Genomic DNA, 72,089 nt, shown 5'->3' with positions numbered 1-72,089 from the left:
TCCAGTCTATCCAGCCACTCCTTACAACTCAAACCAACGAATCCAATAGCAGCCTAGAAAAACTTTTCTGCTCTCTTTCTAGGTTAATAATATCCTTTCTATATTAGGGTTACCAGAACTGTACACAGTATTCCAAGTGTGTCCTTCCCAACGTCTTGTAGAACTTCAGCAAGACATCCCAACACTTGTGTTCAATTATCTGACCATGTATCTGTATAATAGTAATAATGGGCAGACACCGTAATTGGGGAACAAAGAGCCTCCTTCAGTGTTGTGAATTTCCAATTATTCATCATGTTTCACTGGTTCCAAAAAGCAACAAAGTCGCAGAATCTGTCTGACTGGAAAAAGATTCAGAAGAATATCTTCGTCAAGAGACCCACAGCAAATCAAATCTTCACCCGATACCAATAGAAACAAAAGAGAAACAGATTAAAGGAGGGTTGCAAAGAGAGAAAGGGGACGAAACCGTTTCACGCTGGAGTAGATTGCACACCACTCAGTTCCACCTGACTTCAGCAAGCACATTGTTTCTGTCTTCCAGGATTCATGCTGTTAGAAATACCTGAGGTCAGGTTTCCTCTGAGGTCGAAGTTATATGATTCATTCCACCGTTAGAATTTTAAAAAACAGCGGCAGCACGTTGGCGCAGTGGTTAGCACTGCTGCCGGAAGGCGCCGAGTTCTCAGTTTTGATCCCGGCTCCGGGTCACCATCCGTGTGGAGTTTGCGCATTCTTCCCGTTTTTGCGTGGGTTTCCCCCCACAACACAATGATGAACAGGGTAGGAGGATTGGCCGCGCTAATCTGCCCCTTAATTGGAAAAAATGAAATGGGTAAACGATATTTATTTTTTAAGAATGGAGATCAGTTCATCCCAGGCCCCAGAAATTCAAAGCACCAATGCATTAAAAATATCCCTTTTACTGAATGTGAGAGTTGCTGGTTAGGACAGAATTTATTGTCCATCCCGAGTTGCCCTGAAGAAGGTCAGCTGCTTTCTTGACTCGTTGCAGACCGTGATTTTTGGGTACACCCAGCGTGCTTTTAGGGAGGAAGCTAAATGATTTCCCCCCGTTAACGTGAAGGAACGTTTATCTGGTTCCAAGTGGGAATGGTGAGTGATTTGGAGGGAAATTCTAGTTGGTGATTTTCCGAAGTAGGGGCTTGCCTAATCCTTCAAAATGATAGTGGTCATAGGTCTGGAAGGTGCTGTCGAAGGAACAATTGCCTGAGGAACTTTGTTGAGTTATTGCGGTGCATTGTGGGATGGCTGTGGAGGAGGGATTGAATGCTTGTGGCAGGAGGAGCAATCAAACGCACTGCTTGGTCCTGGATGTTTTCGAACACCCTGAGTGTTCTTGGAGATTTGGGGAACAGCGTTTCACGTGGGAAATAACTGGATTAATCAATTCGCCTGCGTAAACTATCTTGTTCCTAAATTTCAAAAAATGTATGATAGATAATCGTTAATGCTCTTTTCCTCCATTTAGGTCGTGAGTAATTGACAAAGTGTGATGGGTCAGTTATTGTACAGAGCTGGAATCGAACTTGGGTTTCCGCAGTGTGAGATCAGAAAGTAAACACGTGGCACAAGCCTCTTTTAAAAACAATTAATGCAACCTCTAAACAAAATACACCTACTTCTAATTATAAATGTGCTGCTGCTTTTATTTATGCAACACATGTTTTGGAAATAATAAAAACGCCAGGCAGCACCCACGGTAAGACAGGTTCGAACTTACAATTAAGTTGATGCTGTGAAGTAACCAGAGCGCTAAAGCTGACGCTGGTTTCAAGCATGGACACATTGTATATGAAGGATTACCGTGATCACACTCGCCGTCGTGGGTAGCATTGAGTGAAACTCCAGTGTGTTGGTGCACATCATCTCACAGCCAGACGCGACTAAAAACGTAAAAGTGCGTGAAGTAACGACGGAGGACATTCATTCCGTTTAACCTCAGCGGCTCTTTAGATTAGCGGTTCATTCAATCCCACTCGACCGACCTTTCCCCAGAGGCATGAAATTGATTGCTGTCGTTTCTCGCATTGAAATTTAAAAACCACTGTTTTATCTTCCTCCACCAACCTCAGGCTGTGCAGACCAAATAACTGAACTGTATCCCCGAACATTGAATTACTTGATGGAACTTAAAAATCTTATCGCGCAGTCATCTACGAGTGCTGTGGCAACTGGAACTGGTAGTAAATGACAACATAGTGAGACGACCCGGCCACTCACTCCTGCCCCAACATCCAGTTTTACAGTACGAAGTCTTACAACACCAGGTTAAAGTCCAACAGGTTTGTTTCGATGTCACTAGCTTTCGGAGCGCTGCTCCTTCCTCAGGTGAATGAAGAGGTCTGTTCCAGAAACACATATATAGACAAATTCAAAGATGCCAAACAATGCTTGAAATGTGACCATTAGCAGGTGATTAAATATTTACAGATCCAGAGATGGGGTAACCCCAGGTTAAAGAGGTGTGAATTGTACCAAGCCAGGACAGTTGGTAGGATTTCGCAGGCCAGATGGTGGGGGATGAATGTAATGCGACATGAATCCCAGGTCCCGGTTGAGGCCGCACTCATGTGTGCGGAACTTGGCTAGAAGTTTCTGCTCGGCGATTCTGCGTTGTCGCGGGTCCTGAAGGCCGCCTTGGAGAACGCTTACCCGGAGATCAGAGGCTGAATGCCCTTGACTGCTGAAGTGTTCCCCGACTGGAAGGGAACATTCCTGCCTGGTGATTGGTTCGCGATGTCCGTTCATTCGTTGTCGCAGCGTCTGCATGGTCTCGCCAATGTACCACGCTTCGGGACATCCTTTCCTGCAGCGTATGAGGTAGACAACATTGGCCGAGTCGCACGAGTATGTACCGTGTACCTGGTGGGTGGTGTTCTCACGTGTAATAGTGGTATCTATGTCGATGATCTGGCACGTCTTGCAGAGATTGCCATGGCAGTGTTGTGTGGTGTCGTGGTCACTGTTCTGAAGACTGGGTAGTTTGCTGCAAACAATGGTTTGTTTGAGGTGGCGCGGTTGTTTGAAGGCAAGTAGTGGGGGTGTGGAGATGACCTTGGCAAGATGTTCATCGTCATCAATGACGTGTTGAAGGCTGTGAAGAAGATGACGTAGTTTCTCCGCTCAAAGCGAGCGACATCGAAACAAACCTGTTGGACTTTAACCTGGTGTTGTAAGGCTTCGTACTGAAAGACTCACCCCAGTCCAACGCCGGCATCTCCACATCATAACATCCAGTTTGATCACAGCTGAGCTTCTGCCTCAATGTCATTTCCTGCCTGTTCCTCAAATCCTTTCAATCACTCAGGGACCATTGTCCATGAGAATGATAGAGGCAGACACCCATAAGAAAATTTCAAAATCACTTGGACATGGAGATGGAGTGCTCGAAACTGCAGCTTTACAGAGCTGGAAGATGGGATAGGGTCACAGAGTGCGAGAGGTTTACAGCATGGAAATAGGCCCTTCGGCCCAACTTATCCATGCCGCCCATTCCTCTGCATTCTCCCCATAACCCCTGATCCCTTTAATAAGACAACATTGTACCCGCTTCTATTACTTCCTCTGGCAACTCTGTCCAGACACTCAGCGCACTATTTGTGAAGAAATTACTCTCTGGACCCTTTTGTGTGCCTCCTCTCTAACTTTAAACCTATACCCACTTGTTTTACACTCCCCTATCTTTGGGAAAATATGTTGACGATGTACATTACCTCTGCTCTATTAACTTTATAGACCTCGAGAATTTCACCCCTATGCCTCCTACACTCCAGGGGAAAATGTCCCAGCGTACCAAACGCACCTTATAACTCAAACTGTCAATTTACGGTAGCATCCTGGTAAAACGTTTCAGCACTATTTCTAGTTAAATAATATCATCTCTATAATAGTGGAACCAGAACTGTACACAGTATTCCAAGTGTAGACTTACTTATGTCTTGTACAACTTCAGCAAGGCGTCCAAACTCCTATATTCAATGCTCTGACCATGTGTCTGTATAATAGTAATGATGGGCACAGACACAGTAATGATGGAGCAAATACTCTCCTTTCTAGTTATGTAGTGCCAATTATTCTGCATGTTTCCAATGGTTCCACAAAGTAACAAAGTAGCAAAATATGTCTTACTGAACAGAACATATGGAACAATACTCTGCTCAACTTACATCTTCCCCCGAAACCAAGAGATACAAAATAGAAACAGAACAAAGGAGAGTGTTAAAGAGAGAAAGGGGGAGAAAGTGTTTAAATCCATGATAAATTGCACAACACTCCGTTCCACCTTACTGCCGCAACCACATTGTTTCTGTTTTCCTGGATTCATGCTGTTAGAAGTACCTTCGATCCAGGTTCCTCTGAAGCAGAAGATATATGATGAACTCTACCGTAATAATGGCAATCAGTTCATCCCATGTCCCAGAAATTCAAAGCAGCAATGCTATAAAAAGTTCACTTTTAAGGGATTTGCGAGTTTCTGGTTCGGGCAGAATTTAATTCCCATCCCGAATTGCCCTTCATTGGTGACGGTGAGCTGCGTTGTTGATCCGTTGCTGTCAGTGAGGTGTGGGTACACCCAACCTGCTTTTAGGGAGTTCTTGTCCTTCAAGATGATAGTGTTTGTGCGATTGGAAGTTGATGTCTAAGGAACCTTGGTGATTTACTGCAGAGCATTTTGGGATGATAAACAGGGCTGCTACAGTGCGTTTGTGGTGCAGGGATTGAATGTTTCTGGAAGAGGGAGCAATCAAGCGGGATACTTGGTCCAGGATGGTGTCGAACTATTTGAGTGCTTTTCGTGATATGTGGAACACTGTATCATGAACAAAACACAAAATAGATTATTACATTTGCCTGAGTAAATAATTGTTATAGGCCAGGGTTAAGAAACTCCAAAAAATGTTATGAAGTCCAACTGACCGACAACCTTTATGTTGAATTTGGCTCGGATGAACACAAGAGCCTCCCCTTCAGGTGTGATTCAACAGTCTTCCTAAACACTTTAGTCAACACAAGCTTTATTCTAAGACCTTAGTTAACATATGTAAATAAACAAACACAGCAAGAATTATTATCAATTACAAACATACCCACACCATATAGCTACAATAATCTAAGTATAATAATTAATGACTTCCCCCTTAACTGTTCCAAATCCAAATCGAAAACCCATGAACGAAAAACCACATTTCAAGGCCGTGGCCCAGCACTCTGCATTCTCACCTGAATAAGACTGACTTTTCCTGAGAATTTAATTTCTTCTCACCAGCAGGTTTAAAACCATTCCGGAGAGAAAACTATATTTTTCTAATTTAGCAAAGCAGGTAACTATAATCAATGTTTTTTTTTACTGAGTCAGATATTAACAGTGAAAATAGATAAACAGGCCAAAACACTTCTTTTCTCTGTCTGTGTCCACAACAATCAAAATTGAAAGCGAAAGTAAAAACATCACACAGCCACAGCTCAGCTTCACCCACAAAATGACATCACTGAAGCCATGTGATGAGACAAAAACCTTTCTTAAAGGCACACTCCCACGACATAATCTCGTTTCTAAATTATAAACTCAGATAATCAATAAAAAAAATTTCGCTAATGCACTTTTCCTCCATTTAAGTTGTGAATAATTGATAAAGTGTGATCGAGAATATGGTGAACTGGTACACGACAATAATCTATCCCTCAATGTCAACAAAACGAAGGAGGTTGTCATCGACTTCAGGAAGCGTGGTGGAGAACATGCCCCGGTCTACATAAATGGGAATTAAGTACAAAGGCTTCAATCTTTTAAGTGTCCAGATCACCAACAACCTGTCCTGGTCCCCTCATGCCGATACTATAGTTAAGAAAGCTCACCAAAGACTCTACTTTCTCAGAAGACGAAGGAAATTTGGCATGTCAGCTACGACTCTCACCAACTTTTACAGATGCACAAAAAATGCATTCTTCCTGGTTGTATCACAGCTTGGGATGGATCCTGCTTTTCCCCAAGACCGCAGGAAGCTACAAAAGGTTGTGAATGTAGCCCAGTCCATCACGCAAACCAGCCTCCCATCCATCGACTCTATCAATAATTCCCGCTTCCTTGGAAATGCAGCCAGCATAATTAAGGACCCCACGCACCGCGGACATACCATCTTCCACCTTCTTCCGTCAGTAAAAATATACCAAAGTTTGAGGTCACGTGCCAACCGGCTCAAGAACAGCTTCTTCCCTGCTGCCATCAGACTTTTAAATGGACCTACCTTGTATTTAGTTGCTCTTTTCTCTACAGCCGAGCTATAACTGTAACATTACATTCTGCAGTCTCTCCTTCCTTCCCTATGTACAGTATGCCTTCTCTGTATATCATGCAAGAAACAATTCTTTTCACTGTAGAGTAATAATGTGAGACTAAAAAATCAAATCAAAGAGGTCAGTTATTGTGCAGAGCTAGAATCGAACTTGCGTTTCCTCAGTGAGAACCAGAAAGTAAACACGTGGCACAAGTCGCATTAAAAAATAATTGTAGTGCAACCTCTAAAAAATACACCTACTTCCAATTTAGAAATCTGGGTCTGATTTCTATCGGTGCAAAACATATATTTTGGAAATATTAAAAACGCCAGACAGCGCCCACGGTGAGACAGGTTTGAACTTACAATTAAGTTGATGCTGTGAAGTAGCCAGTGAGCTAAAGCTGACGCCAGCTTCAGGCACGGATACAATGTATGTAATGCAGGCATTGTCAATGTGGCGGTGGGGACACGCAGGTGGGTGTCGGGAGGGTCACGGGGCCAGCCTTTGTGGCGTTCATCAGTGCTCATTCGGCCCGGAGTGTTGGGACCTGAACCTGGGGGTCAAAGTGCGATCGCGGATGGCGGCGGCTGAAGGCGCGGTGATCATTGATGATGAACAAGGCTATTATCTTGATCTTTTTTGCATCCCTAACATTACTCAAGTGATATGGAGAGAGTCTGCATCCCTCGTGGTCTCACCATGCACTGCACTGAATGGTTGGCAAGGGATATAATGAGATCCATGGGAATTCATCACATCGTCACCCTCGAAGAATGGCTGAAAATGTTTTGCTGACCATTTAGACTACATTAAAGCATACATACAATACAATTTAGAGTGAAGAAGGAGGCCATGCGGTCCATCGAGTCTGCACCGGCTCTTGGAAAGAGCACCCTACCCAAGCCCATGCCTCCACCCTATCCCCATAACCCAGTAACCCCACCCAACACTAAGGGCAATTTTGGACACTGAGGGCAATTTAGCATGGCCAATCCACCTAACCTGCACATCTTTGGACTGTGGGAGGAAACCGGAGCACCCGGAGGATACCCACGCACACACGGGGAGAACGTGCAGACTCCGCACAGACAGTGACCCAAGCTGGAATCGAACCTGGGATCCTGGAGCTGTGAAGCAATTGTGCTATTCACTATGCTACCGTGCTGCCCATTGCATCGATATAGTGACCAGTAACTACCAATGACGGTTGACATCATCCGCTTGAAGAGTTAGTGTAATGATCACTGACCAGGGGAGATATTCTGAGTTTACGAACTGAGGTACGAATTCCACGCTTTCCTCCTGGAGTAATTGTCCTCACTGCTGATTCGATTGCTGATGAAATTTGGATGCTAACTATCATCTTTTCAATTCTAAATTAACTGAACCTCAAATAGCAAGAGAAGGATGGTGATTGCTTTCGGCTCTGTGAAGAAATCGCAGCTTTAAAACCCATTGAAAGTTTGGAATTGCGATGCAAAGCCAAAATCACCAGATGTCCCCCACACTGCCCCGGGACATCAAAGAAAATAGCATTAGTCAGGAAAGTGTAGATGGACTGGATAGACTTACTCCAAATGAAGCTGACTGAACTTCTGCGTCTCAGTTTTGACAGCGCATTAAAAACACGGCACGAGTCAATAAAACTGTCAGCATTTTGGAGTAACGTCTCCGAGGAGTATCGGGATCTGAGTAAAACAAGCATTTTGTTGCTTTTGCCCTTCACAACGACCTCCGTGTACAAGGTTGGATTTTCCGTCCTCACTAAGATGAAGACGGCACAAAGGACTCGGCTAAATCCTGCACCCCGTATGTACATAGCCCCCTCCCCCTGTGAACCTGCTTGGAGTGAGATTGTGAGGACCAAGCAGGCTCAGCTCTCGCATTAAAGGGAAGCAAAAATTTTGGGTCACGAATGACTGCCTTCCTGGGTCACGAAGGTCGGCCGGCGTGGGTCCCGAACGTTGGTCGTTTGCTATAAATGAGTCCCTGTAAAAAAAGTTTGAAGAACAGTTAAGAAGGCAAATGCAATGTTATCATTCCTGTCAACAGGACTGGAATAAGACCAGGGATGTACTTCTGAGGCTGTATAAGGCCCCATTTCGAGTACTGTGAGCAGATTGGGGCATATCTAAGGAAGGATGTGCTGGCCTTGGAAACGGTCCAGAGGAGGTTCACAAGAATGATCCCTGGAATGAAGAACTTGTCGTACGAGGAACGTTTGAGGACTCTGGGTCTGTACTCGTTGGAGTTTAGAAGGATGAAAGGTGCTCTCATTGAAACGTACAAGATACTGCGAGGACTGGATAGAGTGGACGTGTAGAGGATGTTTCCACTTGTAGGAACAATTAGAACCAGAGGACACCATCTCAGATTAAAGGGACGATCCTTTAAAACAGAGATGAGGAGGAATTCTTTCAGCCAGAGGGTGGTGAATCTGTGGAACTCATTGCCGCAGAAAGCTGTGGAGGCCAAATCACTGAGTGTCTTTAAGGCAGAGTTATATATATTTTTGTTTAGTAAGGCGATCAGGGGTTATGGGGAGAAGGCAGAAGAATGGGGATGAGAAAAATATCAGCCATGATTGAAGGGCGGAGCAGACTCGATGGGCCGAGTGGCCTAATTCTGCTCCTATGTCTTATGGGCTTATGGTCTCATTACCGTGATCATACTCACGTGGTGGGTAACATCGAGAGGAAACTCCAGCTGTTGGTCCCTACCATCTCACAGTCCGGCGACACCAAACAACTTAAAAGTGCGTGACGTAGCGACGGAGGCCACTCATTCCGTTTGACCTCAGCGACAATATGGATTAGCAGATCATCAATCTCATTCGACCGCCTTTCACCAGAGGGATGCATTTGATTCTTGTCACTCCCATTCCCTTTTGAAACCACTGTTGTATCTGCCTCCACCGAAATCCCAGGCCGTGCAGACCAGATCAGAACCACTGGCTGTGGGAATCGGTTAGTAGTTTACCGTTCGGGATGCTGGGATACGCTGAGGCTGCGTTATTGGATATAAAAGGTGAAGATGTGAGATCCGTTCGACACATCTAAAATTACGTTAGGTCCGCATAATGTGGCTCTCAATGAACTGTATCCATGAATATAGAAATAACTCTTGGATGTAACTTAGAAATCTTATCTTGCAGCCATATCCATCAGCAAGTAATGTGACAACTGGAACTGATAACCAGTGACAACATGGGGAGACTGCACGGCCACTGACTCCTCTTCCACCATTTAATGTGATCATAGCTGAACTTCTGCCTGAATGTCATTTCCTGCCTGTTCCTCAGATCCTTTCATTCCCTTAAAGATCATTGTCCATAAAAATAATGGATGGAGACACCCACAGCAACATTTAAAACGGATCTGGACAGACAGAGGGTGTGCTCGAATCTGCTGCATTCCAGAGATGGAAGGTGGAATAGAGTCATACATGTTTGCAGCATGGAAACAGGCCCGTTGGTTCAACTTGGAAATGTCGCTCAGTTTTTACTGGTACGCCTGTCCCAATTGCCCTCATTTCACCCATATCCCGCTGTACTCAGCTTACCCATAGAACTATCAAAACGGTTTTAAAAAGCAAAATTGTAACCGCCTCGATTACTGCCAATTACAGATCGTTCCAGACACTCAAGGCCTTCAGTGTGAACAAATTGCCGTCTGTACACATTTGTATATCCCCCGTCTCACCTTTAACCTATTCCCTCTAGTTGTCGTCTCCCTACCTCTGGGAGAAAATTGTTGTCTATGTACCTTATCTATGCCCTTCATTATTTTATAGACCTCTATAAGTTCACCCCTAAAACTCCAAAAGATCCTCGGGGGAAAAGTCCCATTCGACTCACTCTTTCCTGACCACTCAAACCATTAAGTGCCGATAGCACCCTTGTAAATCTTTTCAGCCCTTTTTCTGGTGTAATACTGGCGTTTCTATAACAGAACTATACACCGTATTCCAAGTGTGACCTTACTAATGTCGTTTAAAACTTCAACAAGACGTCCCAACTCATGTATTCAATGCCCTAACCATGTGTCTGTATCACAGTACTGATTGGCACAGACACAGTAATGATGGAGAAAATATCCTCCTTCTGTGTTGTGAAGTTCCAAGTACACTTCGTGTTTGCAGTGGTTCCAAAAAGCAACAAAGTCACAGAATGTGTCTGACTGGAAAAAGATGTCGAAGAATATTCTGCTCAGGAGAACTGCAGCAAATCAAACCTTCACCCGATACCAAGAGAAAGAAAACAGACACAGAAACAGAACGAAGAAGAGTGTGAAACATAGAAAGGGGGAGAGCGTTTGAAGCCAGGTTAGATTGCACCCCACACCCTTCCACTTTACTGCATCAAGCACACTGTTTCTGTGGACCAGGAGTCCTGTTGTTTGAAATACCTGAGATCCAGATTCCTCTGAAGCTGAAGTAACATGCTGCACTCCACCGGAAGAATTGAGAACAGTTCATAATAATAGCAATCGCTTATTGTCACAAGTAGGCTTTGTAGCCGCTTAAAATGGCTCACTCCCGATTAGAATGGCCAAACCCCGATTTTAAATGGCGAACGGAAGAGGCTGATGGGAAAATCAGCCAACAGGACTCAAACAGACAGCTGCAGGTAAAACAGTGTATTCGCCTGTGGGGAAGCCAGACCAGTCCGATACCTGCAGCCATCAACATAACAACACCCCAGCCATCTGCATATAAAGTAGCAATCCCGGGAACAATATGCTCCAAATTAGTAACACAAAGCCGACCCAGACCTTCTGGCGCCAGCAGGAGCTGACACAAAGAGAGGTAAACGGCCACCCCTCGATCTAGGAATCGCTCCAGCATTGGAGAATATCGAGCTAAGTGATTGGGACCAAGTCCAATCACTTGGAACCAGGTACAACGTCCGCCCCGCGAGGCGGGAAGCCCTTGGGGACTATAAGAATAGGGGCCAAGTTCAAATCAACCCTTCTTCTCCTCTCCGCACCCTTCGAGACCCTTCTGCTGACCTTCTACAACAGCCGCAAGAGAAGGGAAGTTTTACTCCAGCGATCGCTGCGAGATAGGCACTCCTGACTATCGCCCTGTACCAGTTTTGAATCCCGCAGGCTCAGAACCCATTCGAAAGGCCATTCGTTTCCCTGACCTGGTGGACCATTTCCAAAGTTAAGTATTGGCCTGTTAGTTGTAGGAAGTAGCTTAGAAGTAGAATTAATGTATAAGTAGTAATTGTTGTATATAATAAATGAGCGTTGATTTAACTTTTACTAAGCGGTGTGCTGGATTATTAATCATTACTCGGACTTGAACCACGTGGCGGTATCAGAAAGATACCTGGCGACTCAAGAGCAAAGGTGACAGAATTAGAGCAATTAAACTAAGGCTAAAACGAGCAACATTCTGGCGACATCCTGACGGGACCCGATCTAGAAGTGGAAAACCACTCCGGGGGAACCCAAGATATTTGAATTAGAAACCCAATTGGAAACACAAAACCACAAGTGTTCAAGCAGTTCTGATCAATAGTCATAATTCGGAAGTGTGTGTATGCATGCGTAACTAACAGGGATATAAGGTAAAACTGATAGATTTTTGTTGCATAAAAACTGTCGGAAGTCTGTATTTTCGGAAATTAGCGAACGCCGCACCCGCATCTACAACACCACCTTACCCCCCTGTTCCAAATTTAGAAGCAGCGGTCGGATAGGAAAGATGGCCATGCAGGCAATGCAGCGCCTCATGAACCCTGAGGAATTTGCGGTCGCAGTGACCAGCAGCAGTCGAGTGGGACAGTGTCCTATTTGGGAGGAGGAAATCCGGAAATATCTCAAGGGCAAAGGATGGCCCCTGTGGAATGATTTCTGCGATAATGAGGAATCAGGTCCCGGAAGTATAGGGCATACTTGGTGGGAGAACCTGAGCAAGATACACAAAAAGAGCTTGGAAAAAGCGCGCAAGCCGATGGCAATCGTGTCCTGTTTGGCACAATTGCGAGGCACAGAGGAGGTCAGCAAGACGCTCCGCAAAGAAGTTGAGGGCATACATCGGATGAGTAAAGTCGATGTGAGCGAAGTTGAGAAAGAGAATTTAGAATTAAGGAGGAAATTGGCAGCAACAAATGAAGAGGTGGCCGATGCCAAACGGGGTCACCAGTCTTGTCTGGTGCATTTAAGCAGTTTCCAGTCACAGTATGAAAAGGCCTATCAGGACACGCAACGTGCAGTCCTGGTAAGAAAAGAGACAGAGAAACAGGTCGAGACGCTACAGAAACAATGCAGTGATCTCATGGCAGCATTAAGAGCACTCCACGCTGCCACCACAGAACAAAGACAGAGCACCTTAGATCATGCAAAATGCCGGAAGCAGATTGCAGAGCTGCAGCCACTGCTTTCTGTTCAGAAAGATTTTCAGGAAACCTTTGGGGGAAAAGTTAGACCAGGAAGACGGCCCTGATTGGGAAGAGTTACAGGAAACAGCGCAGAGATATGTTCAGGGAACATGTGCGCAGTGAAAGCCCCAAAGGAGAAAAGCACCCCACCCCCCACAGCAGGTAGTTCAGGCTCCAATTAACTCTGTAACCACCCACCGCACAGCCACATCGGACGATGCGGAATATCTATATTCCACCCCCTTAACAGTGACCCAATTACGGGACGCGTGCGCGAAGATCACACCATTCCTCCCCGCCTCAGACCCCCACCATTTCTTTGCCACAGTTAAACATCAGGCGAACATGTACGGCCTGGATGACAGAGAGCAGGTAAATCTCATAGTTCTAAGTTTAGATCAGTCGGTAGCAGCAGCCCTTTCCGACCCACAGAATGTAGGAGGAGGCACCCTTGCAGAAATTCATACCGCGATCCTGGATGCGATCGGGTATAACCGGGGTGACCCCGTAGATGGCCTCAATAAATGTAGGCAGAAGAAATCTGAGCATCCCACAGCGTTCGCTGGACGCCTGTGGATTCACTTTGCAGCAGTCTTCGGAGACGTAGACCGCGCCCATTTGTCCCCAGACAACATGGCCAAATGGACCCGCACCCTGATCTCCCATGCCACAGATGCAGGACAGAATGCCTGTACTAGTTATGATCCCTCAGAAGAGGCCCATAACGAGAAGTGGGTGGTGAAATGATTGTCCCGCGTTTGGGAGCAATCTGTTCAAAGTAAACCAACCGTTAAAAACACCGAAGAAAAGCAGGCCGGAGCAGACATGCAGGCAGTACAAACAACACACCACAACCCTGCATGGGTAAATGAGGGAAAGAACAGCCCCCCACCCAAGTCACAAGAATGTTACAACTGCGGACAGTTGGGACATTTCGCAAGAGAGTGCAATGCCCCTAAAAAGCCACAGACAGCCCAACAGACAGGCACTCTGATTAAGAAAAAGACAGAGCCCATTCATAGCATTAGAGCCCGTTCGGATCAGACGGACTTGACCGGAACGGACTGACGGTGCACGGGCTCCCCCAGTTGGGTCTGCGACACCCTTTGTGATAGGTCAGGACGACCCGTAGTCGCAGCGAAAATTCGGGGACAGCCTATCGAATTTCTTTGGGACACAGGAGGGTCCCGCACCACCATAAATTCCTCCACCCTATTTCAAAAAGACACGTGGCCCACTACAGCAACAATCACCCACAGCGACTTTACAGGCCACTCACAGCAGGGACACATCACAGCCCCTGTACCCATCCAAATCGGAACCATCACCACCAAACACCCCGTGGTTTTAGTTGACCTGCCCCACACAGCAGAACACATTCTGGGAATTGATTTTATGAATTCCCACAATCCTTCATTCAATCCAGTCAACCAGTGTGTCTGGAAGATGGCGAAATCCGCAAGAGCCCCCGCAACACTCAACATAGGGGAATACATGAACAAAATTAGCGCAGTCGACGAATTTTGGTTCAACCCGACCACGCTTAGCACGGACAAGCAGGTTAGGGCAGTCCTGCAAAAGAACAGGGCAGCATTCGCGACCCACAAGCACGACTGTGGACGGATGACTGGCTCCGTACAAGTAACAGGACCTGACCCTAGACCCCAGAAACAGTATGGATTTCCCCGAGAAGCAGAGGGAGAAATCTTAAAAGTTATCGAGAGCTTATTAGAGCAGGGCGTACTTAGATCAGTAGCTTACACTAATAATGCCCCTATTTGGCCAGTGAGAAAGCCCGACGGATCATGGCGACTGACCATTGATTATCAGGAGCTCAACAAAGCCACCCCCGCAGCAGCCCCCACAGTAGCCACAAGTTCCGAGACCATGCTCAAGCAGGGACTCAATTCCCGCTACTTCACGTTTTTGGACGTCAGTAATGGATTCTGGTCCATTCCATTGGCAAAGGCGTGCCAGTACAAATTTGCCTTCACCTTTAAAGCGCAGCAGTACACGTGGACATGCCTGCCACAAGGATTCCACAACTCCCCCTCCAGTTTCCACCGACAGCTGGCAAATGGACGAGCAAAATGTTCTCGCCCCGAATATCTGTTACAGTATGTAGACGACCTACTAGTGCAGACAGACACCAAGGAAGAGCAGATTGAGCTTCTGTCCGAACTCCTGGAATTGTTACAGTCCATTGGCTGTAAAGTCAACCCCAAAAAGGCCCAGATTTTGGAAGAAAAAGTGGTATATTTGGGAACAATTATCACGCACGGTAAACGCGAGATCGAGCATAAAAGGATTGACTCGATCGCTAAATTGCCCCTTCCCCAACACGTGTCAGCCCTCCGGTCGTTTTTAGGACTGGTTGGCTACTGCCGAAACCACATTGATGGTTTCACCAGCAAGGCAGCGCCCCTCTCAGACCTCCTAAAGAAAGGAGCCCCTTGGGAGTGGCTTCCGCAGCATACGGATGCTGTGGACTCTCTAAAACAGGCACTCATAGAAGCCCCCGCACTACAAGTTCCAGACCCGCTTTCCCCTTACGCCATAGAGGTAGCGACCACAGACCGCACCCTTTCAGCCGTGCTCCTGCAGGAACGGCACGACCAGCTAAGACCCGTGGCTTATGCCTCCCGGATTTTAGATGCTGTGGAGCAGGGATTCTCAGCCTGTGAGAGGCACCTGCTCGCAGTTTTCTAGGCAGTCCAGTACTTTTCATACATTACCGGACTGAACCCCATCACCATTCTGACCGAACACACCCCCACCCAACTTTTACTGGACGGACGACTCAAGGACGGTACCGTCAGCCAAATACGAGCAGCTAGATGGACCCTTCTCTTGCAGGGACGGGACATCACAGTAAAACGGACAAAGACACACACCTACTTAGCCGACAATTTACAGTACCTCGGAACCCCCCATGAATGCGAGATTATCTCTCCACACCACAACACAGGCCCCTTCATCGCGAAAACCCCAGAAAGATAGGTGATTCAACTCAGAGCCCCACGCACACGGACAAGTGTTAACCCATGAAGATTTATGTGGATGGATCTTCCACAGTCTTGGATGGGAAGCGCATAACAGGTTGCGGGATCTATGTCGAGGACACGCAGGGACGCGCCTGCGAGGAAATGGCGTTAAAACTACCCGGACACTTAGGCGCGCAGGCAGCAGAGCTTGTGCCCATCGCATATATAGTTGAGCACGCAGATTCCTTCCCCAGCCCAGCAGACATATACTTGGACAGCCTCTATGTCTGTAACAGCCTCAGGGAATTTCTGCCCCTGTGAGAAGCAAGAGGATTTGTTTCCGCAGACGGAAAACCCCTCCCCTCAGCCCCATTGCTTTGCCATATTTTAGAAAAATCCCAGAACAGGACTTTTGGGATCATAAAAGTCCGCAGCCACCATTGTTCCTCCCCCCGGAAATGTAAAAGCCGACGCACTGGCTAAGGCAGGTTCCAGACATGGGTATTTTTGGAAAGCCCCCGAAAGCGCGCCAGTGAGTGCAGTTCAGGTCACACAGACTAGGATCGAGGATCTAGTAGCGGCCCAGAAGCTGGACAGCGCTCTCACAGAGATTGTAAAAGGGAAGTTTCCAGCCTCCTACGAGAGGTTCAGAAATACTCTTTCCACACATGACTGTGTGGTGTTAAAGGACACCCTTGATGTGGTTCCTGAACAGGACAGGAACCAATTGATTTGTTTGTTCCATGATGGTCATGGACATCAAGGGATCGATCCCACTACAGCCCACCTCAAACAGCCTTGTTGGTGGCCAATTCTAAAGGAAGATGTAAGCCATTACATAGAAAATTGTCTTATCTGCGCGCAGAATAACCCCGACAGATATGCCAAAAAGGCCCAACTCAGCCACACCCGACCAGTCAATGGTCCCTGGACTAACCTCCGGATTGATTTTATAGGTCCATTGCCCCCTTGCAGGAATGGCTATAAATATGTACTTGTGGTCATAGACACCTTTACAAAATGGGTGGAAGCATTTCCAGCCCGCACAAACACTGCAAAAACCATAACCAAGATTCTAACCCACCACATCTTTACAAGATGGGGACTCCCCCGCAGCATTGAATCGGACCAAGGTTCCCATTTTACGGGACGTGTCATGCAGAACGTCCTCACGATATTTGGCATTACCCAAAAAATCCACATTGCATACCACCCACAGTCGAGTGGCATCGTGGAGCGCATGACTCGGACCCTAAAAACCACCCTCAGGAAAATGGTCCAGCAGAACAACACCACTTGGGACTCGGTCCTCCCTTTTGCGCTGATGTTTTTGCGTCACACTATTTCTACATCCACAGGTTACACCCCACACACTCTCATGACCGGACGCCCCATGAAAGGGACAGAGTACTTGTTAGGTTTGGACCTGACCAGCCCCGAAATAACGACTCTCACACACGAGAAAGCCGTGGAGCAATTAGTTGCTAATGTTAAACCGGCTCAGTTAGCAGCCGCTGTAAAATTGGGCACCAAAAAGAAACAGAGCAAGGCCTGTTTCGACAAGACAGTGCATGCAACGGAGTACGATATCGGACAGCAAGTGATGCTGTCTGTGTATAACCCCAGCACATTCCTGTCACCAAAATACTCGGGTCCGTACTCCATTGCGGACAAAGTAAGCCCATCCGTTTACAAAATAAAGTACCCCAATGGAAGACTGCGTGGTTTCATATAAACCAGTTAAAGGCTTATGGAACACAGTCGAACCACGCACACCACGTCATGCTTGATGCAGCAGACCACACCCGGCCCACAGCCAACGTAACCCGACCAACCCCCACCACGTCCAGCCCAGCTACGGACACGACCTCGACTCCACCCCAAAAAAATACACTCCGCCCCGGAACGCCCACAGACTGCAGCAGCAGAGACAGCGACTGTGACTCGGACGATAGCCACAGCACGCCTCCCTACTATCCCCATGCAACCGGACCCACACCCAGCGACTCCGACTACGATACAAGTGATCCCTTCCTGATCACTTGTCTGAACAAACCCCACCACCGAACCAAACTGACGACCCCGATTCTGTCCCCACACAACTAGACACCAGTTATTGGCACCGTGACAACTCCCACAGACTCGTCCGCAACGACGAGAGCGACCCCAACTCACACCAGGCAGCCCTTTCAGCCCTAATCCACTCCAGAGTTTGGCAGTCGGAGAAGCTGACGACATCGGGACTGACTCCCAAACCGCCAACCCCTTTGCGACCCTGTTCGCAACCGAGGACTGAGGTGTCCACATGATGTTTAAAAAGGAACCGCTTGGGAAAAGTGTTGTCCTTTCTGATGGAACCTGCAGCATGTTTGATGTTGTCAGTAAGTTTGTTTCATGTTGTTTGTCCGACAGGAGAATTTGTTTCCACACGCTTGTTCAGCGGACTAGCTTATCTGCAGAAACTGCTCAAGAGACCACACGCTCGTTCAGAGGATCTAGCTTTTCAGCTGATACTTGTTCGGGTATCAGACGCCCGCTCGTAACTGCCCTTCTGGTTCGAGGGAAAGAACCACTATGGCAGCCCCACCACGATGACTACATTTCTGGCCGTTCGTGGCGGTTGCTCAGGCAGTGGAGAAACGGCGTGAGACCCTCCCTGCCTGGGGATCCCCCCCCCCCCCCCCCGGCGCTGGTCAATCACGCTCGGGTAGGGGAGATACGGCATTGGTAGCCGTCCTACCCGGGGACTCCATCCAAATCTTTCCCGTCGCGGCCCATACGCACCTCATCTGACATCTTTCATTTCAAAAAGTTTTTATTTGTTTTAGGTAACCTTTAGGTTGCCGCCATATGCTATGTACATCCTGGAACATTTGGATGGTAGCTCAGCACTGGTTCATGATTGGGAAGTGTGCTGTGTCCGAAATCTTGTTTTGAAAAATAAATGAGGGAGTCACACTAAGTGACTAATTATAAGGGAATAATTGATACCAAAGGACAGACACACTAGCATACCGGATATTAAACAGAGGTAGTTACAGATACTATGCTTGTTCCTACAGAACTCCAGAAGCTCCAGGACCGGAGAAAATTAAGAGAAGAGAAGAAAGAAAAAGGAAAAGAGGACAGCCATGAGGACTTCGTTCATCGTGATCAGCACACTACTTTTGGACATTTGGTTGCGCGTGACCGCGAACCCCATGACTTCAACCCCCCCCCCCCCCCCCCCCCCCGCCCAGCCGTTAATGTCTCACTGCCCCGCAGTACCGAGGGCCCAGTCACCAGCGACACTGCATCATCCTAGTGTGTCAGGTTCATAACCTGGTACTCCCTGTCCTATGTGATCGGGAAGCGCTGTTAGCGTTGGCGATACTCTGCTGTGTAGTGCAGACTATGCGCCTACGTAACTGGAGAAGGAGAGCCTACCGCGCTCGAACCCCGGTATATAGGATCAGGTCTCCTATGTTCGGTTACGACCAGACCCCTGACCCCCGCGAATGAAATAATAAACTGCATTCACTTGCGTTTATTGGTGGTGTTATAAATAAAGAAATGTACAAACATTTTCATAAGCAAAACAATTGTATGATCCTGAGCTTGACTGCCAAGCCAGGAAAGATTATGTGGAATGATGTGATGTTGTTGTATGCTCGAGGAAGGTAGGATAATGAAATGTTTAGCGAGTGTAGTGTACTAAGGATAAGTTAGAGGTTCCACGTTTGTTATTTTGTAATGCATGTCCCTGTCCGACATAGCGCCCTTAGAATTGATAGTTACATTTTTTTGTGCATATCTATGGTCAGAGCAGAGGCCATGTAGGAGCCACCACCCCCCCCGCCCCCTCCCCTCCCGGTCAGGGAATGGGAATTTAAAAAATGATGTGATCCTTCACTTTTCGCGTTAGGATCACAAGGAGGGTACGTAGCCGGTTAAAATGGCTAACTCCCGATTAGAATGGCCAAACCCCGATTTAAAATGGCGAACGGAAGAGGCTGATGGGAAAATCAGCCAACAGGACTCAAACAGACAGCTGCAGGTAAAACAGTGTATTCGCCTCTTGGGAAGCCAGACCAGTCCGATACCTGCAGCCATCAACATCACAACAACCCAGCCATCTGCATATTAATCAGCCATCCCCAGGAACAATTGCTACACGTTAGCAACTCAAAGCCGATTCAGACCTTTCGGCGCCAGCAGGAGCTGACACAAAGAGAGGTAAACGACCACCCCTCGATCAAGGATTCGCTCCAGTATTGGAGAATAGCGAACCAAGTGATAGGGACCAAGTCCAATCACTTGGAACCAGGTACAGGGTCCGCCCCGAGAGGCGGGAAGCCCCTGGGGACTATAAGAATAGGGGCCAAGTTCAACTCGACCCTTTTTCTCCTGCCTGCAACCTTCGAGACCCTTCTGCAAGATAACGTAAGTTTTACTACAGCGATCGCTACCAGATAGACACCCCTCACTATCGACCTGTACCAGCTTTTGAATCCCGCAGGCTCAGAACCCATTCGAAAGACCATTCGTTTCCCTGACCTGGTGGGCCATTTCCAAAGTTAAGTCTTGGCCTGTTAGTTGTAGGAAGTAGCTTAGAAGTAGAATTCATGAATAAGCTTTAAATGCTGTACATAATAAATGAGCGTTGATTTAACTCTTACTAAGCGGTATGTTGGATTATGAATCATTACCTAGAATTGAACCACGTGGCGGTATCAGAAAGATACCTAGCGACTCATGAGTAAAGGTGACAGAATAAGAATAAGTCAACTAAGACTAAAATGAGCATCAAAGCTAACCCTGTTTTCCTGCATTTGGCCCCTATCCCTCTAAACCTTCCCTCTCAGTGTATCTGACCAAATGCCTTTTCAATGCTGTCACTGTCCCTGCCTCAACCACTTCTAGTCCTCGGTTCCCCAACGCTGAGAAAAGGACTGAGTGCATTCACCCTGCCCATGCCTCTCATGACCTTATCCACCTCTATAAGATCCCCCCTCAGTCTCCGACACTCCAAAGAACACGGACCTGGCCTGTCCTATTTCTCCCTAAAACTCAGTACCTTGAGTCCTGCCAACATCCTTGTAACATTCAACATCCAACATCCTTCTGCACCATCTCCAATTTAATAACATCTTTCCTATTGCAAGGCGAACAACACTGAACACAATATTCCAGGTGTGACCTCACCAAAGTCCTGTACAACTGCAACTTCTCAACTTCTAAACTCAATGCCCTGACTGATGAAGGCCAGCATGGCAAAAGCCTTCTTCACTGCCCGATCTACCTGTGACTCCACCTTTAGACAACCGTGCACCTGAACTCCAAGGCCCCTCTGTTCCACGATACACCCTAGGGCCCTACCATTCACTGTGGAAGTCCTACCTCGATTTGACTTTCCAAAATGCAACACCTCACACTTACCTGTATAGAATTCCACTTGCCACTTCTCGGCCCACTTCCCCAGTGGAAGTGGACGCTTCCCCCAGATACTGTTAAACATTAGCTGAGGGAAAATGAACAGGTTTCCACCCCCACCCCCACTGAGTAACCAGAACAATCTTCCCCATCCACAGCTCAGCCCTGAAACCTCCAAGACAGGGCTGGAGGGAGCGAGAGGGGAAAGGGCACCAATGACCCCCCTCCATCACACACACACACACATGCCCACCTCCCCTTCACCGACACTTCACAGAAGTGTCCAGTTAATCACTCCGTCTTCAGCACAGAAAGGCAGAAACACAGAAAATAGGTGCCATTCAGCCCATCGAGCGTGCACCACCATTCAGTATGACCATGGCTGATCATGCAAATTCAGTATCCCACTCCAGCTCTCTCTCCAGACCCCTTGAACCCTTTATCCACAAGAACCACACCCAGCTCCCTCTGGAATATATCCGAGAAAGTGGACCCAACAGCTTTCTGTGGAGAGAATTTCACAAAGTTCACAACTCTCTGAAAACAGGTTCTTCCTCATCTTAGAGTCTTCAGCCCTGAATGGTTCACCCCTTAATCTTAGAGTCTTCAGTCCTGAATGGCTCACCACTTATTCTTAGAGTCTTCGGTCCTGACTGGCTCAGCCATTATTCCTAGAGTCTTCAGTCCTGAATGGTTCACCCCTTATTCTTAGAGTCTTCAGTCCTGAATGTCTTCCCGTTATTCTTAGAGTCTTCATTCCTGAATGGTTCACCCATTATTCTTAGAGTCTCCAGTCCTGAATGGTTCACACCTTATTCTTAGAGTCTCGAGTCCTGAATGGTTCACCTCTTATTCTTAGAGTCTGCAGTCCTGATTGGCTCACCCCTTGTTCTTAGAGTCTTCAGTCCTGACTGGCTCACCCCTTATTCTTACAGTCTTCAGTCCTGAATGGCTCACCCCTTATTCTTAGAGTCTCCAGTCCTGAATGGTTCACCCCTTATTCTGAGAGTCTCCAGTCCTGAATGGTTCACCCCTTATTTTTAGAGTCTTCAGCCCTGAATGGCTCACCCCTTATTCTTAGAGTCTTCAGTCCTGAATGGCTCACCCCTTATTCTTAGAGTCTTCAGCCCTGAATGGCTCACCCCTTATTCTTAGAGTCTTCAGCCCTGAATGGCTCACCCCTTATTCTTAGAGTCTTCAGTCCTGAATGGCTCACCCCTTATTCTTAGAGTCTTCAGCCCTGAATGGCTCACCCCTTATTCTTAGAGTCTTCAGCCCTGAATGGCTCACCCCTTATTCTTAGAGTCTTCAGCCCTGAATGGCTCACCCCTTATTCTTACAGTCTTCAGTCCTGAATGGCTCACCCCTTATTCTTAGAGTCTCCAGTCCTGAATGGTTCACCCCTTATTCTGAGAGTCTCCAGTCCTGAATGGTTCACCCCTTATTTTTAGAGTCTTCAGCCCTGAATGGCTCACCCCTTATTCTTAGAGTCTTCAGTCCTGAATGGCCCACCCCTTATTCTTAGAGTCTTCAGCCCTGAATGGCTCACCCCTTATTCTTAGAGTCTTCAGTCCTGAATGGCTCACCCCTTGTTCTTAGAGTCTTCAGTCCTGACTGGCTCACCCCTTATTCTTACAGTCTTCAGTCCTGAATGGCTCACCCCTTATTCTTAGAGTCTCCAGTCCTGAATGGTTCACCCCTTATTCTGAGAGTCTCCAGTCCTGAATGGCTCACCCCTTATTCTTAGAGTCTTCAGTCCTGAATGGTTCACCCCTTATTCTTAGAGTCTCGAGTCCTGAATGGTTCACCTCTTATTCTTAGAGTCTGCAGTCCTGAATGGCTCACCCCTTATTCTTAGAGTCTCCAGTCCTGAATGGTTCACCCCTTATTCTTAGAGTCTTCAGTCCTGAATGGTTCACCCCTTATTCTTAGAGTCTCGAGTCCTGAATGGTTCACCTCTTATTCTTAGAGTCTTCAGTCCTGAATGGCTCACCCCTTATTCTTACAGTCTTCAGTCCTGAATGGCTCACCCCTTATTCTTAGAGTCTCCAGTCCTGAATGGTTCACCCCTTATTCTTAGAGTCTTCAGCCCTGAATGGCTCACCCCTTATTCTTAGAGTCTTCAGTCCTGAATGGCTCAGCCCTTATTCTTAGAGTCTTCAGTCCTGAATGGTTCATCCCTTATTCTTAGAGTCTTCAGTCCTGAATGACTCACCCCTTATTCTTAGGGTCTTCAGTCCTGACTGGTTCACCCCTTATTCTTAGAGTCTTCAGTCCTGAATGGTTCATCCCTTATTCTTAGAGTCTTCAGCCCTGAATGGCTCACCCCTTATTCTTAGAGTCTTCAGTCCTGAATGGTTCACCCCTTATTCTTAGAGTCTTCAGCCCTGAATGGCTCACCCCTTATTCTTAGAGTCTTCAGTCCTGAATGGCTCAGCCCTTATTCTTAGGGTCTTCAGTCCTGACTGGTTCACCCCTTATTCTTAGAGTCTTCAGTCCTGAATGGTTCATCCCTTATTCTTAGAGTCTTCAGTCCTGAATGACTCACCCCTTGTTCTTAGAGTCTTCAGTCCTGACTGGCTCACCCCTTATTCTTACAGTCTTCAGTCCTGAATGGCTCACCCCTTATTCTTAGAGTCTCCAGTCCTGAATGGTTCACCCCTTATTCTTAGAGTCTTCAGCCCTGAATGGCTCACCCCTTATTCTTAGAGTCTTCAGTCCTGAATGTCTCAGCCCTTATTCTTAGGGTCTTCAGTCCTGACTGGTTCACCCCTTATTCTTAGAGTCTTCAGTCCTGAATGGTTCATCCCTTATTCTTAGAGTCTTCAGTCCTGAATGACTCACCCCTTATTCTTAGGGTCTTCAGTCCTGACTGGTTCACCCCTTATTCTTAGAGTCTTCAGTCCTGAATGGTTCATCCCTTATTCTTAGACTCTTCAGTCCTGAATGGTTCATCCCTTATTCTTAGAGTCTTCAGTCCTGAATGGTTCATCCCTTATTCTTAGTGTCTTCAGTCCTGAATGGTTCATCCCTTATTCTTAGTGTCTTCAGTCCTGAATGGTTCATCCCTTATTCTTAGAGTCTTCAGTCCTTAATGGCTTAGCCCTTATTCTTAAAGTCTTCAGTCCTGAATGGTTCATCCCTTATTCTTAGAGTCTTCAGTCCTGAATGACTCACCCCTTATTCTTAGGGTCTTCAGTCCTGACTGGTTCACCCCTTATTCTTAGAGTCTTCAGTCCTGAATGGTTCATCCCTTATTCTTAGAGTCTTCAGTCCTGAATGGTTCAGCCATTATTCTTAGAGTCTTCAGTCCTGAATGGCTCACCCCTTATTCTGAGAGTCTTCAGTCCTGAATGGCTCATCCCTTATTCTTAGAGACTTCAGTCCTGAATGGCTTCCCGTAATTCTTGGAGTGTGACCCCTAGTTCTGGACATCCCCAACATCGGCAACATTCCTTCCGCTTCTATCCTGTCCAGTCCCATCAGGATTTTATATGTTTGCTGTGAGATGGCCTCAAATTGTTATAAATTCCAGTGAGTTCAAGCCCAGCCGATCCAGTCTTTCTTCATATGTCAGCCCTCCCATCCCGCGAGTTAGTCTGGTGAACCTTCGCTGGACACTCTCAACAGCAAGAGTGTCCTTCCTCAAAGTCGGAGACCAAAACTGCGCACAGTACTCAAGGTGTGGCCTCACCAAGGCCCTGTCTGACTGCAGCAAGAGATGTTTGGGGATTAGAAACTCTCCTTGACACAAACTCACATTTAGAAAATCAATTGCAGGACCTCAGGAACATTAAGGAGGTCGACACGTTCATGTCTACATGTTGCTGTGCACAGCAGGATCCCACAAGACCACCTCATGAGGGGCAGGGCCACAGGAGAGCAGCCCAGGTCCTGTGTCTCTCTTAACAACCTCTCCGAATCCCCCGGCCCCAGGCCCCCGCCACACACACATTTCCCTCCCCTCAGCCTCCCAATTGAAATAACCACAAATCACATTGGTGTTTTTACCATTTTATTTCAGAGGAAATTACAGAGGGAAATAGCTGAAGAGAGAGGGAAAGGTTGGGGGGGGGGGTTGGAGGGGTTGGGGTGGGGTGGGGGGGGGGTAAGGAGACCGAATTGGTCAAATTGAAGAAAGTTCAAAACCACTCTCTCAAGATTGGAGTTATTGTGGAGTCGCACTTTCTAAAAAAGAGTTAACTGGGAGGGACTGCACACTAGACCCCTACCCACAGACCCCGTGCCTTTTAACCCCATCACCCCGTGCATTTTGACCTCCTCACCACATCCCCACCCCAGTTATGTTTGGCTCTCTCTCCCTCTGTTTTCCCCGTGCCTCCCTCTCTCTCTCTTCTTTTTAAGTAACTCTCTCTCCCATCACCCTCTCTCTTTGCCTTTCTCTCTCTATCTCCCCCTTTCTCCCTGACTCTCGTATCCCACCTCAGGACCCTCGTAAATCTGAATTAAATGGAGACACTCGCCCCTCATTAAAGCCCCACCAGCACTAACAAGCTGTGACTCTGTCTCTACATCAAACCTGCCACCTCCAGAAGTTTCTCTGTGTCTCTCTCTCTGTTTTTGCTACTAGCTGTGTTGTAGGAATCCACACACACGTTCACCTGTAACCCAGCAATATCCCAGAACAACAACATGCTGACAGCTAAATGTGTCGCCCTCCTCAGTTATCCCAGGAAGGGTTCTCACCACAGCTGGAAACAAGTTTGAAACTTTTACTGTAAAAATAACACGCCTGCTTTACAGTCTATGGAGAGAGAGAAAGAGAGGTAACAGAGCGAGACAGGCAGTCAGAGAGAGGGAGAGAGAGAGGGAGGTAACAGAGCGTGACAGACAGTCAGAGAGAGGGAGAGAGAGAGGGAGTTAAAAGAGAGACACAGAGAGATAGACAGTCAGGGAGAGATTGAGACAGAATGAGGGACAGACAGGCAAAGGAAGTGAGAGAGAGTTAAAGACAGACAAGCAGAGAGACAGGCAGGCAGAGAGAGAGAGGCACAGCAAGATACAGACAGGCAAAGTGAGAGAGAGTGAGTTAAAGAAAGACAGACAGAGAGACAGGCAGGCAGAGAGAGAGAGGCGCAACAAGATACAGACAGGCAAAGGGAGGGAGGGAGTTAGAGAGGGAGCAGTAGTCAGAAAGAGAGAGAGAGAGAGCGGCAGAACGAGAGACAGAAAGGGAGAGAGAATGACTTAAAAGACAGGTAGAGAGAGAGAGGCAGAATCAGGGACAGGTAAAAAGAGAGGTAAAAATTGCTAAGTCAGTAACTCGCTGAATCATAATTCTAAATAATTCCAGTGCGTATCCCTCGTTTGATCACAGTGTCTAACCCGGCAGCATTAATCCAGAATACAGCCTCATATTAAATAACTTTAAGTTCAGTCTCTGGCCCCCAGTCTCTCCCTCGTTTGATCACAGTGTCTAACCCGGCAGCATTAATCCAGAATACAGCCTCATACTAAACAACTTTAGGTTCAGTCTCTGGCCCCCAGTCTCCCACGTGGACATGTCAATCCATTCATTCATTTTAAACCTTGTCATTCACTTTTAATAATTAAACTTTTGGTTAATAACCAGACACAATGGTCCCTGAGTGAAGCCTACGCAATAGGCCTCAGTTAGATGTGTTGATCACTTTTTCTAATTTGACAAGAGTTTACTCAGAGACACAGGCAGAGACAGGGAGGGGAAGAGATAGTAAAGCCCATCCACCATCTCAGGACTGAATTAAAATAGGGACCCTCACCCACCTCATTGAAACACTAAAAGGCTGTGCCTGTCCCCCCCCCCCCCACCCCCTCACATTGAAACACTAACAGGCTGTGTCTGTCCCCCCGGTGTCTAATCTGCCACCTCCAGCAGCTTTTCTCTTTCTACCTGATTCTGCAACTTGCTGTCCTGTAAGAATCCACACAGACGGTCACTAGTAACACAGCAAGATCCCAAAGCTGCACCTTTTGTAAGGTGTTACTACTATGTGGCGAGCCACATATGGCTACGTAAGGTTGTTGTCTATCAGTTCCCTATTGTTCTACTGTTCCAGCACTATCTTTCCCTCCACTGTTCTCTATACTTACTGTTATTGCTGTTCTGTTCTTGGTTGTTGCTGTTGTACTGTTGGAATGTTCATATCGATGCTGCTGTTGGCTCCGACTGTGGCTCCGCCCCTCTGAGGAGGTATGAAGCCCGTCGATCTGGGACAGTCTTGCAGTGCGGGAGGAGCTACAGGTTGGCACACTTTTATTCTATTAAAGCATCGGTTCAGTTCTACTCAGCGTCTCGGGGGAATTGATGTCCATCTCCTATAAATTATAAATTGAGGGCCAAAGAAGGCAAAAAAGATTTGTTTTCCTTCCTTTCTCCCCCCTTCTGTGAGGTGAAGCCCGGCCACATTTATCTCCATGTAGCAGGGGACGAGTGTGCTGCATGATGCCTATTGCAGCAACTGAGTAAAAGAACACAAAGTAACTGAGGGAGAAAGAAAAGGGGGTGGACTCCAAAACGACGAGCGGAGCACAACCCAAAAAGAACAAAAAGGAGAAACAAAAACTTAACAAAACGCCGTCAAATGAAAGTGTGAGAATCCGGGTCAGTCCGGCAGCCCAACCCCTGCGGGGCCCACCGAGCCCGGAAAGCTTCGAGTGTGCCCGTGGACAGCGCATGCTCCCGCTCCAGGGACACCCGGCCGCCAACCAGGCCGCGGAAGAGGGGCAGACAGCCGGGCCGGACGGCCCCCGTCACCCGCTGCCTGGACCAATAAATGGCAACTTTGGCCCGGCCCAGGAGCAGGTTCACGAGGAGGTCCTCCGCCTTCCCCGCCCCCTCCGCACCGGATGTCCGTAGATCAGGAGCGTGGGGCTGAAGTGCAAAGAAAACCTCAACAACAACGTTGGCAAGAAATCAAAGCGGGAGAGCAGCCGAGGACAGACAACATGGACAAGCTCCACGGTCCCCACCAGGCCGCGGGAGAGGCAGGTCTGTGGGGAGGGCGAGAAGTGATAGACTCTGTGTTTGGGCGGCACTGCCGTGTGCAGCACCCTCCACTCCAGCTCCCCCAGTTCTATGGGGAGGACACCTCCGTAGAGGGCCCCCCAGCAGGGACCTCCGCTGCCGGACGCGTGTGGGGAGGGCGGGCGGGGTAAAGGCGGTGGAAGGTGTGCAGCAGCAGGCCGGACAGGAAACCCCTCCGCGCAGTGCCGAGAGGCTCGGAGGGGATTTCCAAGAGGCGGCTGTGGGGTGCCGGCGCCCGGCGGGAGCACCGGGGCCTGGAACCAATGTGGAACTCCGTCCGAGCAGGGGTTCGCTCAGCTGGGATGCCCACCTCACAACCACGCCGCCTCTAGCTCCAGTGTGCCCGCGGGGCCGGGCACGGCCGTCTTGAGGCCTTGGATGGCATTGGCCGCGCGCCGGACTGACACCGCCCCGCGCTCAGCGAGCTCGTGGGGTGTCAGCCAGCCCGGCCCTCCGCCACCCAGCCCTTCCCACGGCACCCACAGCCCGGCCCTCCACCACCCAGCCCTTCCCACGGCATCCACAGCCCGGCCCTCCGCCACCCAGCCCTTCCCACGGCACCCACAGCCCTCCGCCACCCAGCCCTTCCCACGGCACCCACAGCCCGGCCCTCCGCCACCCAGCCCTTCCCACGGCATCCACAGCCCGGCCCTCCGCCACCCAGCCCTTCCCACGGCATCCACAGCCCGGCCCTCCGCCACCCAGCCCTTCCCACGGCACCCACAGCCCGGCCCTCCGCCACCCAGCCCTTCCCACGGCATCCACAGCCCGGCCCTCCGCCACCCAGCCCTTCCCACGGCACCCACAGCCCGGCCCTCCGCCACCCAGCCCTTCCCACGGCACCCACATCCCTCCGCCACCCAGCCCTTCCCACGGCACACACAGCCCTCCGCCACCCAGCCCTTCCCACGGCACCCACAGCCCGGCCCTCCGCCACCCAGCCCTTCCCACGGCACCCACAGCCCTCCGCTCCGCCACCTAGCCCTTCCCACGGCACCCACTGCCCTCCGCCACCCAGCCCTTCCCACGGCAGCCACAGCCCTCCGCCACCCAGCCCTTCCCACGGCACCCACAGCCCGGCCCTCCGCCACCCAGCCCTTCCCACGGCAGCCACAGCCCGGCCCTCCGCCACCCAGCCCTTCCCACGGCATCCACAGCCCTCCGCCACCCAGCCCTTCCCACGGCATCCACAGCCCGGCCCTCCGCCACCCAGCCCTTTCCACGGCATCCACAGCCCTCCGCTCCGCCAGCCACCCGAATGGAGATTGGCGGAGGTGCGGATTCCTGAGCAGCGGCTCCCTACGACAGCCGCTACCCCTGACGGGGGAGAGCTGCGGCGCGTGGCGTCCATGTTCCAGACTTTGAGGAGGTCCTGGTACAAGACGGGCAGCGCCAACGTTGAGTTCCGAAGACCCTGCTGGTCAACAGACAGGAGCTGCACGTCGTAGTTCAGGCCGTGCACCTGGCGGAAGAAATCCGTCGCCAGGGCACCATCGTGGAGGAGGCTCAACGTACAGAATCTTAAATTTATGGGATCTTAACCTGTCGAACTACGCCAAGTTTGGGGGAAGCTTAGTTGATGAATCAAGTCCTGGCACAATACGACAAGTTGTAAGATTTGTAATATTTGTAGACTGTGTTAAGTAGTTCGATTCCTTGTATTATTCGACTGTGTATAGTTGAAGGAATTTATATCATCTCTGCTATTCGGTTATCAGTAGCACTTTGCGAATACTGGAACTCAGCAGAAATTTGCAGTATAAACTCCTCAGATGCCAAAAGGAATTGTTTTATTTGTAGTCGCTTGATTACAATTTGAAAGTCATTTAAAAGGCAATTCGTAGACAATTCGAAGCTTTCAGAGAATTACAGACATTATCTTTCTTTGCTTAGGCAGACAGCTCGAAAGTAACTTTTAAAAGGTCAAAGTCTGGCAATGAAACATGAAGAGAGAGAGAGAGCTAATCTTCATCTAAACTCAAACTCAAAGTCAAAAGTGGACTAACATCACTGACACAGACTGGTAGACTGACAGAACCCCCAAAGACAATAACCTAAAATAGAGACTATAAAGGACAACACTGACTAAACTAACAAAAAGACACACTGACAGAATCAAAGACAACACCAAAAGACATCTCCACAACACACGAGACGACACAGCACAACACCCCCCCCCCCAAAGACAATTCACAAAAATGGCGGGCGGAAACTTTTGTTATACATTTTCATATCTGTCTTAAGTCATCTAATTACACCCCAATATAATCCTAATTGGTTTGGGTTAAACTCAAACACATTTGATTTGATGGCAAGCCGTCCATTTTCAATGTGCAACATCAGCTTTTCTGACCCAGCTGTTATCTGCATTGTGAACAATGGTGCCTTCATGTTGCTGTGTATTCAGCCCTTGGCCTTGACAATTAGCACAAGCAGTGTCAAATTGTTTTGCAACTGTGCTGTTTTAATGTCACACTGTCTTTGAAAATATGCATTTGCCAGAACAACGGACCTATGTAAAAGTGAAGTATGCTGTATAAATGGGTATTTAAAACTGGGGCTCAACATTTATGCTTAAACAGCTATCTTTTACCTATACTAGTTGTATTCGAAATACCTGGCTTCTACAACGTCGTAGTTCAGGCCGTGCACCTGGCGGAGGAAATCCGTCGCCAGGGCACACCATCGTGGAGGATGCTCAGCGTACAGGTAACGCTGCAGAGTCTGAAGGTGGAAAGTCGCAGTCTGGGTGCGAAGGCACACCAGCGCCTGACCGCCCTCCGCAATCGGGAGACTATAGACCTCCGCAGCGACCCAGTGCAATCGTTTGTCCCAGAGGAACCGAAGCTGGGTTCTCTGGATGGTGTGACAAAGCCAGGGGGAGGAGTCAGTGACCAGCCGGGACCACAGCATGGAGGCGATCAGCTTGTTTATGACGAGAACTCGACCCCTGGCGAGCGGTGACCTTGGTCTCCAGCTCCTGCCAGTTCGCCGGCCAGGCTCCCTCTGCTGGGCAAAGATGGACTCCCAAGGAGAGGATGTTGTTCCGACTCCAGCTGAAGGGCCCGAGCTCCTCCGGGAGGGGGTCCATCTGCCACGGACCGACCAGGAGTCCGGAATATTTAGCCCAGTTGATCCGTGCGGAAGACGCGGTGGAGTAGACAGCTTGGCTCTCTCGCATCCTCCGTAGGTCACCGGGGTCAGTGAACATGAGGAACACGTCATCAGCGTCCGCCGCGAGGACCACCCCCATGTCCGGCTCGCGCAGAACCAGCCCCGTTAACCTCCTCCGCAGGAGGCACGGGAAAGGCTCCACGCAGAGGGAATAATGTTGACCGGACAGGGGGCAGCCCTGACGCACTCCTCTCCCAAAGCGAAGGGGCGCCGTCAGGGACCCGTTAACCTTGATCAGACTCTCCGAGGCGGCGGACAGTAACCGGATCCGGGCCACAAACTGCCACCCAAACCCGACAGCTCGCAGAGTCCCGAGCAAATCCCCGTGCCCGATCCTGTCGAACGCTTTCTCCTAGTCAATAGACAGGGAGGCGCTCGACAGACCAGTCCTCTGGGTAAAATGAATAATGTCCCGGGCCACGTGGATATTGTCATAGATTGTGCGGTCCGGGACTGTGTAGGACTGGTCAGGGTGGATCATGTGGTCCAGCACGGGGCCAAGGCGTAAAGACAGCACTTTGCAAAGAATTTATAGTCCGTGCTGAGGAGGGAGACCGGTCGCCAGTTCTTAAGTTGGCGGAGATCTCCCTTCCTGGGCAGCAGGGCAATGACGGACCTGCGCCACGAAAGGGGCATCTCCCCGGTCGCGATACATTCCCCCAGGACCACCGCATAGTCGCTCCCCAGGACGTCCCAGCTCGCCCTGAAGAACTCCCCAGTCAGCCCGTCCAGCCCTGGGGATTTGCCCCGTGAGAGGCTGTCCGGGGCGACGGTCAGCTCTTGGAGGTTGATGACATGATCGAGCTTCCAGGCGCCCTCCGGGCCGACCTGCGGCAGGTCCTCCCACAGAACTCTGCAAGCGTCCTCGCTGGACGGATCCGGAGAGAAGAGATCGGAGTAAAAATCCCTGATCAGGGTCCTGACCCCCTCCGGATCCGAGACGAGGGACCCGTCGTCGGCCAGCAGCGTAGAAACCTGCCGACGGGCCCTGCGTCCTCTTTCCAGCGAGTAGCAGAAGCGGGAGCCACGGTCCATGTCCGTTAGGAGACGGATCCGCGACCTCACGTACTCACCGCTGGACCCGGCGAGTTGCAGGTCCCGCAGTGCGCCCCTCTTCTCCCTGTACACCAGCCCCAGGGCCGGGCCTCATCGGGCTGAGCAAGACGTGACCCAAGATCGAGGAGTTCCTCAGCCAATTTGGCGATCGTGGAGTTCCGCCCCGCCGTAGACCCCTTCGTGTACCCCTGACAGAAGGCACGGATCTGGGCCTTGTTCACATCCCACCGTAGCCTCAAGGAGGGGAAGCCACCCCGCTTCCTTCTCCAGCCGGCCCAGAAACGGCGGAACGAATCCAGGAACCGCTCGTCCTCCAGCAGCAGGTTGTTAAAGTGCCAGTACGCGGACCGTGTCGAGACCGGCCCACACCAGGTGGTGATCCGAGCTCGGCACCTGCTCCATGGAGGTCGTCGGAACGCTGGGCAAGTACGTCTTGGAAATGTAAAGACGGTCTATTACATACATAGACATAGAACATACAGTGCAGAAGGAGGCCATTCGGCCCATCGAGTCTGCACCGACCCACACATTAATCCCTCACTTCCACCCTATCCCCGCAACCCAATAAACCCTCCCAACCCTTATGGACACTACGGGCAATTTTTAGCATGGCCAATCCACCTAACCTGCACGTCTTTGGACTGTGGGAGGAAACCGGAGCACCCGGAGGAAACCCACGCAGACACGGGGAGAACGTGCAGACTCCGCACAGACAGTGACCCAGCGGGGAATCGAACCTGGGACCCTGGCGCTGTGAAGCCACAGTGCTATCCACTTGTGCTACCGTGCTGCCCTGGATGTCCTGTAGTCCTGGATGGTCCCACTCCCACCTCAGGCAGAGGTGTGGGAGGACAGGAGGCTGGACCTGAAGCCCTGGATGGTCCCACTCCCACCTCCGGCAGATGGGTGGGAGGACAGGAGGCTGTGCCCGCAGCCCTAGATGGTCCCACCCCCACCTTAGGCAGAGGGGTGGGAGGACAGGAGGCTGGGCCTGCAGCCCTGGATGGTCCCACCCCCACCTTAGGCAGAGGGGTGGGAGGACAGGAGGCTGGGCCTGCAGCCCTGGATGGTCCCACTCCCACCTCCGGTAGATGGGTGTGAGGACAGGAGGCTGGGCCTGCAGCCCTGGATGGTCCCACTCCCACCTCAGGCAGAAGGGTGGGAGGACAGGAGGCTAGGCCTGCAGCCCTGGATGGTCCCACCCTCACCTTAGGCAGAGGGGTAGGAGGACAGGAGGCTGGGCCTGCAGCCTCAGGATGTCCCACACGCACGTCAGGCAGAGGGTTGGGAGGACAGGAGGCTGGGCCTGCAGCCCTGGATTGTCTCACTCCAACCTCAGGCAGAGTGTTGGGAGGACAGGAGGCTGGGCCTGCAGCCTTGGAATGTCCCCCTCCCACCTCAGGCAGAGGGGTGGGAGGACAGGAGGCTGGGCCTTCAGCCCTGGATGGTCCCACCCCCACCTTAGGCAGAGGGGTAGGAGGACAGGAGGCTGGGCCTGCAGCCCTGGATGGTCCCACCCCCACCTTAGGCAGAGGGGTGGGAGGACAGGAGGCTGGGCGTGCAGCCTCAGCATGTCACACACGCACCTCAGGCAGAGGGGTGGGAGGACAGGAGGCTGGGCCTGCAGCCCTAGATCGTCCCACTCCAACCTCAGGCAGAGTGTTGGGAGGGCAGGAGGCTGGGCCTGCAGCTCTGGATTGTTCCACTCCCACCTCAGGCAGAGGGGTGGGAGGAAAGGAGCTGGGCCTGCAGACCTGGATGGTCCCACTCCCACCTCAGGCAGAGGGGTGGGAGGACAGGAGGCTGGGCATGGAGCCCCAGGTGGTCCCACTCCCACCACAAAAGCTAGGGCAGGTCGGATCGGGGAACTCCACTTCCTCACACGACCGACCAACAGCTTTCATTTCAAGCTCTCCCACTTCAAACTGAAGCTCCACTCAGCAACACACACAGACACACACTGAACAAGAGGGGCAATGTTTTCAATGAAGTCGGAGGATTGGTTTGAAAACTGGGGCGGGATTTTCCATTCTGATCACATTTCTGATTGTGGAATCTTACTGTGCAATCCATCTTCCTGCTGTCAGTTTGTACACCTTCGAGTATAAAGAGAGATAGAAATCGATCTTCAGAGAGTCTGAACTTAATTTTGAAATTGCCCCATTTTTGGGGTCTTCCTGTGCACAAGCTGCCTGCAGAATTCCCCAAACTAAAAACAAGGTGAGAGAGGATCGTGAACAGAAAGCAGTTGGGGTTGTCATACTGACCGTTTTAATTTACTCTAAATTGTTTCAATATAAATTCTAATCACAGAAATTGACATCAGAAGATTTCAGTGAAAAACCCCATTGAACCTCCCTGTCTAATAAAATGATGATGTGGAGATGCCGGCGTTGGACTGGGGTGAGCACGGTACGAAGTCTTACAAAACAGGTTAAAGTCCAACAGGTTTGTTTCGATGTCACGAGCTTTCGGAGCGCTGGTCCTTCCTCAGGTGAATAAAATGATGTTTTTGGCGATGACCCTGTGTATATTCAGGAATAAACTTTACGTCTCCCAGTGGGAAAAATCAAATTGAATCCAAATTTATAGAGCAGCTGACTGAAGAAATCTGTCTGTGAGTAACAGAATCAGATTGTCCCCATCAAATACTCCCAAGACAGCAACGTCCTGGGGTTTCTTGCCGGTCTTTACTCATTGTATAGAAAGCTCTCATTGGGAGACAGAGAGAATAGACATCCCAAACTAGTCAGAAATTCAGGGGGATATAAATATTAACACCAAGGCTGGAGTAAGGACAGGACATTGCTAGATCTGTTGCTGTCCCCTGAATTAACATAACCACAGACAGGACAAATGCCTCTGGTCTCTCCTGTGAAGACGCATCTTTAGTAAATAATCACAGCTGACAGACTGGAATCATTCGTGACAGAAAGTCAGGGGATAGTTCTGCGCACAGATCTCTGAGGATACCTCAAACAATACTGTTTCTAATCATTTCCCAATAGAATTTTAACTTATGCTTCAATTCTGTTATACAGAAATGTGGTCCCTGTGGGAGGATTGTGTTAAGGCAGCAGCTTGCTGGAGCCACTGCTGTGTCATTTATCAACAGTAAGGAGATTAGTATCTCTTGTCAGTCATTTACATGTCAATAGTGAGCTGTCGTCAGAGGCAGACATTCCCCACGTGTCAGAGACGAGGACTGGCGTTTACTCACAGCTCACTGAGGATAAATATGAGTCTGAGGGACATCTGGGGAGAAATTCTCCGGTATCGGCGCAATGTCCGCCGACTGGCGCCCAAAAGAGCGCAAATCAGTCGGGCATCGCGCCGCCCCAAAGGTGCGGAATGCTCCGCATCTTTGGGGGCCGAGCCCCAACCTTGATGGGCTAGGTCGGCACCGGACGAATTTCCGCCCCGCCAGCTGGCGCGGAAATGACATCTCCGGGCGGCGCATGCGCGGGAGTGTGAGCGGCCGCTGACGGAATTCCCGCGCATGCGCAGTGGAGAGAGTCTCTTCTGCCTCCGCCTTGGTGGAGACCGTGGGGAAGGCGGAAGGAAATGAGTGCCCCCGCGGCACAGGCCCACCCGCGGATCGGTGGGCCCCGATCGCGGAACAGGCCACCGTAGGGGCACCCCCCGGGGCCAGATCGCCCCGCGCCCCCCTCAGGACCCCGGAGCCCGCCCGCGCCACCTTGTCCCGCCGTTAAGGTAGGCGGTTTAATCTACGCTGGCGAGACAGGCATTTTAGCGGCGGAACTGCGGCCCATCCGGGCCGGAGAATCGCGGGGGGGGGGGGGGGGAAGGGGGCGCCAACCTGCGCGGCACAATTCCCGCCCCCACCGAATATCCGGTGTTTGGGGAATTCTGCAGGCAGCTTGTGCACAGGAAGACCCCAAAAATGGGGCAATTTCAAAATTAAGTTCAGACTCTCTGAAGATCGATTTCTATCTCTCTTTATACTCGAAGGTGTACAAACTGACAGCAGGAAGATGGATTGCACAGTAAGATTCCAAAATCAGAAATGTGATCAGAATATAAAATTCCCCACAGGACTGTGGGGAGAGCGGGATTAGTTTGGGGATTGACACAGGGCTGTGCGGAGAGTGGGATTAGTTTGGGGATTGACACAGGGCTGTGGGGAGAGTGGGATTAGTTTGGGGGTTGACACTGGGCTGTGGGGAGAGTGGGATTAGTTTGGGGATTGAGACAGGGCTGTGGGGAGAGTGGGATTATGTTGGGGATTGACACAGCGCTGTGGGGAGAGTGGGATTCGTTTGGGGATTGACACAGGGCTGTGGGGAGAGTGGGATTATGTTGGGAAATTTCACAGGGTTATGGGGAGAGTGGGATTAGTTTGGGGATTGACACAGGGCTGTGGTGAGAGTGGGATTAGTTTGGGGATTGACACAGGGCTGTGGGGAGAGTGGGATTAGTTTGGGGATTGACACAGGGCTGTGGGGGGAGTGGGATTAGTTTGGGGATTGACACTGGGCTGTGGGGAGAGTGGGATTAGTTTGGGGATTGTCGCAGGGCTATGGGGAGAGTGGGATTAGTTTGGGGATTGACACAGTGCTGTGGGAAGAGTGTGATTAGTTTGGGGATTGAAACAGAGCTGTGGGGGGAGTGGAATTTGTTTGGGGATTGACACAGGGCTGTGGGGAGAGTGGGATTAGTATTGGGGATTGAAACAGGGCTGTGGGGAGAGTGGGATTAGGATAGGGCATTGACACAGGGCTGTGGGGAGAGTGGGATTAGTATTGGGCAATGAGACAGGGCTGTGGGGAGAGTGGGATTAGTATTGGGGACTGACACTAGGTTGTCGGGAGAGTGGTATTAGTATTGGGGATTGTCGCAGGTTGTGGGGGGAGTGGTATTAGTTTGGGGATTGACACAGGGCTGTGGGGAGAGTGGGATTAGTATTGGGGACTGACACTAGGTTGTCGGGAGAGTGGGATTAGTATTGGGGATTGTCGCAGGTTGTGGGGAGAGTGGGATTAGGTTGGGGAGTGACACAGGGTTGTGGGGAGAGTGAGATTAGCATTGGGGATTGACACAGGGCTAAGGGGAGAGAGGGATTGGTTTGGGGATTGACACAGGGCTGTGGGGAGAGTGGGATTCGTTTGGGGATTGACACAGGGCTGTGGGGAGAGTGGGATTAGTTTGGGGATTGACACAGGGCTGTGGGGAGAGTGGGATTAGTTTGGAGATTGACACAGGACTGTGGGGAGAGTGGGATTAGTTTGGGATTGACACAGGGCTGTGGGGAGAGTGGGATTAGTTTGGGGACTGACACAGGGCTGTGGGGAGAATGGTATTAGTTTGGGAATTGACACAGAGCTGTGGGGGGAGTGGGATTTGTTTGGGGATTGACACAGGGCTGTGGGGAGAGTGGGATTAGTTTGGGGATTGACACAGGGCTGTGGGGAGAGTGGGATTAATTTGGAGAATGAGACGGGGCTGTGGTGAGAGTGGGATTAGTTTGGGATTGACACAGGGCTGTGGGGAGAGTGGGATTGGTTTGAGGATTGACACAGGGCTGTGGGGAGAGTGGGATTAGTTTGGGAATTGACACAGGGCTGTGGGGAGAGTGGGATTAGATTGGGGATTGACACAGGCCTGTGGGGAGAGTGGGATTATTTTGGGTATTGACACAGGGCTGTGGGGAGAGTGGGATTAGTTTGGGCATTGACACAGGGCTGTAGGGAGAGTGGGATAAATGTGGGAATTGACAAAGGGCTGTGGGGTGAGTGGGATTAATTTGGGGATAGATACAGGGCTGTGGGGAGAGTGAGACTGGTTTGGGGATTGATACAGGACTGTGGGGAGAGTGGGATTAGTTTGGGGATTGATACAGGGCTGTGGGGAGAGTGGGATTAGTTTGGGTATTGATACAGGGCTGTGGGGAGAGTGGGATTAGTTTGGGGATTGACACAAGGCTGTGGGGACAGTGGGATTAGTTTGGGGATTGGCACAGGGCTGTGGGGAGAGTGGAATTAGTTTGCAGATTGACACAGGGCAGTGGGGACAGTGGGATTAGTTTGGGGATTGGCACAGGGCTGTGGGGAGAGTGGAATTAGTTTGCAGATTGACACAGGGCAGTGGGGAGAGTGGGACTAATTTGGGGATTGACACAGGGCTGTGGGGAGAGTGGGATTAGTTTGGGGATTGACAAAGGGCTGTGGGGAGAGGAAAATTAGTTTGGGGATTGGCAAAGGGCTGTGGGGAGAGTGGGATTAGTTTGGGGATTGACACAGGGCTGTGGGTAGAGTGGGATTAGTATTGGGCATTTCATTTACACAGGTTTGTGGGGAGAGTGGGATTAGTGTTCAGGATTGACACAGGGCTGTGCGGAGAGTGGGATTAGTTTGCGGATTGACACGGGGTTGTGGGGAGAGTGGGAATAGTTTGGGGATTGACACGGGGCTGCGGGGAGAGTGGGATTAGTTTGGGGATTGACACAGGGCTGTGGGGAGAATGGGATTAGTTTGGGGATTGACACAGGTCTGTGGGGATAGTTGGATTAGTTTGGGGATTGACCCAAGGCTGTGGGGAGCGTGGGACTAGTTTGGGGTTTGACACAGGGCTGTGGGGAGAATTGGGTTAGTTTGGGGTTTGACACAGGGCTGTGGGGAGAGTGGGGTTAGTTTGGGGAATGATCCAGGGCTGTGGGGAGAGAGGGATTAGTTTGATGATTGACTCAGGGCTGTGGGGAGAGTTGGATTAGTTTGGAGATTAACACTGGGCTGTGGGGAGAGAGGGATTAGTTTGGGTTTGACACGGGGCTGTGGGTAGATTGGGATTAGTTTGGCGATTGACACAGGGCTGTGGGGAGAGTGGGATTAGTTTCGGCATTGACACAGGGCTGTGGGGAGAGTCGGATTAGTTTGGGGATTGACACAGGGCTGTGGGGAGAGTGGGATTAGTTTGGGGATTGACACAGGGCTGTGGGGAGAGTTGGATTAGTTTGGGGATTGACACAGGTCTGTGGGGAGAGTGGGATTAGTTTGGGGATTGAAACAGGGCTGTGGGAAGAGTGGGATTAGTTTGGGGATTGAAACAGCGCTGTGGGGAGAGTGGGATTAGTTTGGGGATTGATACAGGGCTGTGGGGAGAGTGGGATTAGTTTGGGGGTTGACCCAGGGCTTTGGGGAGAGTGGGATTAGTTTGGGAATTGACACAGGGCTGTGGGGAGAGTGGGATTAGATTGGGGATTGACACAGGGCTGTGGGGAGAGTGGGATTATTTTGGGTATTGACACAGGGCTGTGGGGAGAGTGGGATTAGTTTGGGCATTGACACAGGGCTGTAGGGAGAGTGGGATAAATGTGGGAATTGACAAAGGGCTGTGGGGTGAGTGGGATTAATTTGGGGATAGATACAGGGCTGTGGGGAGAGTGAGACTGGTTTGGGGATTGATACAGGACTGTGGGGAGAGTGGGATTAGTTTGGGGATTGATACAGGGCTGTGGGGAGAGTGGGATTAGTTTGGGTATTGATACAGGGCTGTGGGGAGAGTGGGATTAGTTTGGGGATTGACACAAGGCTGTGGGGACAGTGTGATTAGTTTGGGGATTGGCACAGGGCTGTGGGGAGAGTGGAATTAGTTTGCAGATTGACACAGGGCAGTGGGGACAGTGGGATTAGTTTGGGGATTGGCACAGGGCTGTGGGGAGAGTGGAATTAGTTTGCAGATTGACACAGGGCAGTGGGGAGAGTGGGACAAATTTGGGGATTGACACAGGGCTGTGGGGAGAGTGGGATTAGTTTGGGGATTGACAAAGGGCTGTGGGGAGAGGAAAATTAGTTTGGGGATTGGCAAAGGGCTGTGGGGAGAGTGGGATTAGTTTGGGGATTGACACAGGGCTGTGGGTAGAGTGGGATTAGTATTGGGCATTTCATTTACACAGGGTTGTGGGGAGAGTGGGATTAGTGTTCAGGATTGACACAGGGCTGTGCGGAGAGTGGGATTAGTTTGCGGATTGACACGGGGCTGTGGGGAGAGTGGGATTAGTTTGGGGATTGACACGGGGCTGCGGGGAGAGTGGGATTAGTTTGGGGATTGACACAGGGCTGTGGGGAGAATGGGATTAGTTTGGGGATTGACACAGGTCTGTGGGGATAGTTGGATTAGTTTGGGGATTGACCCAAGGCTGTGGGGAGCGTGGGACTAGTTTGGGGTTTGACACAGGGCTGTGGGGAGAGTTGAGTTAGTTTGGGGTTTGACACAGGGCTGTGGGGAGAGTGGGGTTAGTTTGGGGAATGATCCAGGGCTGTGGGGAGAGAGGGATTAGTTTGATGATTGACTAAGGGCTGTGGGGAGAGTTGGATTAGTTTGGAGATTAACACTGGGCTGTGGGGAGAGAGGGATTAGTTTGGGTTTGACACGGGGCTGTGGGTAGATTGGGATTAGTTTGGCGATTGACACAGGGCTGTGGGGAGAGTGGGATTAGTTTCGGCATTGACACAGGGCTGTGGGGAGAGTCGGATTAGTTTGGGGATTGACACAGGGCTGTGGGGAGAGTGGGATTAGTTTGGGGATTGACACAGGGCTGTGGGGAGAGTTGGATTAGTTTGGGGATTGACACAGGTCTGTGGGAAGAGTGGGATTAGTTTGGGGATTGAAACAGCGCTGTGGGGAGAGTGGGATTAGTTTGGGGATTGATACAGGGCTGTGGGGAGAGTGGGATTAGTTTGGGGATTGACACAGGGCTGTGGGGAGAGTGGGATTAGTTTGGGGAATGACGCAGGGCTGTGGGGAGAGTGGGATTAGTTTCAGGATTGACACAGGGCTGTGGGGAGAGTCGGATTAGTTTGGGGATTGACACAGGGCTGTGGGGAGAGTGGGATTAGTTTGGGGATTGAAACAGGGCTGTGGGGAGAGTGGGATTAGTTTGGGGATTGATACAGGGCTGTGGAGAGAGTGGGATTAGTTTGGGGATTGACACAGGTCTGTGGGGAGAGTGGAATTAGTTTGCAGATTGACACAGGGCAGTGGGGAGAGTGGGACTAATTTGGGGATTGACAAAGGGCTTTGGGGAGAGTGGGATTAGTTTGGGGATTGACAAAGGGCTGTGGGGAGAGGGGGATTAGTTTGGGGATTGGCAAAGGGCTGTGGGGAGAGTGGGATTAGTTTGGGGATTGACACAGGGCTGTGGGTAGAGTGGGATTAGTATTGGGCATTTCATTTACACAGGGTTGTGGGGAGAGTGGGATTAGTGTTCAGGATTGACACAGGGCTGTGCGGAGAGTGGGATTAGTTTGCGGATTGACACGGGGCTGTGGGGAGAGTGGGATTAGTTTGGGGATTGACACGGGGCTGCGGGGAGAGTGGGATTAGTTTGGGGATTGACACAGGGCTGTGGGGAGAATGGGATTAGTTTGGGGATTGACACAGGTCTGTGGGGATAGTTGGATTAGTTTGGGGATTGACCCAAGGCTGTGGGGAGCGTGGGACTAGTTTGGGGTTTGACACAGGGCTGTGGGGAGAGTTGGGTTAGTCTGGGGTTTGACACAGGGCTGTGGGGAGAGTGGGGTTAGTTTGCGGAATGATCCAGGGCTGTGGGGAGAGAGGGATTAGTTTGATGATTGACTCAGGGCTGTGGGGAGAGTTGGATTAGTTTGGAGATTAACACTGGGCTGTGGGGAGAGAGGGATTAGTTTGGGTTTGACACGGGGCTGTGGGTAGATTGGGATTAGTTTGGGGATTGACACAGGGCTGTGGGGAGAGTGGGATTAGTTTCGGCATTGACACAGGGCTGTGGGGAGAGTCGGATTAGTTTGGGGATTGACACAGGGCTGTGGGGAGAGTGGGATTAGTTTGGGGATTGACACAGGGCTGTGGGGATAGTGGGATTAGTTTGGGGATTGACACAGGTCTGTGGGGAGAGTGGGATTAGTTTGGGGATTGAAACAGGGCTGTGGGAAGAGTGGGATTAGTTTGGGGATTGACACAGCGCTGTGGGGAGAGTGGGATTAGTTTGGGGATTGTTACAGGGCTGTGGGGAGAGTGGGATTAGTTTGGGGATTGACACAGGTCTGTGGGGAGAGTGGGATTAGTTTGGGGATTGAACCAGGGCTGTGGGGAGAGTGGGATTAGTTTGGGGATTGACACAGCGCTGTGGGGAGAGTGGGATTAGTTTGGGGATTGATACAGGGCTGTGGGGAGAGTGGGATTAGTTTGGGGATTGACACATGGCTGTGGGGAGAGTGGGATTAGTATTGAGCACTTACACAGGGCTGTGGGGAGAGTGGGATTAGTGTTCAGGATTGACACAGGGCTGTGCGGAGAGTGGGATTAGTTTGCGGATTGACACGGGGCTGTGGGGAGAGTGGGATTAGTTTGCGGATTGACACGGAGCTGCGGGGAGAGTTTGATTAGTTTGGGGATTGACACAGGGCTGTGGGGAGAATGGGATTAGTTTGTGGATTGACACAGGTCTGTGGGAAGAGTTGGATTAGTTTGGGGATTCACCCAAGGCTATTGGGAGCGTGGGACTAGTTTGGGGATTGACATATGGCTGTGTGGAGAGTGGGATTAGTTTGGGGATTGACACAGTGATGTGGTGAGAGTGGGATTAGTTTGAGGATTGAGCAGGGCTGTGGGGAGAGTGGGATTAGTATTGGGCATTGACCCAGGCCTATGGGGAGAGTGGGATTAGTTTGGAGATTGACACAGATCAGTGGGGAGAGTGGGATTAGTTTGGGGATGGACACAGGGCTGTGGGAAGAGTGGGATTAGTTTGGGGTTTGACACAGGGCTGTGGGGAGAGTGGCGTTAGTTTGGGGAATGATCCAGGGCTGTGGTGAGAGAGGGATTAGTTTAGAGATTGACACAGGGCTGTGGGGAGAGTGGGATGAGTTTGGGGATTGACCCAGGACGGTGGGGTGAGTGGGATTAGTTTGGGGATGGACACAGGGCTGTGGGGAGAGTGGGATTAGTATGCGGATTGATACAGGGTTATAGGGAGAGAGCGGGGCAGTTGGATTAGTTTAGGAATGATACATGGCAATGGGGAGAGAGTGGGGCAGTGAGCTTAGTTTGTGATTGATACAGGGCTTTGGGGAGAGAGCGGGGCAGTGGGATTAGTTTGGGGTTGATACATGGCTATGGGGAGAGTGTGGGGCAGTGGGATTAGTTTGGGATTGATACATGGCTATGGGAGAGAGTGGGCAGTGGGATTAATTCAGTGATAGATACATGGCTCTGGTGAGAGAGAGGGGCAATGGGATCAATGTGGGCATTGATACATGGCTCTGTGGAGAGAGACGGGCAATGGGTTTAGTTTGGTATTTGATACAGGGCTATGGGGAGAGTGGGATTAGTTTGGGGATTGACACACGGCTGTAGGGAGAGTGGGATTAGTTTGGGGATGGACACAGGGCTGTGGGGAGAATGGGATTAGTTTGGGGATTGATACAGGGCTGTGGGGAGAGTGGGATTAGTTTGGGAATTGACACAGGGCTGTGGGGAGAGTGGGATTAGTTTGGGGATTGACACGGCTGCGGGGAGAGTGGGATTAGTCTGGGGATTGACACGGGCTGTGGGGAGAGTGGGATTAGTTTTAGTATTGCCACAGGGCAGTGGGGGGGTGGCATTAGATTGGGGATTGACACGGGGCTTTGGGGGGGAGTGGGATTAGTTTGCCGCTTGACACAGGGCTGTGGGGAGAGTGGGATTAGATTGTGGGTTAACACAGGGCTGTGGGGAGAGTGGAATTAGTTTGGGGATTGACACAGTGCTGTGGGGAGAGTGGGATTAGTTTGGGCATTGACACAGGGCTGTAGGGAGAGTGGGATAAGTTTGGGGATTGACAAAGGGCTGTGGTGTGAGTGGGATTAGTTTGGGGATAGATACAGGGCTGTGGGGAGAGTGGGATTAGTTTGGGAAATGATACAGGGCTGTGGGGAGAGTGGAATTAGTTTGGAGATTGACACAGTGCTGTGGGGAGAGTGGGACTAATTTGGGGATTGACGCAGGGCTGTGGGGAGAGTGGGATTAGTATTGGGGATTGACACAGGGCTGCGGGGAGAGTGGGATTAGTTTGGGGAATGACACAGGGCTGTGGGGAGAATGGGATTATTTTGGGGATTGACACAGGGCTGTGGGGAGAGTGGGATTAGATTGGTGATTGACACAAGTCTGTGAGGAGAGTGGGATTAGTTTGGGGATTGGCAAAGGGCTGTGGGGAGAGTGGAATTATTTTAGGGGTTGATACAGGGCTGTAGGGAGAGTGGGATTAGTTTGGGGATTGATACAGGGCTGTGGGGAGAGTGGGATTAGTTTGGGGATTGACACAGGGCTGTGGGGAGAGTGGGATTAGTTTGGGGATTGACACAGGGCTATGGGGAGAGTGGGATTAGTTTGGGGATTGACACAGCTCTGAGGGGTGATTGGGATTAGTTTGGGGATTGACACAGGGCTGTGGGGAGAGTGGGATTAGTATTGAGCATTTACACAGGGCTGTGGGGAGAGTGGCATTAGTGTTCAGGATTGACACAGGGCTGTGCGGAGAGTGGGATTAGTTTGCGGATTGACACGGGGCTGTGGGGAGAGTGGGATTAGTTTGCGGATTGAGACGGAGCTGCGGGGAGAGTGGGATTAGTTTGGGGATTGACACAGGGCTGTGGGGAGAATGGGATTAGTTTGTGGATTGACACAGGTCTGTGGGGAGAGTTGGATTAGTTTGGGGATTGACCCAAGGCTGTGGGGAGCGAGGGACTAGTTTGGGGATTGACACATGGCTGTGTGGAGAGTGGGATTAGTTTGGGGATTGACACATGGCTGTGTGGAGAGTGGGATTAGTTTGGGGATTCACACAGGGATGTGGTGAGAGTGGGATTAGTTTGGGGATTGACACAGGGCTGTGGGGAGAATGGGATTAGTATGTGGATTGACACAGGTCTGTGGGGAGAGTTGGATTAGTTTGGGGATTGACCCAAGGCTGTGGGGAGCGTGGGACTAGTTTGGGGATTGAAACATGGCTGTGTGGAGAGTGGGATTAGTTTGGGGATTGACACATGGCTGTGTGGAGAGAGGGATTAGTTTGGGGATTGACACAGGGATGTGGTGAGAGTGGGATTAGTTTGAGGATTGAGCAGGGCTGTGGGGAGAGTGGGATTAGTATTGGGCATTGACCCAGGCCTATGGGGAGAGTGGGATTAGTTTGGAGATTGACACAGATCTGTGGGGAGAGTGGGATTAGTTTGGGGTTTGACCCAGGACGGTGGGGTGAGTGGGATTAGTTTGGGGATGGACACAGGGCTGTGGGGAGAGTGGGATTAGTTTGCGGATTGATACAGGGTTATAGGGAGAGAGCGGGGCAGTTGGATTAGTTTAGGAATGATACATGGCAATGGGGAGAGAGTGGGGCAGTGAGATTAGTTTGTGATTGATACAGGGCTTTGGGGAGAGAGCGGGGCAGTGGGATTAGTTTGGGGTTGATACATGGCTATGGGGTGAGTGTGGGGCAGTGGGACTAGTTTGGGATTGATACATGGCTATGGGAGAGAGTGGGCAGTGGGATTAATTCAGTGATAGATACATGGCTATGGTGAGAGAGAAGGGCAATGGGATCAATGTGGGGATTGATACATGGCTATGTGGAGAGAGACGGGCAATGGGTTTAGTTTGGTAATTGATACAGGGCTATGGGGAGAGTGGGATTAGTTTGGGGATTGACACGCGGCTGTAGGGAGAGTGGGATTAGTTTGGGGATGGACACAGGGCTGTGGGGAGAATGGGATTAGTTTGGGGATTGATACAGGGCTGTGGGGAGAGTGGGATTAGTTTGGGAATTGACACAGGGCTGTGGGGAGAGTGGTATTAGTTTGGGGATTGACACGGCTGCGGGGAGAGTGGGATTAGTCTGGGGATTGACACAGGGCTGTGGGGAGAGTGGGATTAGTTTTGGTATTGCCACAGGGCAGTGGGGGGTGGCATTAGATTGGGGATTGACACGGGGCTTTGGGGGGGAGTGGGATTAGTTTGCCGCTTGACACAGGGCTGTGGGGAGAGTGGGATTAGATTGTGGGTTGACACAGGGCTGTGGGGAGAGTGGAATTAGTTTGGGGATTGACACAGTGCTGTGGGCAGAGTGGGATTAGTTTGGGCATTGACACAGGGCTGTAGGGAGAGTGGGATAAGTTTGGGGATTGACAAAGTGCTGTGGTGTGAGTGGGATTAGTTTGGGGATAGATACAGGGCTGTGGGGAGAGTGGGATTAGTTTGGGGATTGATACAGGGCTGTGGGGAGAGTGGAATTAGTTTGGAGATTGACACAGTGCTGTGGGGAGAGTGGGATTAGTTTGGGGATTGTTACAGGGCTGTGGGGAGAGTGGGATTAGTTTGGGGATTGACACAGGTCTGTGGGGAGAGTGGGATTAGTTTGGGGATTGAACCAGGGCTGTGGGGAGAGTGGGATTAGTTTGGGGATTGACACAGCGCTGTGGGGAGAGTGGGATTAGTTTGGGGATTGATACAGGGCTGTGGGGAGAGTGGGATTAGTTTGGGGATTGACACATGGCTGTGGGGAGAGTGGGATTTGTATTGAGCACTTACACAGGGCTGTGGGGAGAGTGGGATTAGTGTTCAGGATTGACACAGGGCTGTGCGGAGAGTGGGATTAGTTTGCGGATTGACACGGGGCTGTGGGGAGAGTGGGATTAGTTTGCGGATTGACACGGAGCTGCGGGGAGAGTTTGATTAGTTTGGGGATTGACACAGGGCTGTGGGGAGAATGGGATTAGTTTGTGGATTGACACAGGTCTGTGGGAAGAGTTGGATTAGTTTGGGGATTCACCCAAGGCTATTGGGAGCGTGGGACTAGTTTGGGGATTGACATATGGCTGTGTGGAGAGTGGGATTAGTTTGGGGATTGACACAGTGATGTGGTGAGAGTGGGATTAGTTTGAGGATTGAGCAGGGCTGTGGGGAGAGTGGGATTAGTATTGGGCATTGACCCAGGCCTATGGGGAGAGTGGGATTAGTTTGGAGATTGACACAGATCAGTGGGGAGAGTGGGATTAGTTTGGGGATGGACACAGGGCTGTGGGAAGAGTGGGATTAGTTTGGGGTTTGACACAGGGCTGTGGGGAGAGTGGCGTTAGTTTGGGGAATGATCCAGGGCTGTGGTGAGAGAGGGATTAGTTTAGAGATTGACACAGGGCTGTGGGGAGAGTGGGATGAGTTTGGGGATTGACCCAGGACGGTGGGGTGAGTGGGATTAGTTTGGGGATGGACACAGGGCTGTGGGGAGAGTGGGATTAGTATGCGGATTGATACAGGGTTATAGGGAGAGAGCGGGGCAGTTGGATTAGTTTAGGAATGATACATGGCAATGGGGAGAGAGTGGGGCAGTGAGCTTAGTTTGTGATTGATACAGGGCTTTGGGGAGAGAGCGGGGCAGTGGGATTAGTTTGGGGTTGATACATGGCTATGGGGAGAGTGTGGGGCAGTGGGATTAGTTTGGGATTGATACTTGGCTATGGGAGAGAGTGGGCAGTGGGATTAATTCAGTGATAGATACATGGCTCTGGTGAGAGAGAGGGGCAATGGGATCAATGTGGGCATTGATACATGGCTATGTGGAGAGAGACGGGCAATGGGTTTAGTTTGGTATTTGATACAGGGCTATGGGGAGAGTGGGATTAGTTTGGGGATTGACACACGGCTGTAGGGAGAGTGGGATTAGTTTGGGGATGGACACAGGGCTGTGGGGAGAATGGGATTAGTTTGGGGATTGATACAGGGCTGTGGGGAGAGTGGGATTAGTTTGGGAATTGACACAGGGCTGTGGGGAGAGTGGGATTAGTTTCGGGATTGACACGGCTGCGGGGAGAGTGGGATTAGTCTGGGGATTGACACGGGCTGTGGGGAGAGTGGGATTAGTTTTGGTATTGCCACAGGGCAGTGGGGGGGTGGCATTAGATTGGGGATTGACACGGGGCTTTGGGGGGGAGTGGGATTAGTTTGCCGCTTGACACAGGGCTGTGGGGAGAGTGGGATTAGATTGTGGGTTGACACAGGGCTGTGGGGAGAGTGGAATTAGTTTGGGGATTGACACAGTGCTGTGGGGAGAGTGGGATTAGTTTGGGCATTGACACAGGGCTGTAGGGAGAGTGGGATAAGTTTGGGGATTGACAAAGGGCTGTGGTGTGAGTGGGATTAGTTTGGGGATAGATACAGGGCTGTGGGGAGAGTGGGATTAGTTTGGGAATTGATACAGGGCTGTGGGGAGAGTGGAATTAGTTTGGAGATTGACACAGTGCTGTGGGGAGAGTGGGACTAATTTGGGGATTGACGCAGGGCTGTGGGGAGAGTGGGATTAGTATTGGGGATTGACACAGGGCTGCGGGGAGAGTGGGATTAGTTTGGGGAATGACACAGGGCTGTGGGGAGAATGGGATTATTTTGGGGATTGACACAGGGCTGTGGGGAGAGTGGGATTAGATTGGTGATTGACACAAGTCTGTGAGGAGAGTGGGATTAGTTTGGGGATTGGCAAAGGGCTGTGGGGAGAGTGGAATTATTTTAGGGGTTGATACAGTGCTGTAGGTAGAGTGGGATTAGTTTGGGGATTGATACAGGGCTGTGGGGAGAGTGGGATTAGTTTGGGGATTGACACAGGGCTGTGGGGAGAGTGGGATTCGTTTGGGGATTGACACAGGGCTATGGGGAGAGTGGGATTAGTTTGGGGATTGACACAGCTCTGAGGGGTGATTGGGATTAGTTTGGGGATTGACACAGGGCTGTGGGGAGAGTGGGATTAGTATTGAGCATTTACACAGGGCTGTGGGGAGAGTGGCATTAGTGTTCAGGATTGACACAGGGCTGTGCGGAGAGTGGGATTAATTTGCGGATTGACACGGGGCTGTGGGGAGAGTGGGATTAGTTTGCGGATTGAGACGGAGCTGCGGGGAGAGTGGGATTAGTTTGGGGATTGACACAGGGCTGTGGGGAGAATGGGATTAGTTTGTGGATTGACACAGGTCTGTGGGGAGAGTTGGATTAGTTTGGGGATTGACCCAAGGCTGTGGGGAGCGAGGGACTAGTTTGGGGATTGACACATGGCTGTGTGGAGAGTGAGATTAGTTTGGGGATTGACACATGGCTGTGTGGAGAGTGGGATTAGTTTGGGGATTGATACAGGGATGTGGTGAGAGTGGGATTAGTTTGGGGATTGACACAGGGCTGTGGGGAGAATGGGATTAGTATGTGGATTGACACAGGTCTGTGGGGAGAGTTGGATTAGTTTGGGGATTGACCCAAGGCTGTGGGGAGCGTGGGACTAGTTTGGGGATTGACACATGGCTGTGTGGAGAGTGGGATTAGTTTGGGGATTGACACATGGCTGTGTGGAGAGTGGGATTAGTTTGGGGATTGACACAGGGATGTGGTGAGAGTGGGATTAGTTTGAGGATTGAGCAGGGCTGTGGGGAGAGTGGGATTAGTATTGGGCATTGACCCAGGCCTATGGGGAGAGTGGGATTAGTTTGGAGATTGACACAGATCTGTGGGGAGAGTGGGATTAGTTTGGGGTTTGACCCAGGACGGTGGGGTGAGTGGGATTAGTTTGGGGATGGACACAGGGCTGTGGGGAGAGTGGGATTAGTTTGCGGATTGATACAGGGTTATAGGGAGAGAGCGGGGCAGTTGGATTAGTTTAGGAATGATACATGGCAATGGGGAGAGAGTGGGGCAGTGAGATTAGTTTGTGATTGATACAGGGCTTTGGGGAGAGAGCGGGGCAGTGGGATTAGTTTGGGGTTGATACATGGCTATGGGGTGAGTGAGGGGCAGTGGGACTAGTTTGGGATTGATACATGGCTATGGGAGAGAGTGGGCAGTGGGATTAATTCAGTGATAGATACATGGCTATGGTGAGAGAGAAGGGCAATGGGATCAATGTGGGGATTGATACATGGCTATGTGGAGAGAGACGGGCAATGGGTTTAGTTTGGTAATTGATACAGGGCTATGGGGAGAGTGGGATTAGTTTGGGGATTGACACGCGGCTGTAGGGAGAGTGGGATTAGTTTGGGGATGGACACAGGGCTGTGGGGAGAATGGGATTAGTTTGGGGATTGATACAGGGCTGTGGGGAGAGTGGGATTAGTTTGGGAATTGACACAGGGCTGTGGGGAGAGTGGTATTAGTTTGGGGATTGACACGGCTGCGGGGAGAGTGGGATTAGTCTGGGGATTGACACAGGGCTGTGGGGAGAGTGGGATTAGTTTTGGTATTGCCACAGGGCAGTGGGGGGTGGCATTAGATTGGGGATTGACACGGGGCTTTGGGGGGGAGTGGGATTAGTTTGCCGCTTGACACAGGGCTGTGGGGAGAGTGGGATTAGATTGTGGGTTGACACAGGGCTGTGGGGAGAGTGGAATTAGTTTGGGGATTGACACAGTGCTGTGGGCAGAGTGGGATTAGTTTGGGCATTGACACAGGGCTGTAGGGAGAGTGGGATAAGTTTGGGGATTGGCACAGGGCTGCGGGGAGAGTGGGATCAGTTTGGGGAATGACACAGGGCTGTGGGGAGAATGGGATTATTTTGGGGATTGACACAGGGCTGTGGGGAGAGTGGGATTACATTGGTGATTGACACAAGTCTGTGAGGAGAGTGGGATTAGTTTGGGGATTGGCAAAGGGCTGTGGGGAGAGTGGAATTATTTTAGGGGTTGATACAGGGCTGTAGGGAGAGTGGGATTAGTTTGGGGATTGATACAGGGCTGTGGGGAGAGTGGGATTAGTTTGGGGATTGACACAGGGCTGTGGGGAGAGTGGGATTAGTTTGGGGATTGACACAGGGCTATGGGGTGACTGGGATTAGTTTGGGGATTGACACAGCTCTGAGGGGTGATTGGGATTAGTTTGGGGATTGACACAGGGCTGTGGGGAGAGTGGGATTAGTTTGCGGATTGACACGCAGCTGCGGGAAGAGTGGGATTAGTTTGGGGATTGACACAGGGCTGTGGGGAGAATAGGATTAGTTTGTGGATTGACACAGGTCTGTGGGGAGAGTTGGATTAGTTTGGGGATTGACCCAAGGCTGTGGGGAGCGTGGGACTAGTTTGGGGATTGACACATGGCTGTGTGGAGAGTGGGATTAGTTTGGGGATTGACACAGGGATGTGGTGAGAGTGGGATTAGTTTGAGGATTGAGCAGGGCTGTGGGGAGAATGGGATTAGTATTGGGCATTGACCCAGGCCTATGGGGAGAGTGGGATTAGTTTGGAGATTGACACAGATCTGTGGGAAGAGTGGGATTAGTGAGGGGTTTGACACAGGGCTGTGGGGAGAGTGGCGTTAGTTTGGGGAATGATCCAGGGCTGTGGTGAGAGAGGGATTAGTTTGGAGATTGACACAGGGCTGTGGGGAGAGTGGGATTAGTTTGGGGATTGACCCAGGACGGTGGGGTGAGTGGGATTAGTTTAGGGATGGACAAAGGGCTGTGGTGAGAGCGGGATTAGTTTGCCGCTTGATACAGGGATATAGGGAGAGAGCGGAGCAGTGCGATTAGTTTCGATTGATATGGGGCTATGGGGAGAGAGCAGGGCGGTGGGATTAGTTTGGGGATTGATACAGGGCTATGGGGAGAGAGTGAGGCACTGGGATTAGTTTAGGAATGATACATGGCAATGGGCAGAGAGTGGGACAGTGAGATTAGTTTGTGATTGATACAGGGCTTTGGGGAGAGAGCGGGGCAGTGGGATTTGATTGGGATTGATACATGGCTATGGGAGAGGGTGGGCAGTGCGATTAGTTCAGTGATAGATACATGGCTATGGTGAGAGAGAGGGGCAATGGGATCAATGTGGGGATTGATACATGGCTATGGGGAGAGAGAGGGGCAATGGGTTTAGTTTGGTAATTGGTACAGGGCTATGGGGAGAGTGGGATTAGTTTGGGGATTGACACAGGGCTGTGGGGAGAGTGGGATTAGTTTGGGGATGGACACAGGGCTGTGGGGAGAGTGGGATTAGTTTGGGGATTGATACAGGGCTGTGGGGAGAGTGGGATTAGTTTGGGAATTGACACAGGGCTGTGGGGAGAGTGGGATTAGTTTGGGGATTGACACGGCTGCGGGGAGAGTGGGATTAGTCTGGGGATTGACACAGGGCTGTGGGGAGAGTGGGATTAGTTTTGGTATTGCCACAGTGCAGTGGGGTGGGGGCATTAGATTGGGGATTGATACGGGGCTTTGGGGGAGTGGGATTAGTTTGCCGCTTGACACAGGGCTGTGGGGAGAGTGGGATTAGATTGTGGGTTGACACAGGGCTGTGGGGAGAGTGGAATTAGTTTGGGGATTGACACAGTGCTGTGGGGAGAGTGGGATTAGTTTGGGCATTGACACAGGACTGTAGGGAGAGTGGGATAAGTTTGGGGATTGACAAAGGGCTGTGGTGTGAGTGGGATTAGTTTGGGGATAGATACAGGGCTGTGGGGAGAGTGGGATTAGTTTGGGGATTGATACAGGGCTGTGGGGAGAGTGGAATTAGTTTGGAGATTGACACAGTGCTGTGGGGAGAGTGGGACTAATTTGGGGATTGACACAGGGCTGTGGGGAGAGTGGGATTAGTATTGGGGATTGAGACAGGGCTGCGGGGAGAGTGGGATTAGTTTGGGGAATGACACAGGGCTGTGGGGAGAATGGGATTATTTTGGGGATTGACACAGGGCTGTGGGGAGAGTGGGATTAGATTGGGGAATGACACAAGTCTGTGAGGAGAGTGGGATTAGTTTGGGGATTGGCAAAGGGCAGTGGGGAGAGTGGAATTATTTTAGGGGTTGATACAGGGCTGTAGGGAGAGTGGGATTAGTTTGGGGATTGATACAGGGCTGTGGGAAGAGTGGGATTAGTTTGGGGATTGACACAGGGCTGTGGGGAGAGTGGGATTAGTTTGGGGATTGACACAGGGCTATGGGGAGAGTGGGATTAGTTTGGGGATTGACACAGGGCTGTGGGGAGAGTGGCATTAGTGTTCAGGATTGACACAGGGCTGTGCGGAGAGTGGGATTAGTTTGCGGATTGACACAGGACTGTGGGGAGAGTGGGATTAGTTTGCGAATTGACACAGGGCTGTGGGGAGAATGGGATTAGTTTGTGGATTGACACAGGCTGTGGGGAGAGTTGGATTTGTTTGGGGATTGACCCAAGGCTGTGGGGAGCGTGGGACTAGTTTGGGGATTGACACATGGCTGTGTGGAGAGTGGGATTAGTTTGGGGATTGACACAGGGATGTGGTGAGAGAGGGATTAGTTTGAGGATTGAGCAGGGCTGTGGGGAGAATGGGATTAGTTTTGGGCATTGACCCAGGCCTATGGGGAGAGTGGGATTAGTTTGGAGATTGACACAGATCTGTGGGAAGAGTGGAATTAGTGTGGGGTTTGACTCAGGGCTGTGGGGAGAGTGGCGTGAGTTTGGGGAATGATCCAGGGCTGTGGTGAGAGAGGGATTAGTTTGGAGATTGACACAGGGCTGTGGGGAGAGTGGGATTAGTTTGGGGATTGACCCAGGACGGTGGGGTGAGTGGGATTAGTTTAGGGATGGACAAAGGGCTGTGGTGAGAGCGGGATTAGTTTGCGGATTGATACAGAGATATAATGAGAGAGCGGGGCAGTGCGATTAGTTTCGATAGATATAGGGCTATGGGGAGAGAGCAGGGCGGTGGGATTAGTTTGGGGATTGATACAGGGCTATGGGGAGACTGTGAGGCACTGGGATTAGTTTAGGAATGATACATGGCAATGGGTAGAGAGTGGGGCAGTGAGATTAGTTTGTGATTGATACAGGGCTTTGGGGAGAGAGCGGGGCAGTGGGATTTGATTGGGATTGATACATGGCTATGGGAGAGGGTGGGCAGTGCGATTAGTTCAGTGATAGATACATGGCTATGGTGAGAGAGAGGGGCAATAGGATCAATGTGGGGATTGATACATGGCTATGGGGAGAAATAGGGGCAATGGGTTTAGTTTGGTAATTGACACAGGGCTGTGGGGAGAGTGGGATTAGTTTGGTGATGGACACAGGGCTGTGGGGAGAATGGGATTAGTTTGGGGATTGATACAGGGCTGTGGGGAGAGTGGGATTAGTTTGGGGATTGACACGGCTGCGGGGAGAGTGGGATTAGTCTGGGGATTGACACAGGGCTGTGGGGAGAGTGGGATTAGTTTTGGTATTGCCACAGTGCAGTGGGGTGGGGGCATTAGATTGGGGATTGATACGGGGCTTTGGGGGAGTGGGATTAGTTTGCCGCTTGACACAGGGCTGTGGGGAGAGTGGGATTAGATTGTGGGTTGACACAGGGCTGTGGGGAGAGTGGAATTAGTTTGGGGATTGACACAGTGCTGTGGGGAGAGTGGGATTAGTTTGGGCATTGACACAGGACTGTAGGGAGAGTGGGATAAGTTTGGGGATTGACAAAGGGCTGTGATGTGAGTGGGATTAGTTTGGGGATAGATACAGGGCTGTGGGGAGAGTGGGATTAGTTTGGGGATTGATACAGGGCTGTGGGGAGAGTGGAATTAGTTTGGAGATTGACACAGTGCTGTGGGGAGAGTGGGACTAATTTGGGGATTGACACAGGGCTGTGGGGAGAGTGGGATTAGTATTGGGGATTGAGACAGGGCTGCGGGGAGAGTGGGATTAGTTTGGGGAATGACACAGGGCTGTGGGGAGAATGGGATTATTTTGGGGATTGACACAGGGCTGTGGGGAGAGTGGGATTAGATTGGGGAATCACACAAGTCTGTGAGGAGAGTGGGATTAGTTTGGGGATTGGCAAAGGGCAGTGGGGAGAGTGGAATTATTTTAGGGGTTGATACAGGGCTGTAGGGAGAGTGGGATTAGTTTGGGGATTGATACAGGGCTGTGGGAAGAGTGGGATTAGTTTGGGGATTGACACAGGGCTGTGGGGAGAGTGGGATTCGTTTGGGGATTGACACAGGGCTATGGGGAGAGTGGGATTAGTTTGGGGATTGACACAGCTCTGAGGGGTGATTGGGATTAGTTTGGGGATTGACACAGGGCTGTGGGGAGAGTGGGATTAGTATTGAGCATTTACACAGGGCTGTGGGGAGAGTGGCATTAGTGTTCAGGATTGACACAGGGCTGTGCGGAGAGTGGGATTAGTTTGCGGATTGACACGGGGCTGTGGGGAGAGTGGGATTAGTTTGCGGATTGAGACGGAGCTGCGGGGAGAGTGGGATTAGTTTGGGGATTGACACAGGGCTGTGGGGAGAATGGGATTAGTTTGTGGATTGACACAGGTCTGTGGGGAGAGTTGGATTAGTTTGGGGATTGACCCAAGGCTGTGGGGAGCGAGGGACTAGTTTGGGGATTGACACATGGCTGTGTGGAGAGTGGGATTAGTTTGGGGATTGACACATGGCTGTGTGGAGAGTGGGATTAGTTTGGGGATTGATACAGGGATGTGGTGAGAGTGGGATTAGTTTGGGGATTGACACAGGGCTGTGGGGAGAATGGGATTAGTATGTGGATTGACACAGGTCTGTGGGGAGAGTTGGATTAGTTTGGGGATTGACCCAAGGCTGTGGGGAGCGTGGGACTAGTTTGGGGATTGACACATGGCTGTGTGGAGAGTGGGATTAGTTTGGGGATTGACACATGGCTGTGTGGAGAGTGGGATTAGTTTGGGGATTGACACAGGGATGTGGTGAGAGTGGGATTAGTTTGAGGATTGAGCAGGGCTGTGGGGAGAGTGGGATTAGTATTGGGCATTGACCCAGGCCTATGGGGAGAGTGGGATTAGTTTGGAGATTGACACAGATCTGTGGGGAGAGTGGGATTAGTTTGGGGTTTGACCCAGGACGGTGGGGTGAGTGGGATTAGTTTGGGGATGGACACAGGGCTGTGGGGAGAGTGGGATTAGTTTGCGGATTGATACAGGGTTATAGGGAGAGAGCGGGGCAGTTGGATTAGTTTAGGAATGATACATGGCAATGGGGAGAGAGTGGGGCAGTGAGATTAGTTTGTGATTGATACAGGGCTTTGGGGAGAGAGCGGGGCAGTGGGATTAGTTTGGGGTTGATACATGGCTATGGGGTGAGTGAGGGGCAGTGGGACTAGTTTGGGATTGATACATGGCTATGGGAGAGAGTGGGCAGTGGGATTAATTCAGTGATAGATACATGGCTATGGTGAGAGAGAAGGGCAATGGGATCAATGTGGGGATTGATACATGGCTATGTGGAGAGAGACGGGCAATGGGTTTAGTTTGGTAATTGATACAGGGCTATGGGGAGAGTGGGATTAGTTTGGGGATTGACACACGGCTGTAGGGAGAGTGGGATTAGTTTGGGGATGGAGACAGGGCTGTGGGGAGAATGGGATTAGTTTGGGGATTGATACAGGGCTGTGGGGAGAGTGGGATTAGTTTGGGAATTGACACAGGGCTGTGGGGAGAGTGGTATTAGTTTGGGGATTGACACGGCTGCGGGGAGAGTGGGATTAGTCTGGGGATTGACACAGGGCTGTGGGGAGAGTGGGATTAGTTTTGGTATTGCCACAGGGCAGTGGGGGGTGGCATTAGATTGGGGATTGACACGGGGCTTTGGGGGGGAGTGGGATTAGTTTGCCGCTTGACACAGGGCTGTGGGGAGAGTGGGATTAGATTGTGGGTTGACACAGGGCTGTGGGGAGAGTGGAATTAGTTTGGGGATTGACACAGTGCTGTGGGCAGAGTGGGATTAGTTTGGGCATTGACACAGGGCTGTAGGGAGAGTGGGATAAGTTTGGGGATTGACAAAGTGCTGTGGTGTGAGTGGGATTAGTTTGGGGATAGATACAGGGCTGTGGGGAGAGTGGGATTAGTTTGGGGATTGATACAGGGCTGTGGGGAGAGTGGAATTAGTTTAGAGATTGACACAGTGCTGTGGGGAGAGTGGGACTAATTTGGGGATTGACACAGGGCTGTGGGGAGAGTGGGATTAGTATTGGGGATTGGCACAGGGCTGCGGGGAGAGTGGGATCAGTTTGGGGAATGACACAGGGCTGTGGGGAGAATGGGATTATTTTGGGGATTGACACAGGGCTGTGGGGAGAGTGGGATTAGATTGGTGATTGACACAAGTCTGTGAGGAGAGTGGGATTAGTTTGGGGATTGGCAAAGGGCTGTGGGGAGAGTGGAATTATTTTAGGGGTTGATACAGGGCTGTAGGGAGAGTGGGATTAGTTTGGGGATTGATACAGGGCTGTGGGGAGAGTGGGATTAGTTTGGGGATTGACACAGGGCTGTGGGGAGAGTGGGATTTGTTTGGGGATTGACACAGGGCTATGGGGTGACTGGGATTAGTTTGGGGATTGACACAGCTCTGAGGGGTGATTGGGATTAGTTTGGGGATTGACACAGGGCTGTGGGGAGAGTGGGATTAGTTTGCGGATTGACACGCAGCTGCGGGGAGAGTGGGATTAGTTTGGGGATTGACACAGGGCTGTGGGGAGAATAGGATTAGTTTGTGGATTGACACAGGTCTGTGGGGAGAGTTGGATTAGTTTGGGGATTGACCCAAGGCTGTGGGGAGCGTGGGACTAGTTTGGGGATTGACACATGGCTGTGTGGAGAGTGGGATTAGTTTGGGGATTGACACAGGGATGTGGTGAGAGTGGGATTAGTTTGAGGATTGAGCAGGGCTGTGGGGAGAATGGGATTAGTATTGGGCATTGACCCAGGCCTATGGGGAGAGTGGGATTAGTTTGGAGATTGACACAGATCTGTGGGAAGAGTGGGATTAGTGAGGGGTTTGACACAGGGCTGTGGGGAGAGTGGCGTTAGTTTGGGGAATGATCCAGGGCTGTGGTGAGAGAGGGATTAGTTTGGAGATTGACACAGGGCTGTGGGGAGAGTGGGATTAGTTTGGGGATTGACCCAGGACGGTGGGGTGAGTGGGATTAGTTTAGGGATGGACAAAGGGCTGTGGTGAGAGCGGGATTAGTTTGCCGCTTGATACAGGGATATAGGGAGAGAGCGGAGCAGTGCGATTAGTTTCGATTGATATGGGGCTATGGGGAGAGAGCAGGGCGGTGGGATTAGTTTGGGGATTGATACAGGGCTATGGGGAGAGAGTGAGGCACTGGGATTAGTTTAGGAATGATACATGGCAATGGGCAGAGAGTGGGACAGTGAGATTAGTTTGTGATTGATACAGGGCGTTGGGGAGAGAGCGGGGCAGTGGGATTTGATTGGGATTGATACATGGCTATGGGAGAGGGTGGGCAGTGCGATTAGTTCAGTGATAGATACATGGCTATGGTGAGAGAGAGGGGCAATGGGATCAATGTGGGGATTGATACATGGCTATGGGGAGAGAGAGGGGCAATGGGTTTAGTTTGGTAATTGATACAGGGCTATGGGGAGAGTGGGATTAGTTTGGGGATTGACACAGGGCTGTGGGGAGAGTGGGATTAGTTTGGGGATGGACACAGGGCTGTGGGGAGAGTGGGATTAGTTTGGGGATTGATACAGGGCTGTGGGGAGAGTGGGATTAGTTTGGGAATTGACACAGGGCTGTGGGGAGAGTGGGATTAGTTTGGGGATTGACACGGCTGCGGGGAGAGTGGGATTAGTCTGGGGATTGACACAGGGCTGTGGGGAGAGTGGGATTAGTTTTGGTATTGCCACAGTGCAGTGGGGTGGGGGCATTAGATTGGGGATTGATACGGGGCTTTGGGGGAGTGGGATTAGTTTGCCGCTTGACACAGGGCTGTGGGGAGAGTGGGATTAGATTGTGGGTTGACACAGGGCTGTGGGGAGAGTGGAATTAGTTTGGGGATTGACACAGTGCTGTGGGGAGAGTGGGATTAGTTTGGGCATTGACACAGGACTGTAGGGAGAGTGGGATAAGTTTGGGGATTGACAAAGGGCTGTGGTGTGAGTGGGATTAGTTTGGGGATAGATACAGGGCTGTGGGGAGAGTGGGATTAGTTTGGGGATTGATACAGGGCTGTGGGGAGAGTGGAATTAGTTTGGAGATTGACACAGTGCTGTGGGGAGAGTGGGACTAATTTGGGGATTGACACAGGGCTGTGGGGAGAGTGGGATTAGTATTGGGGATTGAGACAGGGCTGCGGGGAGAGTGGGATTAGTTTGGGGAATGACACAGGGCTGTGGGGAGAATGGGATTATTTTGGGGATTGACACAGGGCTGTGGGGAGAGTGGGATTAGATTGGGGAATGACACAAGTCTGTGAGGAGAGTGGGATTAGTTTGGGGATTGGCAAAGGGCAGTGGGGAGAGTGGAATTATTTTAGGTGTTGATACAGGGCTGTAGGGAGAGTGGGATTAGTTTGGGGATTGATACAGGGCTGTGGGAAGAGTGGGATTAGTTTGGGGATTGACACAGGGCTGTGGGGAGAGTGGGATTAGTTTGGGGATTGACACAGGGCTATGGGGAGAGTGGGATTAGTTTGGGGATTGACACAGGGCTGTGGGGAGAGTGGCATTAGTGTTCAGGATTGACACAGGGCTGTGCGGAGAGTGGGATTAGTTTGCGGATTGACACAGGACTGTGGGGAGAGTGGGATTAGTTTGCGAATTGACACAGGGCTGTGGGGAGAATGGGATTAGTTTGTGGATTGACACAGGCTGTGGGGAGAGTTGGATTTGTTTGGGGATTGACCCAAGGCTGTGGGGAGCGTGGGACTAGTTTGGGGATTGACACATGGCTGTGTGGAGAGTGGGATTAGTTTGGGGATTGACACAGGGATGTGGTGAGAGAGGGATTAGTTTGAGGATTGAGCAGGGCTGTGGGGAGAATGGGATTAGTTTTGGGCATTGACCCAGGCCTATGGGGAGAGTGGGATTAGTTTGGAGATTGACACAGATCTGTGGGAAGAGTGGAATTAGTGTGGGGTTTGACTCAGGGCTGTGGGGAGAGTGGCGTGAGTTTGGGGAATGATCCAGGGCTGTGGTGAGAGAGGGATTAGTTTGGAGATTGACACAGGGCTGTGGGGAGAGTGGGATTAGTTTGGGGATTGACCCAGGACGGTGGGGTGAGTGGGATTAGTTTAGGGATGGAAAAAGGGCTGTGGTGAGAGCGGGATTAGTTTGCGGATTGATACAGAGATATAATGAGAGAGCGGGGCAGTGCGATTAGTTTCGATAGATATAGGGCTATGGGGAGAGAGCAGGGCGGTGGGATTAGTTTGGGGATTGATACAGGGCTATGGGGAGAGAGTGAGGCACTGGGATTAGTTTAGGAATGATACATGGCAATGGGTAGAGAGTGGGGCAGTGAGATTAGTTTGTGATTGATACAGGGCTTTGGGGAGAGAGCGGGGCAGTGGGATTTGATTGGGATTGATACATGGCTATGGGAGAGGGTGGGCAGTGCGATTAGTTCAGTGATAGATACATGGCTATGGTGAGAGAGAGGGGCAATAGGATCAATGTGGGGATTGATACATGGCTATGGGGAGAAATAGGGGCAATGGGTTTAGTTTGGTAATTGACACAGGGCTGTGGGGAGAGTGGGATTAGTTTGGTGATGGACACAGGGCTGTGGGGAGAATGGGATTAGTTTGGGGATTGATACAGGGCTGTGGGGAGAGTGGGATTAGTTTGGGGATTGACACGGCTGCGGGGAGAGTGGGATTAGTCTGGGGATTGACACAGGGCTGTGGGGAGAGTGCGATTAGTTTTGGTATTGCCACAGTGCAGTGGGGTGGGGGCATTAGATTGGGGATTGATACGGGGCTTTGGGGGAGTGGGATTAGTTTGCCGCTTGACACAGGGCTGTGGGGAGAGTGGGATTAGATTGTGGGTTGACACAGGGCTGTGGGGAGAGTGGAATTAGTTTGGGGATTGACACAGTGCTGTGGGGAGAGTGGGATTAGTTTGGGCATTGACACAGGACTGTAGGGAGAGTGGGATAAGTTTGGGGATTGACAAAGGGCTGTGGTGTGAGTGGGATTAGTTTGGGGATAGATACAGGGCTGTGGGGAGAGTGGGATTAGTTTGGGGATTGATACAGGGCTGTGGGGAGAGTGGAATTAGTTTGGAGATTGACACAGTGCTGTGGGGAGAGTGGGACTAATTTGGGGATTGACACAGGGCTGTGGGGAGAGTGGGATTAGTATTGGGGATTGAGACAGGGCTGCGGGGAGAGTGGGATTAGTTTGGGGAATGACACAGGGCTGTGGGGAGAATGGGATTATTTTGGGGATTGACACAGGGCTGTGGGGAGAGTGGGATTAGATTGGGGAATCACACAAGTCTGTGAGGAGAGTGGGATTAGTTTGGGGATTGGCAAAGGGCAGTGGGGAGAGTGGAATTATTTTAGGGGTTGATACAGGGCTGTAGGGAGAGTGGGATTAGTTTGGGGATTGATACAGGGCTGTGGGAAGAGTGGGATTAGTTTGGGGATTGACACAGGGCTGTGGGGAGAGTGGGATTAGTTTGGGGATTGACACAGGGCTATGGGGAGAGTGGGATTAGTTTGCGGATTGACACAGCTCGGAGGGGTGATTGGGATTAGTTTGGGGATTGACACAGGGCTGTTGGGAGAGTGGGATTAGTATTGAGCACTTACACAGGGCTGTGGGGAGAGTGGCATTAGTGTTCAGGATTGACACATGGCTGTGCGGAGAGTGGGATTAGTTTGCGAATTGACACGGAGCTGCGGGGAGAGTGGGATTAGTTTGGGGATTGACACAGGGCTGTGGGGAGAATGGGATTAGTTTGTGGATTGACACAGGTCTGTGGGGAGAGTTTGATTTGTTTGGGGATTGACCCAAGGCTGTGGGGAGCGTGGGACTAGTTTGGGGATTGACACATGGCTGTGTGGAGAGTGGGATTAGTTTGGGGATTGACATAGGGATGTGGTGAGAGAGGGATTAGTTTGAGGATTGAGCAGGGCTGTGGGGAGAATGGGATTCGTTTTGGGCATTGACACAGATCTGTGGGAAGAGTGGAATTAGTGTGGGGTTTGACTCAGGGCTGTGGGGAGAGTGGCGTGAGTTTGGGGAATGATCCAGGGCTGTGGTGAGAGAGGGATTAGTTTGGAGATTGACACAGGGCTGTGGGGAGAGTGGGATTAGTTTGGGGATTGACCCAGGACGGTGGGGTGAGTGGGATTAGTTTAGGGATGGACAAAGGGCTGTGGTGAGAGCGGGATTAGTTTGCGGATTGATACAGAGATATAGGGAGAGAGCGGGGCAGTGCGATTAGTTTCGATTGATATAGGGCTATGGGGAGAGAGCAGGGCGGTGGGATTAGTTTGGGGATTGATACAGGGCTATGGGGAGAGAGTGAGGCACTGGGATTAGTTTAGGAATGATACATGGCAATGGGTAGAGAGTGGGGCAGTGAGATTAGTTTGTGATTGATACAGAGCTTTGGGGAGAGAGCGGGGCAGTGGGATTTGATTGGGATTGATACATGGCTATGGGAGAGGGTGGGCAGTGCGATTAGTTCAGTGATAGATACATGGCTATGGTGAGAGAGAGGGGCAATGGGATCAATGTGGGGATTGATACATGGCTATGGGGAGAAATAGGGGCAATGGGTTTAGTTTGGTAATTGACACAGGGCTGTGGGGAGAGTGGGATTAGTTTGGGGATGGACACAGGGCTGTGGGGAGAATGGGATTAGTTTGGGGATTGATACAGGGCTGTGGGGAGAGTGGGATTAGTTTGGGAATTGACACAGGGCTGTGGGGAGAGTGGGATTAGTTTGGGGATTGACACGGCTGCGGGGAGAGTGGGATTAGTCTGGGGATTGACACAGGGCTGTGGGGAGAGTGGGATTAGTTTTGGTATTGCCACAATGCAGTGGGGGGGGGGTGGCATTAGATTGGGGATTGACACGGGGCTTTGGGGGGAGTGGGATTCGTTTGCCGCTTGACACAGGGCTGTGGGGAGAGTGGGATTAGATTGTGGGTTGACACAGGGGTGTGGGGAGAGTGGAATTAGTTTGGGGATTGACACAGTGCTGTGGGGAGAGTGGGATTAGTTTGGGCATTGACACAGGACTGTAGGGAGAGTGGGATAAGTTTGGGGATTGACAAAGGGCTGTGGTGTGAGTGGGATTAGTTTGGGGATAGATACAGGGCTGTGGGGAGAGTGGGATTAGTTTGGGGATTGATACAGGGATGTGGGGTGAGTGGAATTAGTTTGGAGATTGACACAGTGCTGTGGGGAGAGTGGGACTAATTTGGGGATTGACACAGGGCTGTGGGGAGAGTGGGATTAGTATTGGGGATTGAGACAGGGCTGCGGGGAGAGTGGGATTAGTTTGGGGAATGACACAGGGCTGTGGGGAGAATGGGATTATTTTGGGGATTGACACAGGGCTGTGGGGAGAGTGGGATTAGATTGGGGATTGACACAAGTCTGTGAGGAGAGTGGGATTAGTTTGGGGATTGGCAAAGGGCAGTGGGGAGAGTGGAATTATTTTAGGGGTTGATACAGGGCTGTAGGGAGAGTGGGATTAGTTTGGGGATTGATACAGGGCTGTGGGGAGAGTGGGATTAGTTTGGGGATTGACACAGGTCTGTGGGGAGAGTGGGGTTAGTTTGGGGATTGAAACAGGGCCGTGGGGAGAGTGGGATTAGTTTGGGGATTGACACAGCGCTGTGGGGAGAGTGGGATTAGTTTGGGGATTGATACAGGGCTGTGGGGAGAGTGGGACTAGTTTGAGGATTGACTCATGGCTGTGGGGAAAGTGGGATTAGTTTGGGGATTGACACAGGGCTGAGTTGTGAGTGGGATTAGTTTGGGGATTGACACAGGGCTGTGGGGAGAGTGGGATTAGTATTGAGCACTTACACAGGGCTGTGGGGAGAGTGGGATTTGTGTTCAGGATTGACACGGGGCTGTGGGGAGAGTGGGATTAGTTTGGGGATTGACACGGAGCTGCGGGGAGCGTGGGACTAGTTTGGGGATTGACACATGGCTGTGTGGAGAGTGGGATTAGTTTGGGGATTGACACAGGGATGTGGTGAGAGTGGGAATAGTTTGAGGATTGAGCAGGGCTGTGGGGAGAATGGGATTAGTATTGGGCATTGACCCAGGCCTATGGGGAGAGTGGGATTAGTTTGGGGATGGACAAAGGGCTGTGGTGAGAGTGGGATTAGTTTGGAGATTGACACAGGGCTGTGGGGAGAGTGGGATTAGTTTGGGGATTGACCCAGGACGGTGGAGTGAGTGGGATTAGTTCGGGGATGGACACAGGGTTGTGGGGAGAGTGGGATTAGTTTGCGGGTTGATACAGGGTTATAGGGAGAGAGCGGGGCAGTGCGATTAGTTTCGATTGATATAGGGCTATGGGGAGAGAGCAGGGCGGTGGGATTAGTTTGGGGATTGATACAGGGCTATGGGGAGAGAGCGGGGCAGTTGGAGTAGTTTAGGAATGATACATGGCAATGGGGAGAGAGTGGGGCAGTGAGATTAGTTTGCGATTGATACAGGACTTTGTGGAGAGAGCGGGGCAGTGGGATTAGTTTGGGGATTGACACAGGGCTGTGGGGAGAGTGGGATTAGTTTGGGGATGGACACAGGGCTGTGGGGAGAATGGGATTAGTTTGGGGATTGATACAGGGCTGTGGGGAGAGTGGGATTAGTTTGGGAATTGACACAGGGCTGTGGGGATAGTGGTATTAGTCTGGGGATTGACACGACTGCGGGGAGAGTGGGATTAGTCTGGGGATTGACACAGGGCTGTGGGGAGAGTGGGATTAGTTTTGGTATTGCCACAGGGCAGTGGAGGGGTGGCATTAGATTGGGGATTGACACGGGGCTTTGGGGGGAGTGGGATTAGTTTGCCTCTTGACACAGGGCTGTGGGGAGAGTGGGATTAGATTGTGGGTTGACACAGGGCTGTGGGGAGAGTGGAATTAGCTTGGGGATTGACACAGTGCTGTGGGGAGAGTGAGATTAGTTTGGGCATTGACACAGGGCTGTAGGGAGAGTGGGATAAGTTTGGGGATGGACAAAGGGCTGTGGTGTGAGTGGGATTAGTTTGGGGATAGATACAGGGCTGTGGGGAGAGTGGGACTAATTTGGTGATTGACACAGGGATGTGGGGAGAGTGGGATTAGTATTGGGGATTGACACAGGGCTGCGGGGAGAGTGGGATTAGTTTGGGGAATGACACAGGGCTGTGGGGAGAATGGGATTATTTTAGGGATTGACACAGGGCTGTGGGGAGAGTGGGATTAGATTGGGGATTGACACAAGTCTGTGAGGAGAGTGGGATTAGTTTGGGGATTGACACAGGGCTGTGGGGAGAGTGGGATTAGTTTGGGGATTGACACAGGGCTATGGGGAGAGTGGGATTAGTTTGGGGATTGACACAGGGCTGTGGGGAGAGTGGCATTAGTGTTCAGGATTGACACAGGGCTGTGCGGAGAGTGGGATTAGTTTGCGGATTGACACAGGTCTGTGGGGAGAGTTGGATTTGTTTGGGGATTGACCCAAGGCTGTGGGGAGCGTGGGACTAGTTTGGGGATTGACACATGGCTGTGTGGAGAGTGGGATTAGTTTGGGGATTGACACAGGGATGTGGTGAGAGAGGGATTAGTTTGAGGATTGAGCAGGGCTGTGGGGAGAATGGGATTAGTTTTGGGCATTGACCCAGGCCTATGGGGAGAGTGGGATTAGTTTGGTGATTGACACAGATCTGTGGGATCAGTGGAATTAGTGTGGGGTTTGACTCAGGGCTGTGGGGAGAGTGGCGTGAGTTTGGGGAATGATCCAGGGCTGTGGTGAGAGAGGGATTAGTTTGGAGATTGACACAGGGCTGTGGGGAGAGTGGGATTAGTTTGGGGATTGACCCAGGACGGTGGGGTGAGTGGGATTAGTTTAGGGATGGACAAAGGGCTGTGGTGAGAGCGGGATTAGTTTGCGGATTGATACAGAGATATAATGAGAGAGCGGGGCAGTGCGATTAGTTTCGATAGATATAGGGCTATGGGGAGAGAGCAGGGCGGTGGGATTAGTTTGGGGATTGATACAGGGCTATGGGGAGAGAGTGAGGCACTGGGATTAGTTTAGGAATGATACATGGCAATGGGTAGAGAGTGGGGCAGTGAGATTAGTTTGTGATTGATACAGGGCTTTGGGGAGAGAGCGGGGCAGTGGGATTTGATTGGGATTGATACATGGCTATGGGAGAGGGTGGGCAGTGCGATTAGTTCAGTGATAGATACATGGCTATGGTGAGAGAGAGGGGCAATAGGATCAATGTGGGGATTGATACATGGCTATGGGGAGAAATAGGGGCAATGGGTTTAGTTTGGTAATTGACACAGGGCTGTGGGGAGAGTGGGATTAGTTTGGTGATGGACACAGGGCTGTGGGGAGAATGGGATTAGTTTGGGGATTGATACAGGGCTGTGGGGAGAGTGGGATTAGTTTGGGGATTGACACGGCTGCGGGGAGAGTGGGATTAGTCTGGGGATTGACACAGGGCTGTGGGGAGAGTGGGATTAGTTTTGGTATTGCCACAGTGCAGTGGGGTGGGGGCATTAGATTGGGGATTGATACGGGGCTTTGGGGGAGTGGGATTAGTTTGCCGCTTGACACAGGGCTGTGGGGAGAGTGGGATTAGATTGTGGGTTGACACAGGGCTGTGGGGAGAGTGGAATTAGTTTGGGGATTGACACAGTGCTGTGGGGAGAGTGGGATTAGTTTGGGCATTGACACAGGACTGTAGGGAGAGTGGGATAAGTTTGGGGATTGACAAAGGGCTGTGGTGTGAGTGGGATTAGTTTGGGGATAGATACAGGGCTGTGGGGAGAGTGGGATTAGTTTGGGGATTGATACAGGGCTGTGGGGAGAGTGGAATTAGTTTGGAGATTGACACAGTGCTGTGGGGAGAGTGGGACTAATTTGGGGATTGACACAGGGCTGTGGGGAGAGTGGGATTAGTATTGGGGATTGAGACAGGGCTGCGGGGAGAGTGGGATTAGTTTGGGGAATGACACAGGGCTGTGGGGAGAATGGGATTATTTTGGGGATTGACACAGGGCTGTGGGGAGAGTGGGATTAGATTGGGGAATCACACAAGTCTGTGAGGAGAGTGGGATTAGTTTGGGGATTGGCAAAGGGCAGTGGGGAGAGTGGAATTATTTTAGGGGTTGATACAGGGCTGTAGGGAGAGTGGGATTAGTTTGGGGATTGATACAGGGCTGTGGGAAGAGTGGGATTAGTTTGGGGATTGACACAGGGCTGTGGGGAGAGTGGGATTAGTTTGGGGATTGACACAGGGCTATGGGGAGAGTGGGATTAGTTTGGGGATTGACACAGCTCTGAGGGGTGATTGGGATTAGTTTGGGGATTGACACAGGGCTGTTGGGAGAGTGGGATTAGTATTGAGCACTTACACAGGGCTGTGGGGAGAGTGGCATTAGTGTTCAGGATTGACACAGGGCTGTGCGGAGAGTGGGATTAGTTTGCGAATTGACACGGAGCTGCGGGGAGAGTGGGATTAGTTTGGGGATTGACACAGGGCTGTGGGGAGAATGGGATTAGTTTGTGGATTGACACAGGTCTGTGGGGAGAGTTGGATTTGTTTGGGGATTGACCCAAGGCTGTGGGGAGCGTGGGACTAGTTTGGGGATTGACACATGGCTGTGTGGAGAGTGGGATTAGTTTGCGGATTGACATAGGGATGTGGTGAGAGAGGGATTAGTTTGAGGATTGAGCAGGGCTGTGGGGAGAATGGGATTCGTTTTGGGCATTGACACAGATCTGTGGGAAGAGTGGAATTAGTGTGGGGTTTGACTCAGGGCTGTGGGGAGAGTGGCGTGAGTTTGGGGAATGATCCAGGGCTGTGGTGAGAGAGGGATTAGTTTGGAGATTGACACAGGGCTGTGGGGAGAGTGGGATTAGTTTGGGGATTGACCCAGGACGGTGGGGTGAGTGGGATTAGTTTAGGGATGGACAAAGGGCTGTGGTGAGAGCGGGATTAGTTTGCGGATTGATACAGAGATATAGGGAGAGAGCGGGGCAGTGCGATTAGTTTCGATTGATATAGGGCTATGGGGAGAGAGCAGGGCGGTGGGATTAGTTTGGGGATTGATACAGGGCTATGGGGAGAGAGTGAGGCACTGGGATTAGTTTAGGAATGATACATGGCAATGGGTAGAGAGTGGGGCAGTGAGATTAGTTTGTGATTGATACAGGGCTTTGGGGAGAGAGCGGGGCAGTGGGATTTGATTGGGATTGATACATGGCTATGGGAGAGGGTGGGCAGTGCGATTAGTTCAGTGATAGATACATGGCTATGGTGAGAGAGAGGGGCAATGGGATCAATGTGGGGATTGATACATGGCTATGGGGAGAAATAGGGGCAATGGGTTTAGTTTGGTAATTGACACAGGGCTGTGGGGAGAGTGGGATTAGTTTGGGGATGGACACAGGGCTGTGGGGAGAATGGGATTAGTTTGGGGATTGATACAGGGCTGTGGGGAGAGTGGGATTAGTTTGGGAATTGACACAGGGCTGTGGGGAGAGTGGGATTAGTTTGGGGATTGACACGGCTGCGGGGAGAGTGGGATTAGTCTGGGGATTGACACAGGGCTGTGGGGAGAGTGGGATTAGTTTTGGTATTGCCACAATGCAGTGGGGGGGGTGGCATTAGATTGGGGATTGACACGGGGCTTTGGGGGGAGTGGGATTCGTTTGCCGCTTGACACAGGGCTGTGGGGAGAGTGGGATTAGATTGTGGGTTGACACAGGGGTGTGGGGAGAGTGGAATTAGTTTGGGGATTGACACAGTGCTGTGGGGAGAGTGGGATTAGTTTGGGCATTGACACAGGACTGTAGGGAGAGTGGGATAAGTTTGGGGATTGACAAAGGGCTGTGGTGTGAGTGGGATTAGTTTGGGGATAGATACAGTGCTGTGGGGAGAGTGGGATTAGTTTGGGGATTGATACAGGGATGTGGGGAGAGTGGAATTAGTTTGGAGATTGACACAGTGCTGTGGGGAGAGTGGGACTAATTTGGGGATTGACACAGGGCTGTGGGGAGAGTGGGATTAGTATTGGGGATTGAGACAGGGCTGCGGGGAGAGTGGGATTAGTTTGGGGAATGACACAGGGCTGTGGGGAGAATGGGATTATTTTGGGGATTGACACAGGGCTGTGGGGAGAGTGGGATTAGATTGGGGATTGACACAAGTCTGTGAGGAGAGTGGGATTAGTTTGGGGATTGGCAAATTGCAGTGGGGAGAGTGGAATTATTTTAGGGGTTAATACAGGGCTGTAGGGAGAGTGGGATTAGTTTGGGGATTGATACAGGGCTGTGGGGAGAGTGGGATTAGTTTGGGGATTGACACAGGTCTGTGGGGAGAGTGGGGTTAGTTTGGGGATTGAAACAGGGCCGTGGGGAGAGTGGGATTAGTTTGGGGATTGACACAGCGCTGTGGGGAGAGTGGGATTAGTTTGGGGATTGATACAGGGCTGTGGGGAGAGTGGGACTAGTTTGAGGATTGACTCATGGCTGTGGGGAGAGTGGGATTAGTTTGGGGATTGACACAGGGCTGAGTTGTGAGTGGGATTAGTTTGGGGTTTGACACAGGGCTGTGGGGAGAGTGGGATTAGTATTGAGCACTTACACAGGGCTGTGGGGAGAGTGGGATTTGTGTTCAGGATTGACACGGGGCTGTGGGGAGAGTGGGATTAGTTTGGGGATTGACACGGAGCTGCGGGGAGAGTGGGACTAGTTTGGGGATTGACACATGGCTGTGTGGAGAGTGGGATTAGTTTGGGGATTGACACAGGGATGTGGTGAGAGTGGGAATAGTTTGAGGATTGAGCAGGGCTGTGGGGAGAATGGGATTAGTATTGGGCATTGACCCAGGCCTATGGGGAGAGTGGGATTAGTTTGGGGATGGACAAAGGGCTGTGGTGAGAGTGGGATTAGTTTGGAGATTGACACAGGGCTGTGGGGAGAGTGGGATTAGTTTGGGGATTGACCCAGGACGGTGGGGTGAGTGGGATTAGTTTGGGGATGGACACAGGGTTGTGGGGAGAGTGGGATTAGTGTGCGGGTTGATACAGGGTTATAGGGAGAGAGCGGGGCAGTGCGATTAGTTTCGATTGATATAGGGCTATGGGGAGAGAGCAGGGCGGTGGGATTAGTTTGGGGATTGATACAGGGCTATGGGGAGAGAGCGGGGCAGTTGGAGTAGTTTAGGAATGATACATGGCAATGGGGAGAGAGTGGGGCAGTGAGATTAGTTTGCGATTGATACAGGACTTTGTGGAGAGAGCGGGGCAGTGGGATTAGTTTGGGGATTGACACAGGGCTGTGGGGAGAGTGGGATTAGTTTGGGGATGGACACAGGGCTGTGGGGAGAATGGGATTAGTTTGGGGATTGATACAGGGCTGTGGGGAGAGTGGGATTAGTTTGGGAATTGACACAGGGCTGTGGGGATAGTGGTATTAGTCTGGGGATTGACACGACTGCGGGGAGAGTGGGATTAGTCTGGGGATTGACACAGGGCTGTGGGGAGAGTGGGATTAGTTTTGGTATTGCCACAGGGCAGTGGAGGGGTGGCATTAGATTGAGGATTGACACGGGGCTTTGGGGGGAGTGGGATTAGTTTGCCGCTTGACACAGGGCTGTGGGGAGAGTGGGATTAGATTGTGGGTTGACACAGGGCTGTGGGGAGAGTGGAATTAGCTTGGGGATTGACACAGTGCTGTGGGGAGAGTGAGATTAGTTTGGGCATTGACACAGGGCTGTAGGGAGAGTGGGATAAGTTTGGGGATGGACAAAGGGCTGTGGTGTGAGTGGGATTAGTTTGGGGATAGATACAGGGCTGTGGGGAGAGTGGGACTAAATTGGGGATTGACACAGGGATGTGGGGAGAGTGGGATTAGTATTGGGGATTGACACAGGGCTGCGGGGAGAGTGGGATTAGTTTGGGGAATGACACAGGGCTGTGGGGAGAATGGGACTATTTTAGGGATTGACACAGGGCTGTGGGGAGAGTGGGATTAGATTGGGGATTGACACAAGTCTGTGAGGAGAGTGGGATTAGTTTGGGGATTGGCAAAGGGCTGTGGGGAGAGTGGAATTATTTTAGGGGTTGATACAGGGCTGTAGGGAGAGTGGGATTAGTTTGGGGATTGATACAGGGCTGTGGGGAGAGTGGGATTAGTTTGGGGATTGACACAGGGCTGTGGGGAGAGTGGGATTAGTTTGGGGATTGACACAGGGCTGTGGGGAGAGTGGGATTAGTTTGGGGATTGACACAGGGCTGTGGGGAGAGTGGGATTAGTATTGAGCACTTACACAGGGCTGTGGGGAGAGTGGCATTAGTGTTCAGGATTGACACAGGGCTGTGCGGAGAGTGGGATTAGTTTGCGGATTGACACGGGGCTGTGGGGAGAGTGAGATTAGTTTGCGGATTGACACGGAGCTGCGGGGAGAGTGGGATTAGTTTGGGGATTGACACAGGGCTGTGGGGAGAATGGGATTAGTTTGTGGATTGACACAGGTCTGTGGGGAGAGTTGGATTAGTTTGGGGATTGACCCAAGGCTGTGGGGAGCGTGGGACTAGTTTGGGGATTGACACATGGCTGTGTGGAGAGTGGGATTAGTTTGCGGATTGACACAGGGATGTGGTGAGAGTGGGAATAGTTTGAGGATTGAGCAGGGCTGTGGTGAGAATGGGATTAGTATTGAGCATTGACCCAGGCCTATGGGGAGAGTGGGATTAGTTTGGGGATGGACAAAGGGCTGTGGTGAGAGTGGGATTAGTTTGGGGATTG

Source organism: Scyliorhinus torazame, chromosome 20 (genome assembly GCF_047496885.1).
Source record: "Scyliorhinus torazame isolate Kashiwa2021f chromosome 20, sScyTor2.1, whole genome shotgun sequence".
Taxonomy (NCBI): Eukaryota; Metazoa; Chordata; class Chondrichthyes; order Carcharhiniformes; family Scyliorhinidae; genus Scyliorhinus; species Scyliorhinus torazame.
Note: the sequence above shows the minus strand (reverse complement) of the source record.